Source organism: Lolium perenne, chromosome 3 (assembly GCF_019359855.2).
Source record: "Lolium perenne isolate Kyuss_39 chromosome 3, Kyuss_2.0, whole genome shotgun sequence".
Taxonomy (NCBI): Eukaryota; Viridiplantae; Streptophyta; class Magnoliopsida; order Poales; family Poaceae; genus Lolium; species Lolium perenne.
The window spans coordinates 184,054,632-184,126,720 of record NC_067246.2 but is presented as its reverse complement, the minus strand read 5'-3'; the positions used below and the strand labels follow the sequence as shown (position 1 = coordinate 184,126,720).

Genomic DNA, 72,089 nt, shown 5'->3' with positions numbered 1-72,089 from the left:
TTATAAGACTATTACAAGGATGAGCAAAAAGCATCATCATAGTCTTCAACGAATTATATTGCTTAGCATGACCAATCAACACGCAATAAATAAATAAGATATCAAAAGGAGATGTATCATCTCTTATGTGTATAAGTTTCTCTAAGTGGGCAATATCACAAAGATATTTATCCACAAAGAAACATGCACACATAAAATAGATACGCAAGAAAAATAGTATGATATCCAAGACGAAGTCATGCAATATACCAATAAGAATTTTTGCTTAATAGCATGGCCAAAGGCTCAATTTTATCTTATTGTACATTCATGAACTTCAACCACAAACAACTAAAATACATCACAAATATCAACAAGGGATAGAAGATAGTTGGGATGCATTGAGAAAGGCAACAAGTATCACAAACGAGGATACTAAAAGAAATAACTCAATTTGCACTTTCATCGATATTGCACATGTGAGAGGCTTGAGGAATTGATATGCAATAAAATTGCTAGATAGGCATAGATGGGATGGGTGAATCATGATCATGATTTTATATACTTCCCAACATATGTGCTCATCTCAAACTACTCACATTCGCAATAAAGAGGTTTCGTTAAGATTTTAGCAAGAAGCACAACATTTGCAAATCAAGAGATTCATGCCAAGATGCAACCACATGGTTGGATGCTAGAAAAATATGCATGAGAAGATACTTGTTACCAAGATAGCATTGGTGTGGATGTAGTAGATATGTGTTCGTTGACCATCCTAGCTTGCCTCAAGTTACCATTGAGTCACCACTTCTTTCCAAGAGTGAGACAAGAATTCAATGCATATCCATTGTACCTAACACAAAGGTAAGTACAAAATGGTCCCCAAACTAATTGGGTCCGAAGTAGTTAGACACACTACAACATATAGGACAAACTCCACAATTCTATGTGCATATAGATATGAAATTGAATTTCATGCACATCTTAGCCAAATTAGGATTTGATGGAGTTTACCCTATATATTGGATCAAAGAAAGTGACACATGCCATAAGATATACATATATTAAATATGCATCCACAATACTTTCAAGAACCAAAGGAAGATACAATTTGGACAAAACACCAAATAAACCAAGAGACAATGGTTGTCCAAATTATATCAAAGAATCAAATCAACACAAGATTGACTTCAAAGACTTATCTCATTATAAGAAGCTAGTTAAACCAAAACACAAAGGAATGAGATAACCAACTCCCAAGAGAGCAAGGTTCCAACAAATAAACCAAACCCTCAAAACTTTTTATGATGGCACAAAGTACCAAAAAGAAAATTTTATGTCTCCCAAAACCAAATTTTTGATAAAGATCAAGAGATGTTAAGCATTCTAATAATATAGAAGAGCTCCCCCAAATTTGGTGCATTATCTAGGATTTTTTATATGAATACAAAATGCACAAAACTAGGATCATCACGCTACCTATATCTTCTAACAATGCTAAGAAAGTTTGAATAGACAACTTAGATCCATAAGATGCAAGGAAGACACATGGGAGTCAAAGCACAACAAATTCATGGCAATAAATAAGGCAATATAAATACAAGAGCCAATGTAGATATGATCAATAAATATCTACCTCATAATTGATTACCAATTGTCCTAGGACAAGAGGTATTAGGAAATATTTCCCGGTGGTAGTTTGTAAGTATACATAAGATCATATTTACAACGAACAAAGCATATGGTAAAAGATAAGAGTTAACCATCATGCAAAGATAGTTTCTTGATAGCTTCATTTAGTCATACCAACATGCAAGGCAATTAATAGTATTCATACCAATATGCAAAGAAATTAATAGTATTCATACCACCATGCAAAGCAATTAATAGTATGACTTGAAGAACTTGGTTTTCCAAAAATGTATTGAGGGACACGTTGTGAAAAACCATGCTAAGAAAAACTTTCACAAATAAGATCCACAAAGATATTAGCAATGAAGCCATTTAAGAAAATTGGAGCTTGTTTGAGAAAACATGTCACATATGAGAGATAATTTACAATATTAATTCTATGTGACACAACCTCAAATGTTCACATTTCCTAGGCTTGTAATATGCACAAAGCTTATTACTCCCCCATAATGTGATAAGGAATTTATTTTCACAAGAGGCAAATAAGATCCAACTAGAGATATTAATGAACATTAGAATTTGAATTTCTCATGAAGATGACATACCACATAGAGACTAGATAATCTTGCAATATCAATTCTAAGTGATATTCCTCATGTACACACATTGTTAGGATTGTGAAATTCCTAAAGGCATATCACTCCCCCAAAATGTTATAGTCCATTAATCTCTCATAAGAGCCATATAAGATACAACAAGATGCAAAGAGGCTCCAACACAAGCACAAATACATGGTGTGCAACCTAACATACATAGACTTGATTTCTCAAGAAAAAACAAGTAGGATGCACAACATATACAAACACATGTTAGGAATAAAACTAACACATGCAAAGGGGCGAGTAACTTTCAATATAAATGAGTTGAGCACATGTTATCGCAAGGAGGAACATTGGGTGTATGATAGAAGTAAGATAACCAAAAGACTTGGCTTGAGATAATATAAATGATGAAGATCCCTTAATTCTTCATAATGTAGCCAAGTCTCCAATGCCCTCCAACAAGCACCTATTGATCAAGTTTTGGATTGTTGGTCCCCAACTAAGTTGGGTCCTAAGAGGTTAGTCACAATAGGCTTGGCAACCCAAATGGTTCTTTTCTTGACACCACTTTGAGCACCAACATATTTGGCAAACACATTGCCACCCTCATCCTTACGAAGAGAATAAACATCATCAATGGAGATAGAGTTGGATGAGGTACCAATAGTGCAAAAAGAGGAGATGTGGCCCTTCTCACGGCATATGTAGCAAGTTCTTTTCTTCTCCTTCTTCTCACTAGGTTTCTCCACAATGGGAGCATTGGCTTGATTCTTCTTGGGAAGTGGAATTTCTTAAACTTGAGGTTGAATATGAGTTTGAGCTTGAGGCCGCTTCCCTTTTTGCTTCTTCTTCAAAGGGCAAGATCTAACATGGTGCCCTTCAATTTTGCACTTGAAGCAAACAATCTTGGCCGGGTCTTTGACTTGTACTTGGCCCTTCTTCTTCTTGTTGTTGTTGTTGGACTTGTTCTTGTTGTTGGATTTTAATCCAAATCCACTCTTGTCATTGGGGGATTGTTGCACACTTAACATCGTGTCAAGTTTGCATTTCCCTTCATGACTCTTTACCAAGTCATTCTTCAAAGAAGTGACTTGAGCCTTGAGCTCTTTGATTTCCTCTACATGGTTAGTAGCAACACAAGTACTAGAGGAAGTAGAACCTTCATTGTTAGAGCAAGAAGGCAAGGAAGATAATTCATCACAAGATTTAGCAATATTATGAGTGGATGAATTACTAGGACTAGCACATGGCAATATAACATTTTGAGTAGTAGTGCTAGTACCCACATGAGGCTCACAAGGTGTTGCCTTAGATATGATAGCCTCATGAGCTAACTTTAGCCTATCATGAGAGGCTAGAAGATCCTCATGGGAGCTAGCAAGCTTTCCATGATTTTCTTCCAATTTCCCATAATTGCTAGTTAGCAAATCAAGTTGAGCCCTTAGCTCAACATTCTCCTTCAAGATAGATGCTTCACAAGAAGTAGAGTTAGTAGCACAAGCATCATCACAAGACATATCAAGAAGAGAGGGTAACATAGCATGCTCTTTTAAATATGAAGCTTGTAGTTGCTCATATGACTTGGTGAGGATAGAGTGTTCGCTCTCCAAGGCCTTGTGGGCCTTGTCTAGATCATCTAGATCCTTAACAAGTTTATCATGACCAACACCAACTTTGGACTTTTCATTTTTAAGCAATTTTAATTTAGCTTTAGCATGGTCTCTTTCTTTAGTGAGTTTAGCAAATATTTCATTTTGAGACACCTCAAGGGTTTCAAGTTGCTCCTCTGGAGAGGCTACGGTATCTTGTTCTTCTTCAAGATCATTCTTTAAGGATGCTACATCATTGGCATACTCTCGTTCAAGAGCACCCTTTTTATCAATGGTGTTCTCATACATCCAAATAAGTTTTTGGCTCTCAATAGCGGTAGTCAAGATTTCAAAGAAGTGAGTGCTAGCAATTTTATATTTGTAAATAACCTTGAATACGCTCTCACCCTTATCGCGTAGAGAGACAACCCAATCCTCTTCTTCATAATCATCCTCATCCTTATCACCACGAGACATATTAGGTTCCATGGTAGGAGGTACCGTGGAACCCTTGGCCATAAGGCATATATGAGGACCGTGAGATAAAGATGAGGAGTTACTTGAGGCTCCTTTCAAGATCTTGTCTTGACTAATAGAATCCTTGGTTTCCTCTACATTGTTAGACACACAACAACTAGAGGAAATAGAATCATTTTTATCATGGCCACAAGACAAATCAAGCATATCATTATGAGATTTATTCAAGCAACTTACACATGATATGCAAGGACTATCAACACAAGCATGTAAATCATTTCTAGTGCTAGATGTGTTTAAGTCCAAAGATGAAGCATTGCAATGAGATAGAGATGAAGAATCATCAATAGTAAGCTCAATATCAACATTGCAATTTTCATCACCACTCACCATATCATTACCTTGTGTCTTACCACACTTTGGTGAAGTGGATCAAGATGAGAACTCATCACGGCCGGAAGTGGAAGCAATACAATCATCCTCAATAATATTGGACACATCATATTTATCTTGAATCTTTGTCCATAACTCATGAGCGCTCCAAAAAGGCAAGTATGGAAAAAGACCTACATCTCTCAAAGCATTCATAAGAACATAAGAAGCTTGAGAATTGAGATATAAATTTTTCTCATCCTCTAACGATAGATTTTGTGAATCCATAGGAGGAGAAAAACCTATATCTACAATTTTCTCCATATGAGGGTCAATGTCCCGAAAATGACTAAGCATGCAAATTTTCCAAACATCATAATTTGTACCATCTAATATAAGAGTGTTATCGTGCACTAATCCTCTAGCCGACATCTTTACTCTCAAGGCGGTGAAGCCTAAGAATGAGAGACCTTGCTCTGATACCAATTGAAAGGACACGGATGTCGCCTAGAGGGGGGGTGAATAGGCAATTTAAAACTTTTACGAGATGGGCTTAACAAATGCGGAATAAAACTAGCGTTTACTTTGTCAAGCCCAAAGCCTATATACTATTGTTCACCTATGTGCACCAACAACTTATTCTAAGCAATGGTTCACCTATGTGCACCAACAACTTATGCTAAGCAATACAAGCAAGTATGTGATAGCAAGATATATATAACTTCAAGCACGATGGCTATCACAAGGTAAAGTGCATAAGTAAAGAGCTCGGGTATAGAGATAACCGAGGCACGCGGGAGACGATGATTTATCCCGGAGTTCACACTCTTGCAAGTGCTAATCTCCGGTGGAGAGGTGCGGTTGCTTAGTGCTCCCGAACGCCACAAGAGGCTCACCTTGAGGTGTGGTTGCTCGATGCACACCAACGCCACAAAGGCCTCACCCCAAGATGCGGTACTCACACCACACACCGAACGCCACGAAGGCGCCTCACCTAAATCTCCGGTGACCCTCGCCACAAAGGCCTAGGTCACGGTTCCACTAAGGGATTTCCTTCGAGGCGGAAACCGGGCCTTACACAAAGATTGGGGCACACATCCACAACTTAATTGGAGGCTCCCAACAAATCACCACAAAGGTCTAGAATCCGTCTAGGGTTCCAAGAACCTAAGAGTAACAACTTTCTTGCTTTCACCTCCACGAATCACCGTGGAGAACTCAAACCGATGCACCAAATGCAATGGCAAGAACACCACAAAGATGCTCAAGTCCTTCTCTCTCAAATTCCAACAAAGCTACAAAAGCTATTGGGGGAATAAGAGAGGAAGAACAAAGGAATTCACAAAGAACACCAAGATCAAGATCTAGAGAGTTCCACTCACAAAGAGATGGATTTGATTGGTAGAAATGTAGATCTAGATCTCCTCTCTCTTTTCCCTCAAATGGGGGCAAGAATCATGGAGGGATTGAGAGATAGTGCAAGCTTCTTTAGTTCAACAATGGAGGAGAGAGAGAGTGAGAGAAGCAACCGCCCAAGGAGGAAGAAGGGGGTATTTATACCCCCCAAGAAAATCGAGCCGTTGGGCAAAACCAGGGCCGGATAATCCGGCCTAAGTAAGGGCCGGATAATCCGCCCCCCCGGATAATCCGGCCTCTGGGACAAAACCTGGTCAAAATCCGGGAAAATGTCCGGCCCTTATACTTAGCCGATTTCGAGGGGGCCGGATATTTCCGAAATATCCGGCCCGGATAATCCGGCCCGGATATTTCCGAAATATCCGGCCCAAGTAAACTGCAGAAACACCAAAACTAAAACGGGCATAACTTTAGCATCCGGACTCCGATTTTGATGATCTTGGGCTTGTTTTGAAGCTAGGAACAAGCTCTACAAGATCATGCAGGAAACCATCATAGTCCAACAGGGGAGGATAGAAACAAATGATGAAAGGTTTGACCTATCTAAAAAAGACATACCGGTAAAACCTCCAATCTCGAAAATGCAACAAGTTGCCCGTGCAAAAACCATTCTTGATGAACTAGAGCTTGTCATGAGAATAAGCACAAGCTCTAAATCATCACATGGATAAGATCCAAATGACAACCAAGAAAGATGATGAACCAAACTCGAAAACGCAACAAGTGATCTATGCGAAATCCGTTTTCGATGAACTAGAGCTTGTCATGAGAATAAGCACAAGCTCTAAAACATCACATGGATAAGGTCCAAATAACAACCAAGAAAGATGATGCAAGGATGCAAAGGTTTGAGCTCTCTGCGAACGATACGATCGAGTTACTCACTCGAGAGCCCTCTTGATAGTACGGCAACTATACTATAAACCGGTCTCCAACTACACTATGAGACCGATGAGAAAGAAACCCTATCAAGAGCAAACCTTATACTTGCGCATTCCACTTGAGCTCGATGAAGACGATCTTGACCTCAACAAGATGGAACGCCTTTCTTGCTTGTGTTTGCTTGACGAAGTCTTGTGGATTGCTCCCCCATAATCCACCATGGGAGAGCTTCTTCTTCGGCGCATCTTCACATAACCATGACCACCATGTGGATTGCTCCCCCATAATCCACCATGGGAGAGCTTCTTCTTCGGCGCATCTTCACATATCCATGATCACCATATGGATGGCAAGACTCAAGCAAAGGACCTCTTCGAGATGGCTCATCTTGAACTTGCACTTCATTTCTCCATGGAAAGCTTCAAGCTTATGAACTCTTCGAGTTGGCTCATCTTGAACTTGCACTTCATTTCTTCATTCTTCATCATGTTGATGTCTTGAAGTAACTTGAGGGCTCACTTCATCTTCATCTTCAAGACATACTTGACACTTGATATCCTACATCAATTTCTTCTTATTGCAACCTAATACAAACATGTTGATGTCTTGAAGTAACTTGATGGCTCACTTCATCTTCATCTTCAAGACATACTTGACACTTGATATCCTTCATCAAATTCTTCTTATTGCAACCTTGAAGCCAACATATGGTTCAAGAATTGCCTATGGACAACTCCTACAAATATAACTCAATGCAACCATTAGTCCATAGGGATTGTCATTAATTACCAAAACCACACATGGGGGCTCCATGCACTTTCAAAGAATATTAGCTTGGCTTGGTTGGTGTACTGATCAAATTGGTCTTCTTCTCCTTGGAAGTAGACCTCCTCCTCCTCCTGGTACTCCTCGGTACTAGCGTCTAAAAATGGATACGATGTACACAATCACCAAGCAAATCTTAAGAGCTAGACTAAGCACACAATTGGTTCACACAAGCTATTCTACCATCACCACATTATTAACATGTTGGTTGACTTTGTTTTCTTTTAAAGAAAAATAATTTCCTCTCATTACAAATATTGATTAGGGTTGCTATTTAATTCTTTGGAGGAATAATTTCCTCTCATTGAATTTTGTTAAGATTTAATCTCCTCAAATAATAATATATGAACCTAGGTTGACCAAGGTCAATACTTCATAATCATCATTTGGGAAAATGATTTAAATGAGGTGCTATACCTCATGCAATTTAATACTACCATACTCATAATTTAATATCACCAAATAATTCAAGATGAGATTATGTGGACCATGATCACTACCTCATGTTGAGTTATTGGAAACAAGATTTAATTGACAGAATATCTCCCATATGATTTCATAAATATTTTTGGATAATTTAAATGGACTAGAATTAGCCATAGAGCCATTATTTAATCTAGACCATGATCATCCAAACAAATATGTCATATTTTTACATATTCTGATAGACAATATGAAATGTGATTTTTCAGAGTTGGAATCAACTCAAAAGCATTTTTGATTGATTTGTAATAAATGTTTGAAGTTTGCAAAAGGCCCTGCCTTATTATTTTTGTCACATTAATTCTATAACGAAATTTGAGGTGAGACCAGTGGGGCTGGATAGAGTTTTTCACAAGCTTTCCAACAACACAAAATTCATCAAATTTGGTTGGGTAGATTTGATTCTATTCAAATTTGAAAATAGCATCTGCAAGCAAATTGGAAATAAACTGAAATTCGAAATTTGAAAAGTTGGGCCTGGCGGGAAAAGGAATGGGCCGGCCCAGCTTCGCTCTGGCGCTCAGCGGGCCGCCTGACAGGGTGGGGTACACCTGTCATCGACTTAAACTTACCGAAACGGTACGCTGCTTGTGGGACGTTGGATCAGGCGAGGATCTGACGGTCGAGCGTCGTCGTTGTCGTCGATGAGAAGCGAGCGCTGGCACGGCGGAGGTAGGGGGTCGGAGGCGAGCCTGGACTCCGGCGATCGACGGCATTGATGCAGGGCGACGTTGCGGACGACGGTGAGGCAGCTGGTACCGACGACGACTCCAATGGTGGCCGAAATCAACGGCGCCCTTCTCAGCACCGCCGCGGGCTCCGGTGACAAATTGGACGGCTGCGGTGAGAATTGGAGAGGGGAAAGAGATCGAGGGAGCTCAGGGAGATGAGAGGAGATGAGTTGTGTGAGAAATCCGTTGCGGGAGGGCCTCCTTTTATAGCGTCCAGGGGTTCTGCGGGGAGCGGGGCAGGTCATCATCGACGACGAGTCTACAGTGGCGGAGAGGTCCTGGCGATGACGCAGGTGAGTAGGCGACGTCATTGTGAGTGCGTGGGACTTGACGGCGCAGAGAAAGGTGGCCCATAGCGCTCGTCATCGTCCTCGCGTTCTCATGCCTGTGGCGGATGGCGTCGACGATGGCGACGGCGACAGGTCAAGCGGGAGCTAGCGAGCGTTTCTCTGTGGTTGCTGAGGTCACGAAGGTCCTTCTGGCGCAGGGAAAGAGCAAAGGGGTCAACGGGTTTAGCCAGGCGACGTTGTGTTCGTGCGCGTCTGTGGCGTTCGCCGTGCGCGCTCTGGCGTGGCATGGCACACCTGGGTGTGTCTGGGCGTCGCGTGTTCTAGTGCTTGTTGGCTTCTTCTTGGCTCGGGACCTTGTCGCGCGTCATCAACAGTGAATGGTGAGTCTCCAGGACATGGTTGCGTGGCCTGGATTGGAGAGGGGAAGGAGTTGGCATGAGAGTGGCATGGTGGCCTCGGCATGGCATTGTCCTGGCCAAAAACGTCATCAACTGGTGTCTCCAACGCATGGCAATGCCTACTGGGTGCTAGGAGGCTCTGATGATGACCTAGGGGTGATGGTTTAGGTCAAAATCCGCTGGATATTAGCATGTCTTGTTTATTTCAGATTGTGCACACTACGTGTTCGGTCAAATGGCCGCAAGAAAGAAATTTTAGAATTTTGGCACCAAATTTTATGGGTGTGATTCATATATGATTTGGCACATTGTGGTGGTCTTGGTTTGCAAAGGTGAGTAGTTTTGTGAAAATCCAAAATGGGTAGAATCTAGAATCTGATTCAATGTCACCACTTTGCTTGGTTGCCAAAAGAAATGGAGAAAGAATTAGACAAGGTGGTCAACACAAAAGTTGTTCACCTTGATAAGGTCTTGGATGACGTGCAAAGATTTGGGAGAGTTTGGTTTAGAAAACTCTAAATACAGGGGATCAAAGTGGGCATCATGAGATAAATGGCAGATTTGACCATTATCTCATGTGAGCTCAATTTGAATTCAAATTTGATTTGATTTGAGTTTCTTTGATTCCAAAAGTGTTAATAAGTGTTTAGTAACCATCTCCAACCAATGGTGCAAGCTAAAATGGTCTAGGTTAAATAATTGCAAAAATGGCCATCAGCACATATGTGCATTTTATGTTTTTATTTTCTTTTCCTTTTCTTTGACCAAAGGTCTTTGTTTTGAGTTCATGGAGTGTTAGATTAAGTTTAGTAAGGGTTTCAAACCATTTGGGCCAAGTATAATGGCATAGGTCAAGATTTGGTATTATGGCTATGTGTCACATATGCCTCTATGCATATGTTTATTTTATTTTTGTTTCATATTGGATTTAGTTGGTAAGTGATAGGTTGTGTTTGTTGAGGTTTTGCAAACCATCTAAACAAGGTAGAACATGTCCTAGTTCATTATTTGCAAAAATAGCCATAGGCTTACCTAGGCTTTTCTTTTTAATTTATATTCTTTTTATTTGTTTTATATTGGATGGTAAAAAGGAGAGCAAGGTTAGGGTTTTAGATCATTTCAAAATATTTCAACAAACAAACATGGCAACATCACAACATATAAGCATGATCACTATGCATCAAACTTAATTTAATAAAAGTTTTTGTTGGTTCCAAATTTTGGAAATAGGGAAATTCATTTTCTTCTTTGTTTGAAATTTTGGGATGTTACAACTGTACTAGATGTAATAACAATGTAAGATGTGAAGATGGAGAGTGAATTTTTGTAGCCCGAGTTACATGTAGCTCCTTTTTTGCAAAATTTGAAAATAGTATTTTAGAGTCTCAAAAAATCTGATAAAAATTCTAGATGTAGATAATGATGGGATCTATCAATCTGTAAAATTTGAACTCGAGATACCTCATATTCTGGGCTGCAGAAAAAGATAAAATCTGACAGATTTTGAGATTTTGAAATCTGACACTGTTCACTAATATTGATATTAGAATTTGTCATTTTTGCACAGCTCCGAATATGAGGTATTTCCAGTCGAAATTTTCCATATTTGTAGATCACAGTATTATCTACATGTAGATTTAATTGCCGATCTTTTTGAAACTTTAAATTGTTGTTTTCAATTTTTCGAGCTACGTGTAGCTCGAGCTACACTTGTGGTTTCATGTGAAGATATACATATTGAAGAATTTTGCAGGCTCTGCCCCCTGACTTAAATAAGATTTGATTGTGTGAATAAAATGATGCGAAAGACTAGGACGATCCGATCTTCTTATTGTCGAAGGTAGATGGACGTCCATTTTAGTCTCAGGAACTAGTGTTAGCCTACAGGTGTTCCTGCTGTCACAGTTTTGACACTTCGGCATTAGATTTGACTTTCGTGCCAAGGAAGGCTGAGCTAGCATCCACGTGCGAAGAGGCATTTATTCGGCGGCGATTACACGGGAAATCATACATGGAGGAGTACGCACGCCACGACCCAGTTACGTCTTCATAGTTCATACCTTTTTTTTTTTTGAAACAAAAGCATTTTTTTTTTTGGTCTCATCTCATGAATTAAGAAAGAATTTTGCAAACCAACATTACAAGAAGAGACAATGCTCAACCAACCGGGAGTGGTGTTTTGGAACATGGGAGTATATGCTCCCTCTATTTTGAAATTTATCTTACACATATTTTAAATATCAAAAAAATTGAAACGAAAAATTCACATGTACATCTTCACGTACTACGCGCTCACAAAGTTGTTTCATAAAAAATGGACTTATCATGTGACGTGTGTAAAAAAGACAAAACTCGGTGCTAAAAATAATGCTTTTTACAAGATAAATTTTCTCTTTTTTATATAGACCACAAAAAATATTAATTTTTCGTGAAACTTGACGAATGCACATATATTATGGAGATGTACGTGTAGATTTTTTTTTCAAAATTTTTCGACAACTCAAAATATAAATTTTTAGTATAGGGAGCATACGCACCCGGGTGCCAAATTGAATTTCCGCAACCAAAGCTCAAGCAAAAGTTCTAAAACTTAACCCTACTCACGCGGTATTACTGAACCCAAGTGCTTTGCTTCCGCAATGCTGCACAAAGACGTTTCAACTTTAATCTTTGCCATAACCACCATAGGCATTGTAGAAGTGTTGCGGAACACCTTAGTAGTTTCATTCCAAATATCACATGAGATGGACATAATAAGAGAGTAAGAGACGCCAAGGGTTTCCATCTAGTGTTGTTTGTGTAGATTACCGACTCCCGCCAATCCTTAACCGAGTCATAGTTTGCCCACACATAGACGTGTCCACCGAAGAAAGCCCAAGCCAAGAGGTGCTACTCCATATCAGGATCAAGTAGCGGCATTTGAAAAGGAGGTGGACCTCGGTTTCATCCTCACGGTTGCAAAACTTACAACGCCCGCAATTAGGCCATCCGCGCCTTTGAAGATAGTCGGTCGTCCAAACTCGGTCTTGAAAGATGAACCACACAAAAGACTTGCATTTGGGGGTGCTCAATTTTTTCATATGTAACTCTTTTTACAGTTTGTATAATCAAACCCTTTTTTTACAGCCAGTGCATCTAACCTTCGTCTGACACCGGTGCCTTTTCAAAACACACATGATCCCTTTTATTGCGTTTGTCGATAAAGCATTTGGTACGTTAAGAATTATCGGCCCTGCTCACCGGACTCGCCTGTCAAAGACCTGATCTAGCCTTTCCGGCATCGAATGGTCGTCATCTGGCAGCCCACCAAGAAATGTACATAAGCACCATGGCATTGTAAACCTCCTGTTCTAAAACAGAGGCCAAACATATCAGACAAGGGCACAATCCCATGATTATTAAGTGGGAGGCTGCAAGCCCCCTAGAAAGGTACAGGTTTCCCCGAAAATACCAAACGCAAACGGAATCTAGGTACGTGCACACGGGTTTCTTAAAAATATAGAAAATGCTAGTATTTAAAAGTTTCAAAAACATTTGAAATAATTTTTTTGCATAAACATATTATCTTTATACTTAAGTTTTCACGGAAAGGCACAATTGTATTCCGCAGGTTTCTCGTGGTAATTTATAGGATGTAAATATGCAGACTACCAGAGTAGTGGTATGGTGGCAAGCATGCCCACACACAGAAGGGAACAATTAATCCAAAAGAAGTATGCACCAGAAGTCATATATATTACGAGCTGAAACAATAACGTTACCAGTTCCCAGGGCTATGACCGACGAACAATCCGGTGAGATAACCGGTTACATTATTGCGCTTTCTTCGTGTGGAGAGTGGAGTGGTCTTAGCGATCCAGACTTATATACAGAGGCAGTTTTACAAACAATGCGAAGAGATTGAAAACTATAATGGTGCTTGATGTCGAGGCGGTTTGATCATGCCAATATCATGAGACATGCAAGGGTGCCTGCAGTCAACAGGCAATACTTCAGCGTTTGACAAAACAAAATTGGATGATACAAAATCAAGCAGGCCCATCGTCTCTCTTGTAACAGCCGGCTAGCTCTCTAAAGTATTAGGGAATAGTGATAAGCAATACACCACCAGCAAACAAGTTCTCGGTTTACAATCAAGAGAAACACCACTATCAACACCTAACCTACAATATGAGTAGTGACCCGGTACATTAGTCCACGAACTTCACACCTAAAGTTAATGCAAATTTACCGATCATGTGTTAGTTTAAGTCATCTTTACGACATGCTCCAAAAACGTAATCCCTGAGGATGTTTTCTTCCTCTACGAATAAGCAGTTAATTTCTTTCCTTGGATGCCCAGTTGGGCACATATATGTTTGGCACTTGTCTCCTAATCCCTCAACCCAGATTAAATGTTAAATGATTAACTAATTAAAGCTTTAAATGATTGGATGCAAGAAAGAAAGCATTAATTTGCTGGGTACAAACTGTAATGAGTGAATCTACACACTGAAAGTAGACTAGATACACACAAAAATAGATGAATCTACAAAAAGCTAAAACATCTTATATTAGTAAGCAGAGGGAGTAGTTTATTGAAGAACAAAATATTCGAAATGATTGGATGCAAGAAAGAAAGCATTAATTTGTTGGATACACACTATAATGAGTGAATCTACACACTAAAAGTAGACTAGATACATACAAAAATAGATGAATGTACAAAAAGCTAAAACATCTTATATTAGTAAACGGGGAGAGTAGTTTATTGAAGAACAAAATATTCGAGCTACACAAATTTCAACCTTTCAAAGGAAGACAAATAGGAAAGAGATCAGCAAGTCTAACTCTAACACAACCATGACGTAAAAGCTGACAATTCATACAACGTAATAGGCATCCCATGCTCAGCTCACTGCAAATCAAACCTGATTTCATCCAACCCCAAGCCAAGAAAGGTTATATATGCAGATAATAGCTTGAAGTTGTAACATGTTCTCTTTCAGCAAAATCCGTAGAAGTGATATAAGGAGGTAGTAGTAGAGGAAGGATGGGGAGTGGAACTAGTGGAGAAGCTTGATGCCAATCGAGCAGCAACCAAACTTGTTTACTAGCAAGCAAATCTCATGAAGAAAAACACTACTTGGATGTGTTTATTTATGACATGATGACTCTCCATGGTACTTCGGGTTGAGACATTGGCATACTATTCTGCCGCTCAGTCATGTCATCAGAAACTATTCCAACCTTTATCAAACAAGAAACCTTCTTGAATACTAGACACGAAACAAAGCATAAGCATCTATTATATACTAAAAGCAAAATACGGATGTTTAATAGAGCCACCATATTAATCCACATCATTAGAATCATTTTAGCTGCTAGATCTATGATTTTAATGGTCAAGATTTAAACAAATTACGTAACACATACAAGTGCATATTTGTGGACATACACAATATGGCATGATTGACACGTACGTGGAAAGAACAAAAATCCATCGCATGCTCCACATGTGCCAAATAATATCTGTTAGGTTTTAATTAACCATATATATAAACGATACTGATTTACAATATATGCCGGAACATGACAGGCTAGCAGCAACATCGTTTGGCCAAAACAAAACATGAACAGTTGTACCAAATAAAGTGTGCTAATTTGACACGGTCGTACGAGATAATGAAAACGTGTGTGCATACAACTCTGCTTGTGCATGCTACAAAAAGGCCTCCACGAGCTAGATAAAAGAAGTCTACATGGACTCCTGATGATATACGTATACATAAACATTTAGGTCCCCTCTACTTTCTTAATTCTTAATCGAATTCTCCGCAAAAAAAAAATCTTAATCGAATACAATACAAAGTCAAACTGCTGGCGACACAAAACCATGTCCGTATGTGCACAACTGAGAAGCATGTTCTCCTTCTGTCCTATAAAAATATGTCTTAACTTTGTCTAAATTGAAATATATTTAGACAATATTTAGTATCTATATACATCTAAATTTAGACAAATGTAAGATATATTTCATGGGAGGCATCGAGCATGTTAAAATTATAGTGGGGAAGCGCATAAATTTTGCGTTCAATTCTTGATCCATTACAATATTTGAGTGACATATCAGACGGATTGATTTTAATATGTATAGAAATTTACTTTGCCAACTTAAGTGGGTGAAAAGAAAAACTCCAAAGCTGATAGGTCGAATATTTAGCTTATGTGCGTTTATCTTACATACGGGTGCTACTTACATAGGACATGGTGCCAAATAGTAGTATAAAAAACCACATGGTGGCACAAAAAGTATAATAGGCTCTAAAATTGAACTAACTCATATGTTTGTATGAGTATTAACGAATCTATCTATTATATATTAAAAGCAAAATAAGGGTGTTTTTTGAGGCACCAGGTTAATCCCCGTATGCAAGAAAATATAAACCACTTATATTAATCTTAACGTCTAAGATTAAAAATTGAAGTGTTACGTACAAAAATGTGCGTTGCAAAAATAAAATTTTGGCACGTAGGTGCCCATATGGCGACACACACATTACGTTAACCACGTCATCTAAAAGGCCACCAAGGGCCATCACAAAAAAGGTCAAGGGGGCCAATATGGATAGAGTTTGCTTCCGGCCCAGCGTAAATAAATAGAGTCCATAGCTGAAACGAAATCATATCGCACGAAAAAAAAGCATAGGAACATCTGGCCAGCTGAACAAAAATTACACGGAAAGACATTTAGGCTACTTAATAAGTATAAACTATATTACTAAACATGTCCGAAAATAGTTTCAAAATATAAGACAATTTTAGTAAGCTATTAGTAGACCAAAATAGCCTACCAAAACATCTTATATATTAAAAGTTTAAAACAGAGGAATTACATAATAAATACACGCGAACAACTACAATACTGCTTCGTCTCCGCAAAAGGAAAGTATAGAAATACAAATATTTGAAAGATGTTTTTTCTTAAAATACTAACATTGTGATTGATATTTAATTGAACACAAACCGCGAGTCATGTAGTTTTGTGCCATGTTACATCCTATTATAAATTCACGTGAAAATAGGAAGTGCTTTCTTTCCATGTCTGGTTCTACATGATACATATCAAACCACGTAAAAGAAGCAGCCTACGGTTGTACGTCAGATACACATAAGGAAATCAGATTTATTTTATTTTCTGAATAGGAGTGTTGAATTTGAATTGCTCCAAAGGAACTAGATGTGTGCGTGTCAGTATAAGCACATGGTAGACTACATATAAGATAGTAACTAAAATTATATATTGTTTAACTATATTACTTATTAAAATACAAAAATATTGAGACATATCAAGTGTGCCAAAATTTCTTCATGTGTGCATGTAACTCTAAACGAACGTGAGAAATAGATTTGCGTAAAAAAGGAAATATCACAACTTAATGGGACATGTACATGAGAAAAAAGAGTCGCGCAAAAAAAGGAACACTAGGAACATATTAAGGAGTTTGTACATGTCACGGGCGTACTAAATTCAGCTTTAAAAAACAAACTAAATTCTAGATTATTATGGTAAGGTTCGTACACGTCGGTTGGACCGGCCGCGAGGGAAAGGAAGTTCCCAAGAAAATATTACTCTTAATTATTTTCAAATTGCAATAAGTGAAAAAAAAAAACTTCCAGCTGAAACTCATTTACATGATCCCAAGTGTAGGAAGAATATTAACCATACGATTGAGCGAGACATGTAACAGTAAAATGAAGATCACTAGCTAGGAACATTGCCATGCTTTTGACCTAATTTACTATCATGACTACTATTGTGATTGCAACACTAGATGCTTGAAAGGAAAACCCGTTGGCTAGAAACTCCGGGAAGCATGAAGAATTATAGTATAAAGGCGTGAAAACCAATAATTCTACCCTTATTGTTGCATAATACTTTCATTTTTTTATTATTCTGAAATAGTTTGTAATTTTATATCATCATTTTTCCCCAGATTTATGCAAGTCACCCCTTTGTGCCAAATAAGCGAACACAAAGTGAAAAATACACAAATATTAGCGGACATATGGCATGGTCATTGATAGTTGAGCCAAGAATAAGTAGCAGCTAATTAAAAATAATTCATTTAGATAAAATTCATTGAACACTAGGTTTTGTATTTTTAATATTTATATAGAATTCTTTCTATAAAATTACCACGTATAAAAACATTTTAGAAAAATTAAATAATTAGAAGTAAATAGCCTTTGAGATGTTGCCCTCGCATTTGCGAGGGCCACCTTGCTAGTTATAATGGAAAAACAAGAATAACGAAATGGTGAATTAGACTGATACACACGCAAGTAAGAGAGAAACGGTCAACTGCAATCATAAGAAAGTAAACAAGCAATTTAGTTGAATTCCACTATGCAATTACTGAAACTAATCCGAAGCCGAAAGAGTTGGCACTACAACAATCGGAACTAGCATCAACAACATGCAGCCTTGATACGGCCATATCTCATGAACTTGAAAGTTCAAAGGGATGCAGTTTGTTCATCACACTTGCAAAAGCATTAAGCAACAGCTTTCCAGACAATAAGCAATTAAATAATTCCAGCCTATTAATGGTACTACTGTACAATGAATTGAAATTGTGAAATTGTAATCCACACATGTATACGTAGAGGCTGTGTTCCTAAGATCCACCGTATAACAAGCAAGAAACGGGTACTGGCAGAAGAAAATTGAGGTATAGTACATCTCGGTAATGCAGTACCTTGTTGAAGTAGTACTAAGAGTCGGCCTTGGCGGGGCATTCGAGGCTGGCGTTGAAGTGGCGAGCGGGGAATTTGGCGGAGACGGAGCCCACCTCGAAGACGAGCTCGTCCCCATCGGCGCGGATCCCGGTGATTGACCACCAGCGGAAGAAGGCCTTGACGCTGATGCCGCTGAGCCCGGAGATGCGACCGTCGTCGAGGTGGCCGGTGAGGCGGTCGTTGAAGTTGGCCAGGTAGCTCCCCGCGGGCAGCACGATGCGGCAGCTGGAGACGAGGTCTACGGCGAAGTCCCCCGACCCGGCGTCGAGCGTGTAGCCGCGGACGTTGGCCGGGAGCAGGCCCCGGGGGAAGCCGCGGAGGCGGAGCTCGTCGTACGCGGTGGTAGGGGTGGATCCGGCGTCGGCGTCGGCGTCGGCGTCGGCGTCGGAGCGGGCGAGCGGGAGGAGGAGAGCCGCCGCGAGGAGGGCCGCGACTGGGAGGAGGAGGGCGACGCGGGATTGAGAAGGGTTCGCCATTTTCGTGAGTCCAAGGGGAGGGAGACGTGGAACGGTTGAAGAGTCTGGAGTCCAGGGGGAAGGAGCTAGTACTATTTTCGGAAGAAGTGGCTGACTTTTAACCAACTTGCGGATTTCTTGATTCTTTTTTTTTTTTTTTGAGAATTTCCTGGTCTTAGTACATCTGGTAGTATCTGAACTCACGCACTACACACTCCTCACACACACACAACACCACACACACGCCACTCGTGCCCAAGCTAGACCTAACCAAACCTATACTAAGACATGAGCCTCCGCGAGCCTAGATCTTCTGGGAAATCCCTGCGGTGGTGGGCACACCACAATACCAGTGTCGAACCGCGGTGGAAATTGGCTCCGTAGCTTGAACTGGGCTAGACTGATTTATGGGCTCAGTCTTCTGCATATATGCAGCCCATAGGGCCCTCCAGAAATTTGCTACAGCGCCAACGCTGGACACTGTGCAGGTGAGACACTCGGTAAATACGCTCCCGGGGAGTCGAACTCACGAGCGGGCAGCCAGCCACTGCTGGGCTTTGCCAACGCGCTACGCGCGCTCCTCGGATTTCTTGATTCTTTGACACTCCTGTCATGTGCACAGTGCGGTGTATAGAGATGCAACTGATCCATTATTAGTATACGTACCCTCTAGTACATTATTGGCCATACTTATCCAAGCATTTTAGTCAACTCCGGTTCGATTACACTACATCATTCTAAAATAAATGTTTCAATTTTTATATAAAGGCATATCTATAAATAAAATGTGTCTAGACATATTCGTATCTAAATAAAACTACTATAAAACACTTGTAGTATTTTCAGAGCTAATTATGTCCAACGCGGCACGCCAAATGGACTTGGGGACCGTAGCGTGGATTAATGTGAGAAATGGATAGCGACATCCGTCTTTTTGCAAATAACTCCTGAACTATCGAGTGGGTTCACGCATCACATAAATTTACACACTAAATCTTCTCTTCCTCATCTTCAACCTCCGATGCACGTGTCAAGGGGTGAGCTCGGTTGCGTCGCTAAAACATAACAATAGTGTTGGAGGGCCAATCGGAACAGCGCCGATGCATGGCGCTTGGGAAGGACCTCCTTGTCGTCAGGTAGGCTGCGGCTTGTGCGGTGTATAGAGATGCAACTGATCCATTATTAGTATACGTACCCTCTAGTACATTATTGGCCATACTTATCCAAGCATTTTAGTCAACTCCGGTTCGATTACACTACATCATTCTAAAATAAATGTTTCAATTTTTATATAAAGGCATATCTATAAATAAAATGTGTCTAGACATATTCGTATCTAAATAAAACTACTATAAAACACTTGTAGTATTTTCAGAGCTAATTATGTCCAACGCGGCACGCCAAATGGACTTGGGGACCGTAGCGTGGATTAATGTGAGAAATGGATAGCGACATCCGTCTTTTTGCAAATAACTCCTGAACTATCGAGTGGGTTCACGCATCACATAAATTTACACACTAAATCTTCTCTTCCTCATCTTCAACCTCCGATGCACGTGTCAAGGGGTGAGCTCGGTTGCGTCGCTAAAACATAACAATAGTGTTGGAGGGCCAATCGGAACAGCGCCGATGCATGGCGCTTGGGAAGGACCTCCTTGTCGTCAGGTAGGCTGCGGCTTGCCGTGTCGAGCTCTAGGAGCTCGGTCGATAGCTAGGATCCACTGGCGGCGGGACGTGGGAATTTTTGACACCGACGGGTGCAGTGGTGATATCTTCTTTAATGTCTCCACCGACACGGTCCTTGTCACCCTATTTGCGGTTTCGATGTAATGCAAAAAAAGTATAAGTGTCGCCCATCCCTCCCATTCTAACCAATGGAGATGTTGCAGACGGCATCGTCGGTGTGCCCTCGGTGTCGTAAAAAGCAAACGTTCTGCCGCTAGTGGCTCCCGGCTATCGGTCGAGCTCCTGGAGCTTGACGCGGAGAGCTGCAGCCTACCCAGCGACAAGGAGGTCCTTCTCGAGCGACATGCGTTGGCGCATCTTTGACTGTCCATCCAACGATGTTGGCTGGTGGCAGTGATGCAACCGAGCTCTCTCATGCGCGCGTGTGTCGGAGGTTAACACTAGCAGGAAAAGGCCTTCCGCTCGCGTGTCAAATTGGCCTACGGCCCGCGACTGGTAACCCGCCAGTGGTATGAGTTATTAGTCACGTGCTTCGGCGACATGCGACTGATAGATAGCATACTAGCAGTGTGCCATGTCCGGCCTCCTTTCTAGCACAATTATTCTTGAATATTTCTCATTGCTTCTCTGTGACCGTCGGATATGCCTTGTGGACCTTGGCGTAATCATCAACCTTATCCACCATTTTTCATACCCTCTTTTTCCAACTGCTCAAGTCTCTACAGAACTTGCCGAGGGCGTGAGTGTTTACCAGATTTTTGGTGAGATGTAGGTTATTGTGAGCGTCTAGGAATATGTATCGTTTGTGCAACTTCGAGATAAGGCTGGCACATAATTCTGCATTCTCCTTGATGTTCTTCTCATTGATCGAAATGGTATCTCAAAGAATACATCCGCATTGGCCGCCATAGCTCGCTGCAACTGAGGGTGGCTGAATAGGCTCACCATTGGCAAGGCTTAATTTCAAGACAGTATCCGTTATATTGTCGAGCTTGTTTTGGCACCTCTCCTTGTGTTGTTTCTTTAGTTTACTTCCCCCGGTGCCAGTAGAGGGCCTGTTGCCATTAGTGGCACTATTGTCCACGTCGTTGCCATGAGTACCACTAGTTTCTTGGAAAAACTCCAATGTTGCTGCTTCATGTACTGCATTTTCTTTTTCTTGTGATGCGGAGTTAGAACATGTCGCCTTGTCGTTGTGGTCTCTTGACATCTTTGATTTAAAATTGAAATTCATATAGTAGTTAGTAACAGTAAAACTAAACGGAAAATTTTGGCATGACCTTTGTTAAAAATGGGACATAGAGAGTGCCAAAAAAATTGCCGAAATAGAAATTATTCAACATTTCAGCAAAACATCAGCAACTCATATCGATACACACTATCTATAAATCATCAACACACCAGCATCAATCATGCATTTCGTCGAGCAGGTTAAGGGCACATGATTCATACGAGGTGGAGGTGGACGGCGGGGGCGCAGAGTAGCGGGCGATCGATGGCAACGGGAGGAGGAAGCACAAGGAGGACCGCTTCACGAAGCGGGCCTTTTAATGGCGACGGCGAGGCGCGACGTGGGCGGCGGTTCAGTGCCTGGGTGCGGTCGGTGGCGAGGTCGAGTGCGTGGCCACCAAGAGAGATTGGGAAAACTGGGAACTGCCTCGGCGCGTCGCTTGAAATTTGGTTAAGTCCAAATAATATAAGCGGGCCGTACAAACCTACGATGCCACTATTTGGCGCCCCACCAGTCCAAACCTAATGGAAGTGTGTGGTTCTAAACACATCTAGCCGATAAGGATATACTAGCCGTGTGCCCTAAGCGGAGCCCGCTGCGGATAAGTTACGTGCCTAGACGCTACATGGGCCCACCTAATAGCCGCGTGCCGCTGTACGCTGCTAGTATGGCCACGCTGGTCGCGTGCTCTCTTTCCGCACGCGACAAAGAAAAGCAACCGCGTGCCTCTAACAGGGTCCGTCGCCAATAAGTTTGTCCCTATAACATTTTCCCTACTAATGTGAAGACGAGAAACATAAGAGGAAGTGGATAAGGTTCTCTGACTCTTTGGCCCCATAGGGTAGTTGAGGGTTTATTAAGACTCCATTTCTCCCATTAACCCACACTACACACCCTAGTCCAATCAACATGCCACGTCAGCCATAACTAGCTCTGAAAATAGAATCGAAGCGGTATGCTCATCCTGGACAAGTTCAATGACCAGCGCGCAACGTTCTACAAGTTTAGTGACTAACATGCTCATCGTCGACAAATTGCGTGACCAATGGTGCATATATATCATGTACGCCTTTCTGCAGCGTGCGAGTGAGTGCTCGGCATTTTTTTGAAATAGACCAGCCTCAGCCTCTGCATCAATCAACCCATATGGCTCTTTATTGCATTATTATAAGTATTACAACTTATTATATTTCATGGATCACTCAAAGTCTCAACATGGACGAGCCACCTAAAAATGTCTAGAAGCAAATGATGCATGACTATACTCATGTCAAACATCGATGAAACCGATTGCCACACCGGCTATAGAAATCATGTACTAATGTTGCCAAACGGGTGCAACCGATACCCATGTCCAGGCGCTCCTCTGGTAGCTGGAGAAAAGACTGCATATGGATCCAATGAGTAACCAACGGCGCAAAAATGAGGGAAAACTTATTTTATTAAAAATAATATCATATCGGACAATCCGTATAACTTAATAGCGCACACACCATTTCTAATGTGTTCTTTATCTTTTGTTGCTACTCCATTTAAGAAATTTCCGAATAAGTTTGTAATATTAGTTGGAGATGGTATATTAAACGTGTTAATAGCCCTGCATAGAATTCTTGCAAGGGGGCATGAAAACAAAATATGTTGAATTGTCTCTTCTTTATAACAGAAACAACATTTAGTAAATCCCTACCAATTTTGTTTAGTAAGGCTAACTTTTGTGAGAATTACTTTCCTATGAAAAAACCACATAAAATTTATTATTTTGAGTGGTACCTTAGTTTTCCAAAAAAAAAAAAAATAAGGTGAACTGTATGACCATTAAGCAAGTCATGATACATTGATTTAATGGTAAAAAAAGGTTCTAGTGGAAAATCTGCATTTTTGGACAACTTAGCCATCATAAGTCACATAACCAAATGAACCCGTCCATCCCATATACTACCAGACAATACTCTGCTAAAATATATACTGGGAGTTGAAACCATAACATTTGCAATTGTAACATTCTTATGATTGGCAATGTTGTATAAGGTTAGGTGTTGATCACTTAGAGGCTTATCTCATATCCATGTATCTTCCCAAAATCTAAGTAAAAAGCCTCTCTTAAAGAATTCGTATTTGACTTTCATTAAACCTTTCGAAAATAGGGAGTCGGTAGGTTTTGCTGAAACCTGAGAGAGATATATATACTTTCAGGATAAGGTGTCAACGCACGGACGGAACTGCCTAGAGGGCGCTGGGGTCAGTGACCCCCTCCCCAATGAAAATATAAATTTCTTCACTAATTAGTATTAGCAAGTGTAAAAAATTGTACAGAATCATACCACTGAGATGGAGAGGTTATAACGCCAGTGGTAATTTTTTCCAGCTCCGTCCCTGTGTCAATTTGAACCTTTGTGTGCACTCTGTGGCCAGGGTGTCAGCTGTATAAGTCAAATACTGTGGCCGTGGACATTTTCTCAGCAAATGATATTGGCTGGTATTTTATAATTTGCTCTGTCTTGTCTAGCATTTAAGATGAAAAGGGCCTCGCCCCGGTTTCATTGCATGAAACCCCACCGCATCATCTTGTCTAGCTTTTTTTTAAAAAAAAACTTATATTTTAAAGCAGAGATTGTACTATCTTTGTTCATAAATAGATGGTTTAGATTCATTAAAATTTAGATCATCTATTTTGCATCGGATGCTGGAGTATTTCGGTTATGGTTTCGCTCATCGACGTCTCCCAAATTCGTGGATCTGGTGATTGTCGTGTTCTGCTATGTTCGTGTGTACTATAAACGTGGTTGGGCGTTCGTTACTTTTTGTTGGTGTTCTTGTGTTGTTCATACCATTCACCACGCCGGGGGCTGGTAGTTCTGATCGTGCAACATGTCTACTCCCTCTGATCCTAAAAAGTATAATTGCATTTGACAATCAAACCCTTCTATAATCAGAAATTGGTGCCATAGCTGGTGGGTGTGGTGTGCTACCATTTTTTGGGGAAGGAGAACGTTGTGTGGGAGCCTGGGAGGAGATCGTTCTTGTGCGTGCGTTTCGGGAGGTTGGGGAAGGTGGAGTGCGGGTTAAGAAGGAAATAAACATGAGGTTATTTTTTGTAAAATTGCCCGCCCGACACTTTTTCAGATAGGAGGGATTAATATTGTCCTGTTCTTTGTGAAGAATGTCAGCTAGTACCCTTTCTCCTGCAAAATCTTGATGTTTCTCAAGAGAGGTCAAACCCACTCGAAGATACCGTCATTCTCGAAGCTTCTTTAGATATGTACTAGTAGTTCATGGACCTTAGGCTTAGTTTGGTAGCATAGTATTTTAAAAACAGAAGTATTCGACTACTAAAGTATTTTATCGTGTACGTAGTAGATACTTCAGTTTTGACATTTCACAGTATTCTGAAGTATAGTGAATACTTTGCACCTGTTTGGTTACTGCTAATTTCTTAAGCAATGGCCATGATTCTCCCTCCAAGCATCTTTAAGCGCCTCATTTGGTCTACTTTTCAAGCTTCAAAATTACTAAGCATGATTTTCATTTCTTCTAGAAGGTTGGCGTTGTGAGATTTATCCTCATTGTTCTTTAGCGTTGGGCAACTGCCGCATAGTCTGTCATTTTGTTTTTTCTTTATACCATGTTGGAGAGAATATTCAAATGCCGTTCAGCAAGCAAGCATTTTAATAGTCTATGTTGCTTAAGTTTCAGCGATAGGAGCACCTAGCAGCAGCGGGGTGGAGAAGTTCCTTTTTCTCCCAAATCTCAGTTTCAAAAAAAAAAGTTGGACTTAATTTTTTAATACTGAGAAAATACTACAGTTTTGTGAATACTGAAGTGTTGAAACTGCAATTTTGTGTTGTAGCCAAACACCTCAAAGTATTAAAAACCAAAGTATTTTTGAAAACTATAGTATTTTTAGAAGACTTAAAAATACTTTGCTACCAACTAAGCATTAATCATAAGTACCTGCGAAAAGTGTCTTGAGCACCAGTGCTCCTGGTGCTATAAAGTCATATTATTTGTATTCCAAAAAAAATTGAAATTAAATACCTATATACATATAAACATTTCAAAGATACGGTAGAAATTTCGGAGAAAAATATGTTATATTTTGAGCTATATAAAAAAGACAAATTTCTGACAAATATAAATCTCTATACGTAGCCATAAATTTGTTTTTTTCCTGTAGCTCAAAATACAATGTAATTTCTACCAAAACTTCTCACGAGTATTCGGAACATATATATGTATTCGTAGAATAAATGTGATGATTTTTAAAACACGGATATATAATTTTTTTAATATTTAAAAAACTGAGAGCACTGGTGCCCATGTGCACCAAATGCTTACTCTAAGTACCTGTTCATAAATATGGAATATTCGGCACATTTGGGTAAAATTTTGGGAACAGTCAAATAGGGAAACAACCCTCAAATGTGCATATAATTCTGATAAACGTCAGGGTATTCCCCTGCATAAATATTAAGATTTGCCTGAATATACTAAGACTGCAAAATGCATGTCCTATCTAGGACCAGAACTACAATCACATTCGGCAAGAAAACAACGCCAGTCAGCCACAAGACCACAAAAGCCAGTCAGGGTCATATCTCTACACGATAAGAAACAATCAGAACGATAAAATTTTACAGCGCAGATTTCACTTGGGGTTTCGGCTGTGAGAACTCCGCTTTGCCTTCTCTATCAGGGGCTTCAGCTGCTGCTTCTCCTCGAGGATCTTAAGGAAATTGAACAAGAAAGGCACATAGTTGTGCTTCCTTCTAATGTTCTCTGTCCTCCACTTCTTTGACTTCTCTTCCTCCATTATGATCTTCTCGGTCACAGCCTCAATCTGAGCAGCAACCTCTGCGAGTGACCGCTCAACAGATGGCCTTTGGCGATTGGCAGAAGGATCACCCATTTGTGACAAGAGGTTCTCCCTCTTCCTCTGAAGTTCCTTGAGCTCTACGATGTACATATCCTTCCGATTCTTTGTGATAGCCATGACACTGAACCTTATTTCATTCTGAGAGAACTTATCAATATGTTCCTGAATGACAGGCTGCACTATCTTCAGCCACCCCATTTCACCGATACCACCTGGGCATTTTCCCAGGCTAATAGGTCCTTCCTTCAGTCCATCAAGCTCATACAGGACACCATCAACAGGAACATAGCTAATGAAATGGTAGACATCATCATCCTTGCTAGATGTTTTCTGTTCCTCGGGCTCTTCTGACCTTGCAAATGAGTTACTGGTCATGCGGATACTTTCACAATTCACTATAGCCAATCCTTTGAGCTCTGGCGGCAAGTCCTTTGCGAACTCCTTCAGCTTTCTGAGGTCATCACTAAGGGTGATGCCAGAAGAGTTCAACAGAACAGAAATGATAGCTTGCGTTGCACATGCACTATTAATTATCTGCGAGTGAAAAACGACTTGGTTATAAAAAAGAAGCAGAGTAAACATGGCATAAAACACTCAACGTAACTATGCTCTGACCTGATTGGCAAAGAACAGATTTGGAACTGAATCCTTGATAACAGGACGCTCATCTTTCTCTGGAGGGCGCCATTTGTACAGAATTATAAGCCCATAAATTGGCCTGCATGATAACAATTATTTGACATAGCTAATTCACGATAACAACATTCATGGCAATGGGTAGTAGCAAGGATAACATACTGAAGATCCTTGAGGGCATCAAGATCAAGTGAGTAGAGTTCATCAACCTGTAAAGGAAGAATAACATGGAATATCATAGAATGCCAGCTTTTAAGGAGGTAAAAAATCCAAAGTTACATAGGAAGAAGCACATTTAGAAACTAGAAACTGATTATGAACTCCCAAAACTAACAAACTTTAGTGCATTGCATGAATATCCTGCCAACATTTTCTAAAGAAAAAAAAGAGTCGTTGCATCACTGTATTTCAAAACATAGTTTTAGTAATTGTGAGACTCGGTATCTAGAAGCCTAAATGTCAACCAGATCATGAACTAAAAGCAAGCTTAAACTTTACCAATTCACTGGAAAAATAGCTAGTTTTATTGTTTTGTTATGGAAGCCTTGAATGCAAAACCTGGGACATATATTCTTTTGTATCAATGCATAGAGTGATTACTGCCCCTTAGTGCCTAGCTGGCTTATGAAACAAAAAGTTAACCTGGGCCAGGCGAATACTTACTTGGAGACCCTTCAACTGCATTTGTTGCAACAGCTCGGTAAAAACACCTACACAATATGTAAAGGTTAATAGTTCCTTTCTCTTTCCTTGGAAAAAACTAAAGGCCAGTGTTTACAGGGGAGTAGTTAGAACAGGTAGCTAATATATAATAGAATGGTTCTGAAGATAAGTGCAGTCTGTTTCATCATTCAAATGACATTTGTTAAGAGAGGAATGAATACACACTTGAGTACCTTAGTACGAGAGAAACTTCCTCTTCACTAAAAATTACGTACTACCTCCATCCCAAAGCTTAAGGCTTATATTTTTTTTGACAAGTCAAACCAAGTAAAGTTTGATGATATTAATTTTGTAGTTTGCAAGCTTAAACCAAATAAAATGGCTTCTATTTAATGATATTAATTTTGTATTTTACATTTTAATGATTTTTGGTAAAGCTTAGTCAAATTTGACATAGTTTGACTTTCTAAAAATAATATAAGCCAAGCTTTGGGATGGAGGTAGTACATAAGTATTAAGTAATGTACATTTTGGATTGCAAATGGACATTTTATTACTCATATCCACATTAAACTTCAAAGGACAGCTTACGTGCAAGTCTCCCGTAAACAACTTGATTAAACAGCTGGGCACTCTCCTGAAGTGAAATAGGTGATGCTGCACACATCTCACTGTTCTACTACTAATGAACACTCTATCCAACAGCTTGACTAAGTAACAACTTACAACACGAGGGTCCAAAAGAAAGCTTAGTAATCTTATTCAAGATGCCACTGACACCTTACATGACAGTTTCAGGGATATCCTCCACATGCCACATCTAGTCCAGACGCTCTAGATTTCCAGTCAAACTAGGGACAATAAGCAGTTAAGCATCACCGATGGCCATGGTGAAACCTTATCAGTACAGAATATGCAGAGAAAGCTTAGCTCAACTAACTAGATAGTCCATTGATCTGCTGTGTTGCTGAGTCACGGATAATGAAGTAAAATTTACCAGGATCATTCTCGATTGCCGCCCAAGACATGCTGAGGAGCCCTCTGTGAATTTGTGAAGAATCTCAACGAGCAGGGGCGGATCTGCCGATCTGGTCACGGAAAAAATATGGGGGTTAGTTTGGGGTTTAAGTTATCACTTGATGAGTAAAAGCCCATATCTCAAAACCCAATTGTCCAAGAGAACTGCGTGGGGACAGTAAGGACGCGGCGGAGACGGCAGTGGCGGCGATGCGGGCATGAGGACGACGGCGAAGCTCTAGGGCATAGCCGCGGTGGACTGGAGCTTGGGCAGGTCGGGAGAGGAGAGGCGCGGGGTAAAGTGAGACTCGAGGAGCGCCTGAGCTAACCTTAGTCGTCGGCGAGGACCTGCTGGCCCTTCTGGTCGCCGCCGGCGTCGCTGGAAGAGTGGAAGACCTCCTTGGAGATGCAAACGAACAGGAGGGGGAGGTGGATGGGTCGAGGTCGTCGGCGGCGGGGTCGATTAGAACGGCGGAGAGGACGGGGACAGGCGGCGGCGGCTCTTGCGCTGGATGCGGAGACGCGTCGCTGTCGGCGGTGGAGCTACCCTAGCGAGACGAGATAGGGCAGAGCCGCAGAAGAGAGGCCATGGCAGCAGGGTCGCCATGATGGCATTAGAGGGTAATTAATGAGAAGATTGAGGGCAATCTCAACTGATCCACGGGAAGTTCAGGAAACGGCTCACTCGGAGCTTCTCGCCGGAGACAGCGTGGCCGCTCGTTTCGGCTAGAGCTTCTCTACAAACGGATGAGCATCTCCACTGGTTGGCGCTCCCCACGGCGAAATCCGGACGAAACAACCGCTGGATTGGACGAAATAAAGTCATGGGGAGTACTGTATTTCCAGTCGTCCACTCGGAGTTCGGCGGACATAGTTTAAATTTAAACAAAGCATCGTCCCGCGTTACAAGTACGGCCAGTTGATCGGCAAAAGGAGCAAAACGATCAGCCACAGATCGGCGATCGGAGGGAAATTACACGGAAACAGGCTCATCGGCAGTCCCGGCCGGCACGGCAGTGTCCGACGGACCAGTTTCCTCACACGCCGTGGTCGTCGGCGGCTGCAGCGATCGGCAACAGCAGCGATGGACGTCGAAGCAGCGGCAGTCGACGAGGTAGATGGTGAGGAAGACGAGGTAGGAGCCGGCGGAGACGACGAAGGACTGGCCGGAGTGGCTCGGAGGATGTCGCTGCGGTGGCCCTGGTACCAATTCCTAGTCTCCTCGCCCATCAGTTCCATGTTGCCGCCGCCCATCAGGAACGCCAAGTTTGTGTTCCTCTTCTTCGCCGCCGTCGTCGTCTTCAGCAGGGCGATCCGGACGCCTTGGTTGGCGAGCATCTCCCGCCACCTGCCGTCGAACTTGTCGTTCCTCCCGTCGGCGTGCGTCCTCAAGTCGGCCCGGCACTTGTCGATCGACGCCTGCATCCTGTCGGCGGGATTGCCCGTCTTTTTGAGCTCTTTGAGCTTCTTCTGGCCGAGTTCAGGGCGCCCTTCCGCCGCGCCAGCCGCCGGAGCGTCGGGGTTGTACTGCTCGGTCTTGCTCTTCGAGAGGGTCGTGCGGGTTTCCTTCCACTTCTCGCAGTTCTCGAGGCGGGCGTAGACGTTCAGGAACTTGAACTGCATGCCGGTGTCGTCCGTGTACATGTCCAAAGCACGGCGCAGCTGGGGAAAAAGAGTACGGCGATACGGGTCAGCTCACGACGATGTACACGGTGCCTCGGTGATGCAGGGTCGACGGAGCATACCTTTTGCTCCAAGTCGTGGCCGCTGATCGGCCGTTCTTCGACCTCCTCCTGTATGCCGTGCCATTTGCTGCACGCCGTCTGCATGATCCCCCAATGGGTGGCCATTGCCTTGTCTCCCCGGTACACGTTCATGTTCGTCTTGTTGAAGTAGGGATCGACGAGTTTGCGTTCGTCGTACGCCTGTTTCACTCGAAGCCAATATGTGTCGAACTACTGATTGGCCCCGGTTATGCTGTTCATGGACACGGTCATCCAAGCTTCGGCGAGGCACTCCTCTTCCTTCGGCGTCCATTTGATACGCGGTTCGGCAGGCGGCGAGTCCTTCTTCCTCTTCTTCTTCCCCTTCGACAGGTTGGCGGCGGCTTGAGTTGGCTCTTCTTCTTCTTCGTCTTCTTCTTCGACGGCTTGGCTTCCGTCGGCAACATCCTCCCCATGCTCGTTGCGCGCCGCGACAACTGTCGTTGCCCTCGCCTCCTCTTGCGTGAAGAACCCCGGGCTCGCGGCGGCGGCGGCCATGAAGAACCCCGGGCTCGTAGCGGCGGCCATGGAGCCGGAGGTGATCATCTCGTGGATCTCCTCTTCGTTCGGCGCCGCCATCGCACCGAACGGGAGCGGCCCTCGTCGCATGGCCGGTGAGGTGCCCTCGAACTGGCCGCCGCTGCCGACGTCAAGCTCGGGCGGCGACGGCGTGAACCTGGACGGTTGGACGTAGGCGCCCTCTTGGAACATGGCAAGCGGCGACAGCGAGTACATCGAAGGGGAGAAGGACGACGGGGAACTGCTTGTACCTTGCGTCGGCCATTGGCCGGGGAACATGGCGCCGCCGCCGCTGCCGGGAACATGACCCATGCTCATGGCCATGCTGATCTTCCTTGCTTGTTCGTCCTGCGCCGCCGCCGCCCTCTTGGCGGCGGCTTTTTTCACCCTCTCCGCCCTGCCGCTTGTTTCGACCTCGCGCCGTTTCTCGTCCGCCGCCCACTCTGCGTTCGTCATGCCCGGCGGCCGCTCCTTCTTCGCCCGCGGCTTCCTCGTCGTCGCCTTCGGTGGCATTGTGGTGGATGAGAAGACGAGGAGGAGAGCGGTGGTGGACGAGAAGACGACGTCGGGAACTGGAACTGGAAGACGAGGAGGAGAATGGACAAATTCGGCGGGAGAGAATGGGGATATGCAAGCAAATTGGAGGGAATGGGGATATGCAAGCAAATTGGAGGGAAAATCGACAGGATTTGGTTTTCCTGTCGCCGACTACGCGGGTCCACACGACGTTTCGCGCCAAAATCTTTCGTCCGCAGTCCCCGAGCGCGCCCCGGGGGACCGGGGATGGCGTGGGCTCGCCGGATGGATGAAGGGCCAAATCCGGATGAAAACGAGGAACCGGGGGCGCGACTGGGCCGATTTACGCCGTCCGGATGGAAAAAACGTCGCTCGGGGGCCTCGTCGGGGAGACGAGTGGAGATGCTCTTAGGCTCATGCTGTGTTTGGATGCATAGAATTCTCTATGGAATTGAATTGGACTTTCAGATTCTAAATCCAAGATGGAAATGAATTCGCTTCGAATTCGAATTCGGCTGTTTGGATGTACTCGGAATTTTATGTTGGAATTAAAGGGTGAACCTAATTCCAAATCCTGTTTGGATGCATAAACCATGGAATTTGGTGGGGTACAAAAATAAAAATAGCATGTGTATATTACAATGTGTATATATTATTTAGCACATACAATAAATCATTCGTATATTATTACACTTGGGAAAATAAATGGGCAGTTAAATGCCATCATCTTCCAGGCGAGGTACCCGACGGGGCTTTCATGCTCGTCGTCGTTCTCCGCTCCCGCGCCCGACGCTGCCCCTCCTGAGCATGTCCCCGACGAACTCTACAGCGTGTGCAGTCCATCTCCGCCACCGGAGACATCGCCGCCGGCGCCCACGAGGCGCTCGATCTAGCCGCAGGTGATCGATGGCGGTCATGAGCTCCATGGTAGGCATCGCGGCCCTCCTGCGCGAAGCAGATGCCCACGAGTTGGAGCTCCGGCGGGGAGAGGTCAGCGAGCTAGGAGAGGGGCGGCCAGGGGAAGCGGCGGCCGCGCCGGGAGAGGGGCGGCCAGGGGAGGCGACGTAGAGGGAAGAAGAGGGGGAAGCGGTGAAAGGGAGAAGAGGAGGGGACCGAACCTGCGCACCACCGCCGGGGCTCCGCCGCTCCGGTCGCTCGCGTCGGGACTCGGGAGGGAGGCGGCGACGGGCTCGCTCTGCTCGCGACAGGACTCGGGAGGGAGGCCGCTTCGATTCCACGGGTTTCCGAGGGTCCGACCTCGGAAAGTTTAGAGTGAAGTTTACACGGGCGAATCGGTGCGGGGAATTCGCCTCAGTTTCCAGCCTCCAATTCTAAGGCCTAACCAAACGGTGGAAACAGACCTCAAATTCCAGATTGACTGATTCCGAGCCCAATTCAACGCAACCAAACACAGCGGGCTTTTTGTTGTGGCTTTTTTTTTAGCTTTTTGGTTTTTTTGGCTTTTGAATTTTGGGAGCCAAAACAAAGATCCTATTCTTTTGGCTTCCAAAACCCAAAAGCCAAAAAAGTATCTATTTAGGTGTTTTTTTTGCTTTTGCCAAAGCCAAAAAGTCAAAAAAAAAAGCCAAAACAAAAGGGCCCTCAGTTCTCTTGGCGCCTTCTCCGAGAAGCTACCTGATGGCGTGTACAGCACACGTCCGTTGGGAACCCCAAGAGGAAGGTGTGATGCGTACAGCGGCAAGTTTTCCCTCAGTACGAAACCAAGGTTTATCGAACCAGTAGGAGCCAAGAAGCACGTTGAAGGTTGATGGCGGCGAGATGTAGTGCGGCGCAACACCAGGGATTCCGGCGCCAATGTGGAACCTGCACAACACAAACCAAGTACTTTGCCCCAACGAAACAGCGAGATTGTCAATCTCACCGGCTTGCTGTAACAAAGGATTAGATGTATAGTGTGGATAATGATTGTTTGCAGAAACAAGAGAACAAAGATTGTAAAGAGATTGTATTTCAGTAAAGAGAATTGGACCGGGGTCGACAGTTCACTAGAGGTGTCTCTCCCATAAGATAAACAGCATGTTGGGTGAACAAATTACAGTTGGGCAATTGACAAATAAAGAGGGCATGACCATGCACATACATATTATGATGAGTATAGTGAGATTTAATTGGGCATTACGACAAAGTACATAGACCGCTATCCAGCATGCATCTATGCCTAAAAAGTCCACCTTCAGGTTATCATCCGAACCCCCTCCAGTATTAAGTTGCTAACAACAGACAATTGCATTAAGTATTGCGTGTAATGTAATCAGTAACTACATCCTCGAACATAGCACCAATGTTTTATCCCTAGTGGCAACAACACATCCATAATCTTAGAGATTTCTGCCACTTCCCCAGATTCACGGAGACATGAACCCACTATCGAGCATAAATACTCCCTCTTGGAGTTACAAGCATCTACTTGGCCAGAGCATCTACTAGTAACGGAGAGCATGCAAGATCATAAACAACACATAGATATAAATTGATAATCAACATAACAAGTATTCTCTATTCATCGGATCCCAACAAACGCAACATATAGAATTACAGATAGATGATCTTGATCATGTTAGGTAGCTCACAAGACCCGACAATGAAGCACAATGGGGAGAAGACAACCATCTAGCTACTGCTATGGACCCATAGTCCAGGGGTAGACTACTCACACATCACTCCGGAGGCGACCATGGCGGCGTAGAGTCCTCCGGGAGATGATTCCCCTCTCCGGCAGGGTGCCGGAGGCGATCTCTAGAAGGTTTTCCGTATCGTGGCTCTCGGTACTGGGGGTTTCGCGACGGAGGCTATTTGTAGGCGGAAGGGCAGGTCAGGGGGCCACACGAGGGGCCCACACTATAGGTCGGCGCGGCCAAGACCTGGGCCGCGCCGCCCTATAGTCTGGCCACCTCGTGGCCCCACTTCGTCTCCTCTTCGGTCTTCTGGAAGCTTCGTGGCAAAATAGGACCCTGGGCGTTGATTTCGTCCAATTCCGAGAATATTTCTTTACTAGGATTTCTGAAACCAAAAACAAGAAAACAAAGAATCGACACTTCGGCATCTTGTTAATAGGTTAGTTCCAGAAAATGCACGAATATGACATAAAGTGTGCATAAAACATGTAGATAACATCAATAATGTGGCATGGAACATAAGAAATTATCGATACGTCGGAGACGTATCAGCATCCCAAGCTTAGTTCCTGCTTGTCCCGAGCAGGTAAACGATAAACAAAGATAATTTCTGGAGTGACATGCCATCATAACCTTGATCATACTATTTGTAAAGCATATGTAGTGAATGCAGCGATCAAAACAATGTATATAACATGAGTAAACAAGTGAATCATATAGCAAAGACTTTTCATGAATAGTACTTCAAGACAAGCATCAATAAGTCTTGCATAAGAGTTAACTCATAAAACAATAATTCATAGTAAAGGCATTGAAGCAACACATAGGAAGATGAAGTTTCAGCGGTTGCTTTCAACTTGTAACATGTATATCTCATGGATATTGTCAACATAGAGTAATATAACAAGTGCAATATGCAAGTATGTAGGAATCAATGCACAGTTCACACAAGTGTTTGCTTCTTGAGATGGAGAGAAATAGGTGAACTGACTCAACAGTAAAAGTAAAAGAAAGGTCCTCCATAGAGGAAAAGCATCGATTGCTATATTTGTGCTAGAGCTTTGATTTTGAAAACAAGAAACAATTTTGTCAACGGTAGTAATAAAGCATATGTATCATGTAAATTATATCTTACAAGTTGCAAGCCTCATGCATAGTATACTAATAGTGCCCGCACCTTGTCCTAATTAGCTTGGACTACCGGGATCATCGCAATGCACATGTTTTAACCAAGTGTCACAAAGGGGTACCTCTATGCCGCCTGTACAAAGGTCTAAGGAGAAAGCTCGCATCGGATTTCTCGCTATTGATTATTCTCAACTTAGACATCCATACCGGGACAACATAGACAACAGATAATGGACTCCTCTTTTATGCATAAGCATGTAACAACAATTAATTTTCCATATGAGATTGAGGATATATGTCCAAAACTGAAACTTCCACCATGGATCATGGCTTTAGTTAACGGCCCAATGTTCTTCTCTAACAATATGCATGCTCTAACCATAAGGTGGTAGATCGCCCTTACTTCAGACAAGACGAACATGCATAGCAACTCACATGATATTCAACAAAAAGTAGTTGATGGCGTCCCCAGTGAACATGGTTATCGCACAACAAGCAACTTAATAAGAGATAAAGTGCATAAGTACATATTCAATACCACAATAGTTTTTAGGCTATTTGTCCCATGAGCTATATATTGTAAAGGTGGAGAATGGAAATTTAAAGGTAGCACTCAAGAAATTTACTTTGGAATGGCGGAGAAATACCATGTAGTAGGTAGGTATGGTGGACACAAATGGCATAGTGGTTGGCTCAAGTATTTTGGATGCATGAGAAGTAATCCCTCTCGATACAAGGTTTAGGCTAGCAAGGCTATTTGAAACAAACACAAGGATGAAGCGGTGCAGCAAAACTCACATAAAAGACATATTGAAAACATTATAAGACTCTACACCGTCTTCCTTGTTGTTCAAACTCAATACTAGAAATTATCTAGACTTTAGAGAGACCAAATATGCAAACCAAATTTTAGCATGCTCTATGTATTTCTTCATTAATGGGTGCAATGCATATGATGCAAGAGCTTAAACATGAGCACAACAATTGCCAAGTATCACATTACCCAAGACATTATAGCAAATTACTACATGTATCATTTTCCAATTCCAACCGTATAACAATTTAACGAAGAAGAAACTTCGCCATGAATACTATGAGTAAAGCCTAAGGACATACTTGTCCATATGCTACAGCGGAGCGTGTCTCTCTCCCACACAAAGAATGCTAGGATCCATTTTATTCAAACAAAACAAAAACAAAAACAAACCGACGCTCCAAGAAAAGCACATAAGATGTGATGGAATAAAAATATAGTTTCAGGGGAGGAACCTGATAATGTTGTCGATGAAGAAGGGGATGCCTTGGGCATCCCCAAGCTTAGACGCTTGAGTCTTCTTAATATATGCAGGGGTGAACCACCGGGGCATCCCCAAGCTTAGAGCTTTCACTCTCCTTGATCATGTAGTATCATCTCCCTCTCTTGATCCTTGAAAACTTCCTCCACACCAAACTTAGAACAACTCATTAGAGGGTTAGTGCATAATCAAAATATACATGTTCAGAGGTGACATAATCATTCTTAACACTTCTGGAAATTGCACAAAGATACTGAAAGTCAATGGAATCGAAATATCCATCGAACATAACAAAACTGGCAATGCGAAATAAAAGGCAGAATCTGTCAAAACAGAACAGTTCGTATTGACGAATTTTATCGAGGCACCAGACTTGCTCAAATGAAAATGCTCAAATTGAATGAAAGTTGCGTACATATCTGAGGATCACTCACGTAAATTGGCATAATTTTCTGAGTTACCTACAGAGAATTTTGCCCAGATGCGTGACAGCAAAGAAATCTGTTTCTGCGCAGTAATCCAAATCTAGTATGAACTTTACTATCAACGACTTTACTTGGCACAACAAAACACTAAACTAAGATAAGGAGAGGTTGCTATAGTAGTAAACAACTTCCAAGACACAAAATAAAAACAAAGTACTGTAGTAAAAACCATGGGTTGTCTCCCATAAGCGCTTTTCTTTAACGCCTTTCAGCTAGGCGCAGAAAGTGTGTGTATCAAGTATTATCAAGAGACGAAGTATCAACATCATAATTTGTCCTAATAATAGAATCAAAAGGTAACTTCATTCTCTTTCTAGGGAAGTGTTCCATACCTTTCTTGAGAGGAAATTGATATTTTATATTACCTTCCTTCATATCAATGATAGCACCAACAGTTCGAAGAAAAGGTCTTCCCAATATAATGGGACAAGATGCATTGCATTCAATATCCAAGACAACAAAATCAACGGGGACAAGGTTATTGTTAACGGTAATGCGAACATTATCAACTTTCCCCAAAGGTTTCTTTGTAGAATGATCAGCAAGATTAACATCCAAATAACAATTTTTCAGCGGTGGCAAGTCAAGCATATTATAAATTTTCTTAGGCATAACAGAAATACTTGCACCAAGATCACATAAAGCATTACAATCAAAATCTTTAACCTTCATCTTAATGATGGGCTCCCAACCATCCTCTAGCTTTCTAGGAATAGAAGCTTCGCGCTCTAATTTCTCTTCTCTAGCTTTTATGAGAGCATTTGTAATATGTTGCGTGAAAGCCAAATTTATAGTACTAGCATTAGGACTTTTAGCAAGTTTTTGCAAGAACTTTATAACTTCAGAGATGTGGCAATCATCAAAATTCAAACCATTATAATCTAAAGCAATGGGATCATCATCCCCAATGTTGGAAAAAAATTCAGCAGTTTTATCACAGGCAGTTTCAGCAGTTTTAGCAGTTTCGGGCAGTTTTTCGCGCTTTGCATTAGAAGTGGAAACATTGCTAACACCAATTCTTTTATTAGTAATAGTAGGAGGTGCAGCAACTTGTGTAGCATTAGCATTACTAGTGGTGGTAATAGTCCAAACTTTAGCTATATTCTCTTCTTTTTCATTTTCTTCTCTTTCCCACCTAGCACGCAATTCGGCCATCAATCTTATATTCTCATTAATTCTAACTTGGATGGCATTTGCTGTAGTAACAATTTTATTATGATGATTTTCATTAGGCATAACTTTCGATTTCAAAAGATCAACATCGGCAGCAAGACTATCGACTTTAGAAGCAAGTATATCAATTTTCCCAAGCTTTTCTTCAACAGATTTGTTAAAAGAAGTTTGTGTACTAATAAATTCTTTAAGCATGGCTTCAAGTCCAGGGGGTGTGTTCCTATTATTTTTGTAAGAATTCCCATAAGAATTACCATAGCCGTTGCCATTATTATAAGGATATGGCCTATAGTTGTTACTAGAATTGTTCCGGTAAGCATTGTTGTTGAAATTATTATTTTTAATGAAGTTTACATCAACATGTTCTTCTTGTACAACCAATGAAGCTAACAGAACATTATTAGGATCAGCATTTGTCCTATCATTCACAAGCATAGACATAATAGCATCAATCTTATCACTCAAGGAAGAGGTTTCTTCGACAGAATTTACCTTCTTACCTTGTGGAACTCTTTCCGTGTGCCATTCAGAGTAGTTGATCATCATATTATCAAGAAGCTTTGTTGCTTCACCAAGAGTGATGGACATAAAGGTACCTCCAGCAGCTGAATCCAATAGGTTCCGCGAAGAAAAATTCAGTCCTGCATAAAAGGTTTGGATGATCATCCAAGTAGTCAGTCCATGGGTTTGGCAATTTTTAACCAAAGATTTTATTCTTTCCCATGCTTGTGCAACATGCTCAGTATCTAATTGTTTAAAATTCATTATGCTACTCCTCAAAGATATAATTTTAGCAGGGGGATAATATCTACCAATAAAAGCATCCTTGCATTTAGTCCATGAATCAATACTATTCTTAGGCAGAGATAGCAACCAATCTTTAGCTCTTCCTCTTAATGAGAAAGGGAACAATTTTAATTTTATAACGTCACCATCTACATCTTTATATTTTTGCATTTCACATAGTTCAACAAAATTATTAAGATGGGCAGCAACATCATCAGAACTAACACCAGAAAATTGCTCTCGCATAACAAGATTTAGTAAAGCAGGTTTAATTTCAAAGAATTCTGCTGTAGTAGCAGGTGAAGCAATAGGTGTGCATAAGAAATCATTATTATTTGTGGTTGTGAAGTCACACAACTTAGTATTTTCAGGAGTACCCATTTTAGCAACAGTAAATAAAGCAAACTAGATAAAGTAAATGCAAGTAACTAATTTTTTTGTGTTTTTGATATAGCAAACAAGATAGCAAGTAAAGTAAAACTAGCAACTAATTTTTTTTGTATTTTGATTTAGTGCAGCAAACAAAGTAGTAAATAAAACTAAGCAAGACAAAAACAAAGTAAAGAGATTGGGATGTGGAGACTCCCCTTGCAGCGTGTCTTGATCTCCTAAGAACGGCGCCTTTAAAAATTGCTTGATGGCGTGTACAGACACGTCCGTTGGGAACCCCAAGAGGAAGGTGTGATGCGTACAGCGGCAAAGTTTTCCTCGCATGAAACCAAGGTTTATCAAACCAGTAGGAGCCAAGAAGCACGTTGAAGGTTGATGGCGGCGAGATGTAATACGGTGCAACACCAGGGATTCCGGCGCCAACGTGGAACCTGCACAACACAAACCAAGTACTTTGCCCCAACGAAACAGCGAGGTTGTCAATCTCACCGGCTTGCTGTAACAAAGGATTAGATGTATAGTGTGGATGATGATTGTTTGCGTAAAAACAGAGAACAAAGATTGCAAGAGATTGTATTTCAAGAAAGAGAATTGGACCGGGGTCCACAGTTCACTAGAGGTGTCTCTCCCATAAGATAAACAGCATGTTGGGTGAACAAATTACAGCTTGGGCAATTGACAAATAAAGAGGGCATGACCATGCACATTAATATTTTGATTAGTTTAGTGAGATTTATTTGTTCATTACGACAAAGTACATAGACCGCTATCCAAACATGCATCTATGCCTAAAAAGTCCACCTTCAAAGTTATCATCCAAACCCTCCAAAGATTAAGTTGCTAACAACAGACAATTGCATTAAGTATTGCGCGTAATGTAATCGGTAACTACATCCTCGAACATAGCACCAATGTTTTATCCCTAGTGGCAACAAGACATCCATAATCTTAGAGATTTGTCACTTCCCAGATTCACGGAGACATGAACCCAAAGATCGAGCATAAATACTCCCTCTTGGAGTTACAAGCATCTACTTGGCCAGAGCATCTACTAGTAACGGAGAGCATGCAAGATCATACACAACACATCGTTATAAATTGATAAGCAACATAGCTAGTATTCTCTATACATCGGATCCCAACAAACGCAACATATAGAATTACAGATAGATGATCTTGATCATGTTAGGCAGCACACAAGACCCGACAATTAAGCACAATGGGGAGAAGACAACCATCTAGCTACTGCTATGGACCCATAGTCCAGGGGTAGACTACTCACACATCACTCCGGAGGCGACCATGGCGGCGTAGAGTCCTCCGGGAGATGATTCCCCTCTCCGGCAGTGGTGCCGGAGGCGATCTCCGAATCCCCCGAGATGGGATTGGCGGCGGCGGCGTCTCGGAAGGTTTTCCGTATCGTGGCTCTCGCACCGGGGTTTCGCGACGGAGGCTATTTGTAGGCGGAAGGGCAGGTCAGGGGGCCACACGAGGGGCCCACACTATAGGTCGGCGCGGCCAAGACCTGGGCCGCGCCGCCCTATAGTCTGGCCACCTCGTGGCCCCACTTCGTCTCCTCTTCGGTCTTCTGGAAGCTTCGTGTCAAAATAGGACCCTGGGCGTTGATTTCGTCCAATTCCGAGAATATTTCTTTACTAGGATTTCTGAAACCAAAAACAGCAGACAAAGAATCGGCACTTCGGCATCTTGTTAATAGGTTAGTTCCAGAAAATGCACGAATATGACATAAAGTGTGCATAAAACATGTAGATATCATCAATAATGTGGCATGGAACATAAGAAATTATCGATACGTCGGAGACGTATCACTGCCCTCCCCCAGCTTCCTGGTAAAGCCGCACCAAAAATTTAGGGAGGCTTCCGGACTAGTCTAGGCTAGACCATTTCGGAAGTCTTTCAAAATTTTGGGGGCGGCTTCCCTAGGAAGCTGGGGGGAGGGCAGCTTCTCGGAGAAGCCGCCAAAAGAACTGAGCCTTAGTTTAGTTGGCCCATTCGATGAAAAAGAAACGGTCCACTTGTCGTCCTTTAACTTTTAGGAAAGTTCATTTGTAGGTCCAAAAATTATGTTTAGTTTACCTTGAACTCTCATAATGGTTCATGTTAGGTCTATAAACGCCACCCAGTCCAGCGCCCCTGTCATAGGCGCCGGACTGTTCCCGAAAATTAATCTTGTGTCTAACCTAGCTTTCGTCTAGTACTCTAGTCTGTTTTGGCTACCCCGGGTGCCTTTATATATTAGACCCAGGTTACAGAGTGTGACTCCAACACGTAACCTACTCGCATAGTCCAAGTTCCTATAGCATATACACATATTCGACACAACTTTAGCAATCTACACCTTAGCGTATATGTCGTCAACTCGTAAATCGTCATCTTCGCGTGACCATCTGTATATGTTGAACTTGGTTTTTCTCGTTGCTCACTTGCATGAGTCGGCGTCCGTGTCCTCATTTGACTCAGTTGCCCACGCTGATCTTGATGCCGCTTCCTCCTCTTTAGCTCCACCTAGAATGATGGTCACACGCACCTTGTACAGGTTATTCCTAGTCCTCCTGTCGTTGCCTATTCGACGGTGCCTCGGAGGAGGGATCCTCACGAGGTGGAGAAGAAGTAGGGGCCATCGGGCGGAGAGCCCTTGGGATGGTGGTACGCGAGTTATCCAGCTTCGGAGCACCTGCACGATGATAGAGCCTACTGATGCTTGTCTGAAATTATCTGGGCGCTTTCGCGTTGTTACAATGAGTTTTGGTTGTGCCTCTAGGGCTCCCGGGATCCGGCTTATAAAGGCGCTCGAATCTAGGGTTTACACGGAGAGTCCTAGTCGGAATACAAGATGCCTAACTACGGAATATTACATTGTCATGCATGTCAAGGATCTACCTTTCCTTATGCGCCGTATTGGATCCGGATACTTCATGGGCCTTCGTGGATCCAACTATCTTCGTAGGGCGGTTAAGACCCGGCTCCTGTTACCTGGGCTGGACTTCATCCATCTTCATCTACGGCAACTGGGCCGCCCGATGGGCCACATGCCACCATCACCGTCAGGCCACCCGGGCTTGCCGGATCTAGGTCACGCTGTTGATACACCCATAAAGTATACCCACAACAGTAGCCCTCGAAGTTCTCCGAGATTCATCATTCCTCCGACTTCAATCACCCGGATCCGAAGAGAATCTTGAAGAGCTTCCAAAACTTCCTAGTTTCCGACTTCACTCAACCGGAAATCATTTGTTCTTCTGCAACGGTATCTTAGCAGATTTTTCGCCCACGTCGCGCTCAACTTCCTTTTTTCCGCGCTAAATTTTCGGAGATGCGAATCCTTAGCCGGAAATTTCGGCGGTGCGCGGTTAGGTTACCACTGAATCGATTTCACCGTTATGACCTAAGACACATGGCGGCCATCCAACGGTGTGACCGTTTCGTTTCCACCATTGGATCCGGCTCACGAATCTCCACGCGGGGTCTATAAATACCCCTCTCGTTCGATAAGTTTTCACTTTTCACCGCATTCACCACTTCGTCTCCTACCTCTCGCCAGCGCCGCCCAACGAATCTGAACTCCGGTGAGCTTCTCCGCAGAAAGCTTCATCCGCCGCCGCTCCAAGGCCGTCCTCGACCTGAGATTAGCGCGGTTGATCGGGAAATTCCGTCTGCCGCCGATTCGTGGTCAAGCGGAGCCGGCGCCAGCGCCACGGGGAACCGCCACGCCATCGCCGGTAAGTCCACCAGACCCGTAGAAGACGACTTAGCTTAGCGAATTTAGTTCCGGCTACTCAAACCATTTTACCACATGCATGCAGCTGGAAACATGTCAACTAGTTCACCTAAGTATACCGATAGCTCTCCGAATAGCCCTGAACCAAACTCCGCAGAGCCAAAGTTCATTCAGCCTATATCGTTCCTTCCGCCCAATGTTTTCGACATCAGATTAGCTCAACCATTTTCCGCCTCTTCCAGCAACTACCTCAACCGGATCCCAACACTAGCGGAGCTCTAGGAAGAAATCGAAGGACAAGCTAGAATGGCCGCTAAAGTGCAGGAAGCGGAGCAAAAGAAAGCTTCGAAGGCCCGGAACTGCGAAGGCGAAAAGGGTAAGTGATGGCCATGCGAGGTGAATGACACGGAGCTCAGGGATTTCCAGACCGAGGGCATGATTGCTCTGGACTGGAGCTTCATGAAGGATTCCGTCACCCCCAAGCCGGATCCGGACGAACGCGTCCTTATGAAAGCTTGGGTGGAGCGCGGCTTGTCGCTCCCATGTTCAGAGTTATTTCTCTCCGTCCTCACCACATACGGCCTCCAGCCACATAACATATGCCCCAACTCCTACCTCCTCCTCTCAAACTTCGTGACGCTCTGCGAAGGGCCTCTCGGAATCCGCCCAGACATCCGTCTATGGCTGTTCTTCTTCCGCGTCAAGAAGGAGACAAAAGATAAGGCGATGGTGAATTGCGGAAACATGACCTTCATGCTCCGCCCTGGAAGAATGTATCCGCCACATTCATCTCATGAGTCCGTCCGGTATTGGAATGTCGGATGGTTCTATGCAAAACATCCAAGTTCCGGACGTCCATGAAGGGCTTCCCAAGTTTATCAACCAGCCCCCGGAAGAGTTAGCCAGCTGGAGCTTCGTCCCCGCCCTCGCCCAATACCCGGTGTTGGATAAAGCAGCGCGGAGGATTTCCCGGTTAGTCCACGACGGGCTAACCGGAACAGATCTGACTCTCAGCTGGTTTTCTCGCCGGATCCAGCCACTGAAATATAACAAGCGGTTGATCTGCGAGTACACCGGGGTTGACGACCAGCTCTGAGTCACCCGCAACAACTTGCCGATGGATTCTTTGAATGGGAGGATCAAGACGCTCGTGAAGATTCCGCGGGGCCAACCGGTCCCGGAGATTGTAAAAGATATCAAGACTAACAACCAGTGTCCTCCGGTACGTATTCGTACTTTGACATTTTAACTTCTCATTTTTGAAGTGTTTTAACTTTTCTATATTTTTCTCTCCAGCTCAATTCTTTGCGGAGGAGGATTTTCGAAGTATACTCCGAGTACCTACCAGTGCCGACGCGGCGGAGGAGGATCCGGAGGACGACGACGAGGAGGAGGAGCAAGCACCCAAGAAGGCTGCTCCCCGAACCGTCAAGCGTCCCCGCGCCAAGGTTTCCGGCTCTGAAGCCGGAGCCAGCGGCGAGGCCTCCGCCAAGGGGGCCAAAACCAAGCCACCCCCGCTCAACTCAAAGAACGCAGAGCGCGAACGCCTCAAACTGTTGTCCACAACAGGGAAAGGGTCCGCCAAGTGTTTATTTCCTTCCCGGCGCCACGTAAGTATGCGAGAGCACATCTCACTTTTAACTTGTGTAACTTTTTTACTTATATGTTTCCTTTGCTTGTTATAGGAACCCAACAACTACCACCGCGCGAGCCAACATCCAGAAGCCCATCACGAAATATATGAAAGCGTCTCCGGCTGTTGGTCCCATTACTCCAACTCCGCCAAGCACCTCTCACGCTGCTCCTTAACCATCTCCACCCAAAGCTCAACCTTCCCCTACTCCCTCTACCGATGCTCAAGTGGAAGTTATTCCAGTGAGTAGCGAGAAAGTGGGAGGAAGCAGCTCTGGAACGAAGCGACCTGCTCCAGAGGAAGTCCATGTCCAAGGTCATGAGGAGGCGGAGGTTAACTCTTCGGAACAGGCTGAAGCTACGGCTAGTGATGCCGTGGGATTTCCGAAGAACTTTGGCGATCCGACCGACCTTGTCTCCACCCCTAAGGCATATTCTCACAAGTTTTTCAATAAACTTACTGAAGCGGAGAAATGGGATCTAGAGCAAGATCTGCTAAACTCCATGCTCAACAATGCTTGGGCAAAGCTGACGCTGGATCGTCGGAGATTCAGAACTTCAGGAAGGAGATCGGGCAGTTCTGCGACCAGCTCCTCGTCAAGCGCAAGGTACCTCCCAGTAGCCCCCAAGTATCTCGGCGGAAACTAGCAAGAGTTAGCACCTGGATACTTAGAGTAGACTATATTGAAGAAGCTTTTTAATGTGTTGTAGTAGCCCCCAAGCGTTATGGCGGAAATATCTCCGTCAATAATGCTTCGAAAAGATCAATATTTATAGAACACATTCGGAACTTATTCCTGCTCTGTGTCTGTTATAGGAACAACAAGCGCTGCACTATGAGCTTCACAAGAACATCGCCTTGCAGTGTCGTGTTACCCAGAACCAGGCGGATAAAATCCGTGTTGCTAAGGAAAAGAATGCGGATCTAGAAAGGCAGCTGGCGGAAGCCCAAGGTATGTTTCCGGCCAAGCTTGTCATTAGTCCAAATTCCGACTATTGAATTGATTTTTAACTTAACTTTATCAGGTGCATCTTCTTTCCTTGCCGTTGCATCCTCCGAGCTGCAGAGCATGCGCTTATCTTATAAAGATTTAGAGACAAAGCTCATGGAGGCGGATCAGAAGCGAGAAAATGCAGAGAAGCAGCTGGCGGAGAAGAACTCTGAGCTCCTCAAAAAAGAAGTTGATTTTGCAATCAACCGGAAGGTTGACAGCGACACACTGCAGAAACTGCAAAACGAATTCCATGGGCTCCGGAACTACATGAATACTGCGGATAAAGCCTGGGACCTTCTCAACGCAGATGTCATGGGTAAGTATCTGAAACTTCCAAGTCAAACTTATCTTTGAACTCAATCTTACGCTTCTCTCCGACCATTTTGTGCAGAGCCACTTGGATACAATGAAGAGCGCCGCAACCAGTTTCCACGTGATGATCTGATCCAACTCGCCGGAGACGACTGTAAGGACTTGATCTCAACCTGCCGGAAAATCTGCCACAACTTGGCGATCAAGGACAGCCGTACTTGCGATGTCCGCGATCTTATTCAGAGAATGGACATTCTGCCGGAACTAGTTGTTGATCTTCAAGCCTCATCAGCTTGGGGCGCAGCTGCAATGTCCTTGGCAATGTGCATGGCCCATGTTCCGGAGCACAACCTTGACAGAGTTACTTCCGGTGTTCCTTCGACCTCGGATGTTAATGCGCTCTTGAATGCAGTCAGTGGTTATGACACCCGGATCGCACGGCGTATCCGTCAAGAAGAATTTTATGACAAAATTGTACTTCCTGCCGACGAACCCCTTGAAGCAGAACTTGAGAAGGAACGCGAGGCGGAAGCGCGATCAACCGGATCCGTCGACGGGAGTCAATATACCTGGACCAGCTCCAAGGAAGCCAAAAAGAACAAGTCCAAGGGCAGCGCTGCATCTCCGACTGAGGAAGATGAGGAAAGTGATGACGATGATGTGTCTTCTCCGCCTCAGGATGAAGAAAAAGCGAGCCACAAGCTGATGTCGAAGGCTGTTCTTCTCCGACCAAGGAGAAGTAAGAAACTCATTCCTACGGGAAGAAAACAATGCATCATTTTGGCCCCATCGAGGTTTGTAATATAACTTAAATATTCTTAAGTAGCTAGGACGAAACGATTTGTGTGGGTGGAAAAAACTTATCCTGCTATCCGTTCAAAATATGCATGTTTCGTTTATTGTAAAAGCAAGTGCTAGTTTCTATATTTTCCGGCTTGCTTATTTGACCTTCCACGAGCCAGAGGACCTTTAGCCGGAAACGCTCGCTTGCGGCGACGAAGCCTAATGCCGATCCGTCAATAACCGCGGAAACAAGCCCCCAGCCAAGGTTCCAGAAGTCGCTACCAGGAATCCATAAGTTTGCAACGAAAAACTTTTCCACTAGAAAACTTAAGCTCACGTTCTAAAGGAAGATTTTGGAAAATCACAACTTTTAAACATGCCTAGGCGGAAAAATCCAGCTCTGCGGTTTTATTTGGAAAAACATACATGATCCAAAAATGAATAACTAAAGGAGGTAAAAGACTCAAAGAGTGAACCATGTGCTTTATTTCATTGATCATGTATAACTATTACAAAGTATTTAATGTGAAAATTGCTAAGTGTGGAAAGGACGTAGCTGTGCTATTGATGTAGCCCCGCCTATGAATGACACTACACCAAGACCAACTTGTCCCCCAAGTGGATCGATGACTCGAGCCCGAGTGAAAGCGCTACATGAAAAGGTGAACTCAATCCTATCGAAACTCGACCTTGGAACTACTTTGGATGGAATGCTACCTCATGCCGATATACTTTGTTTCATCAGATAGACAGATACGAGCCTCGAGAGAAGTACGTCGCAGGAGACCCGACGCTGGAAAAGGAAGAAGGAGAGGAGGAGTTTCAGCCGGAGGCCATCACCCAGGACCGGCACTGCCGGCCTCACCACCCCAGAGATGCCGGCCTTGACACCCCGGCACTGCCGGCCCCAAGCCACCGGCACTGCCGCCCAAGCATCCTGAAGACGCGACAACAAGCCTAGCCGGCACTGCCGCTGGGTCCACACCGGCACTGCCGGCCCCACCCCAGTTGACTTCATCTGAACCGTCGATTTTGATCCTATGGATGTGTTTATTCCACAAATGACCAAGTTACCCCTGTTTTGGATCTAGCCTATATATAGGGCACCCCCAGCCACGAATTAGGGTTCGACTGGCTATAAGATTAAACATGAGCTTTGCTCCTCCCTATGGGAAACCCTTCTAGATCTACATCTATGAAGTTATCAAGACTCTTCTAAGGAATTGGTCTCTTCCATTCTAGGGATTCTAGTGTTTGTTGATCTTTTGCTTTTGCAATTCTATCTATTTGCACTCTTTGCCTCTTTGAAACTCTACCAATTGCTTGCCAATATTTTGTGAGGGATTTCTACTCCTTGTGGGTCTTTGCCTTGCAATTCCATTGGGTTGGTGTATCGGGCCAACGAAGAACAATTGGTTGTGTGTGTGTTGCGTTTGTATCTCCGTTCCCCTCCGCTCCCCACTCGTGTTCTTCGTGTTCATCGCACTGCCCCCAAATCTGTGAAGATCGGGACTCCCCTAGGGTTCAACCCTCATCATATGGTATCAAGAGCTCCTCGGTTGCCACGGATTTGACCCCCTCACCCCCAAAAATATTCTTGGGAAAATTTTCAAAAATCCCAAAAAAATAGCCCCAAATTGGCCTTGGTCAGATCTGACAAATCGTTGAGTTTTTGGTGGTTTTGTTTCAATAGAAACTTGCCTTTGGTGTTGATCTAAAATTTCCCCAACTTCTCCCATCCGATTGTGCCAATTTTCCCACGAAATCGAAAAATTTCGGGTCAGTTTTCCGCCAAATCGACGAACAGCCGCGACCAGGCTGGCACTGCCGCCAAGAAGGACCAGCACTACCGCTGACGCCGACACTTCCCCCGTGCAAGACCGGCACTGCCGCCCAGGCCGGCACTGCTGCCCCCAGGCGTAGGCACTACCGGTGGCCCGAATTTTTCACAACTAACTTCGTTTTCGTTTTGGCACCTGCCCATTTGTGTTTGGACTTTGGTTTGAGTGCCATTTCAGCTACCGCAAGCTTCCGCAACATCGACAACGACAACGGCACCCCGAGGATCCAAGCGGTTCATTTGACACCTTCCACCACCATAGCAAGTTCAAGATCGTCGGCCACCATCATCAAGTGGTATAACTTGTGCTTTCCTTGTAGCCCTAGCCTCCTTTGCGTACCTTTCCCATCGAGAGTGGCTTTCTAGTGTTGCGAAGAATTGCGCAAGCGTCCCGACCGTGAGGGTGTGCGTGTGTTGAGCGAAGCTACGGAGTGAGCTCATTGTGAAAAGATAAGCAAAAGAAGTGTGACATACTTACATAGATAGTAGTATCCTTACAAAAAAAGAGAAAAAGAAAGATACAAAAAGAAAATACAGTGTGTGTGACACCTATATACAAAGGAGTCCAAAGCTTATAAGCAAAAGAGAGAAAAGAGAAGAGAGACGTCTTGTGCAAATCTTGTTGCTTCTCAATTTTGCAACCAACCACGGTCTCTCTTGCGTTAGCGTGACACCGAGCTAGTAGTCTTCGTTAGGACCAATTTTGTTCGTGCTCATTTTCCTTGGTCGCGCTAACCCCATTTTGTCCCGTGCGTGTGTTCCACCTTGTGTATGCCTTTTGTGATCACCGCCTTTGACTTGTGACTTTTGGATCTTACCCACTTTTGACAATAAACATTTGCTTGGTTTTCCATTTGTCTTTCCACATCCATACCTAACACCATATAGAGTTCGTAGCCTTTTGTGTGTGTCTTTGCGTGCATAACCGGTTGTTCCTCACCTTGACACACCTTCCCAATTTTGTTGTGAGTCTTTGACTTACTTGTGAGTTTTCCTCTAACCCCCACAATATAGTTCTTGTTTTAGTTGTAACCATGTCTAGTGGAGAGAGGAACCAACTACCTATGACACGGCACCAACATTGGATAGCTACTCAAGCCGTCAACAAGAGTATCCATGATGTCACGGCAAGGATCGATGAGGCCATCATACGCTATGAAGAACGAGCTCAAATGCAAAGAAGGGACCTCAATGTCCAAGTGCAAGACCTCCATGACAAGCTTGATGCTCAAGGCCATGATATGAGGGCAACACTCGCTACTCAATGTCAACAAAACATGGCGAGCATGAGAAGGCAAGAAGAAAGGTTGGCATGCCTTGAACAAGCTATTGCCAACATTGCCAACAATCGAAGCCAACACTCAAGGTCTTCGCGCTCTCATAGTTCAAGGCATCGAGCTACGTCTCCGTCTTACCATGCTTCGAATGAAGACCCACACCACCATAATGTGGATGATCAAGTACTTCAACAACAAGCTTGAGATGCGGATCAATCACGTGCTCCCCTTGAACAAGAGAGACTACAACAAGCAAATCGTCAAGCTCAATTCCAAGAGGAACAACAACGTCTTCGTCATGATCAAGCTCTCCTTCATGCACGTGAGCAAGAACGTCTCCGCCATGAGCAAGCGGCACGTCAACAACAAGGACAACCTCGTCCATCTCAAGTGGCACATGCTCAAAGGAATCCACAACATGACGTCGAACAAGAAGTGAACCAAGAACGCCAAATCATCAATATTGATGCTCCTCAAGTTGATGGCGCAAGAAGAAACAATATGGACAATAGAAGACATAATCCTTTCAATCATCGAGCTCGTCAAGCACCTCATGCCCATCAAGGTGACGCAAGGCACCACAATGAAGAAGATGCATCAAGTGAAGCTAGTGTCATGCCCCGCCCTCGGCAACCACATGGAAGGCGTCCTCCTCCTCCAAACCGGCGCAATGAAAATGAGGATCAACCTCAACAACCTCGCAACCATAATGAGGATGAAGATGATGCAAGACCAATACCTCGACGCAGTGACCGTAATGAGGAAGAAATCTTTGGGAAGCTAAAGTTCACCATGCCCAAGTTCCAAGGAGAAGAAGACCCCGATGCATACTTGTCTTGGGTACTCAAGGTTGACAAGATCTTCCGCATACACAACTTCTCCGAAGCAAAGAAGGTGGCCATGGAATCACTTGAGTTTGAGGGATATGCAAATGTTTGGTGGGAAGAAGTAAACAAGAAGCATGCTAAAGAAGACTTAGATCCCATTGACACATGGGAAGATATGCAACAAGTCATGCACAAACGCTTTGTGCCCACCCACCACAAACGTGACCTCTTCAACAAGCTCACTCAACCCAAGCAAAGCTTCAAGTCCGTTGAGGAGTATTACAAGGAGGTGCACATGACCATGATGAGTGCGAATGTGGATGAGCGTGAAGATCAAACTATGGCAAGATTCTTGAATGGATTGAACATTCCCGTCAAGAGGATAGTGGAATTCTTGCCTTACACCAACATGGTTGAGTTACTTCATCAAGCTACAAGGGCCGAGCGCCAAGTGCGAGAAGACTTAGCAAGTGCAAAGTCCAAGAACTTCTTCGCTGCAAGAAATGCAACAAATGCCTCTTCAAGCATCAAAAATACAAGTGATATTGCTTCCAAGGTTCCTCCCAAGCAAGCAAGAAATGCCATCAAGACAACAAGCTTCAAACCGGAGCAATCAACTTTGTCCTCCAAAGCTTCCACCGGATCTAGTAACATCATTTGTTTCAAGTGTGGCGCCCAAGGACATAAATCCTTTGAATGCAAGAACACAAGAGTTATGATCACTCGGGATGATGGAAATGTGGAGTACTTGAGTGAAGGTGAATATGAAGCCTTAGTACAAGCCGCAGCCAATCTTGAAGATGATGACTTGGAAGACCAAGAGTGAATCCTATGTGTGCATGATGCAAGCCCATCACTTGTGGTGACTGATGCGTGTGGTTGGCACGTCCGTTGGGAACCCCAAGAGGAAGGTGTGATGCGCACAGCGGCAAGTTTCCCTCAGTAAGAAACCAAGGTTTAATCGGACCAGTAGGAGTCAAGAAGCACGTTGAAGGTTGATGGCGGCGAAGCACGTTGAAGGTTGATGGCGGCGAGATGTAGTGCGGCGCAACACCAGTGATTCCGGCGCCAACGTGGAACCTGCACAACACAACCAAAGTACTTTGCCCCAACGAAACAGTGAGGTTGTCAATCTCACCGGCTTGCTGTAACAAAGAGTTAACCGTATTGTGTGGAAGATGATTGTTTGCAGAAAACAGTAGAACAAGTATTGCAGTAGATTGTATTTCAGTAAAGAGAATTGGACCGGGGTCCACAGTTCACTAGAGGTGTTTCTCCCATAAGACGAACAGCATGTTGGGTGAACAAATTACAGTTGGGCAATTGACAAATAAAGAGAGCATGACCATGCACATACATATCATGATGAGTATAGTGAGATTTAATTGGGCATTATGACAAAGTACATAGACCGTCATCCAACTGCATCTATGCCTAAAAAGTCCACCTTCAGGTTATCATCCGAACCCCCTCCAGTATTAAGTTGCAAACAACAGACAATTGCATTAAGTATGGTGCGTAATGTAACTAGTGACTACATCCTTGAACATAGCACTAATGTTTTATCCCTAGTGGCAACAGCACAACACAACCTTAGAACTTTCTGTCACTGTCCCCGTGTGTCAATGCATGAACCCACTATCGAGCATAAGTACTCCCTCTTGGAGTTAATAGCAAAAACTTGGCCAGAGTATCTACTAGTAACGGAGAGCATGCAAGATCATAAACAACACATAGATATAACTTTGATAATCAACATAACAAGTATTCTCTATTCATCGGATCCCAACAAACGCAACATATAGAATTACAGATAGATGATCTTGATCATGTTAGGCAGCTCACAAGATCCGACAATGATAGCACAATGGGGAGAAGACAACCATCTAGCTACTGCTATGGACCCATAGTCCAGGGGTAGACTACTCACACATCACACCGGAGGCGACCATGGCGGCGTAGAGTCCTCCGGGAGATGATTCCCTCTCAGAGCGGGGGTGCCGGGAGCGATCTCTGGATCCCCCCGAGATGGGATCGGCGTTGGCGGCGTCTCGGAAGGTTTTCCGTATCGTGGCTCTCGATGACCGGGGGTTTCGTCACGGAGACTTTTTATAGGCGGAAGGGCAGGTCAAGAGGCGGCACGGGGCCCCACACCACAGGGCCGCGCGGCCAAGGGGGGCCGCGCCGCCTAGGGTGTGGCCCCTCCGTGGCCCCTCTTCGTCTCTCCTTCGGACTTACGGAAGCTTCGTGAGAAAATAGGCCCCCGGGCTTTGATTTCGTCCAATTCCGAGAATATTTCCTTACTAGGATTTCTGAAACCAAAAACAGAAAACAAGAATCGGCACTTCGGCATCTTGTTAATAGGTTAGTTCCGTAAAATGCACGAATATGACATAAAGTGTGCATAAAACATGTAGATAACATCAATAATGTGGCATGGAACATAAGAAATTATCGATACGTCGGAGACGTATCAGCATCCCCAAGCTTAGTTCTGCTCGTCCCGAGCGTGTAAAACGATAACACGTATAATTTCTAGAGTGACATGCCATCATAATCTTGATCATACTATTTGTAAAGCATATGTAGTGAATGCAGCGATCAAAACAATGTATATGACATGAGTAAACAAGTGAATCATATAGCAAAGACTTTTCATGAATAGCACTTCAAGACAAGCATCAATAAGTCTTGCATAAGAGTTAACTCATAAAGCAATAATTCAAAGTAAAGGCATTGAAGCAACACAAAAGAAGATTAAGTTTCAGCGGTTGCTTTCAACTTGTAACATGTATATCTCATGGATATTGTCAACATAGAGTAGTATAATAAGTGCAATAAGCAAGTATGTAGGAATCAATGCACAGTTCACACAAGTGTTTGCTTCTTGAGGTGGAGAGAAATAGGTGAACTGACTCAACATTGAAAGTAAAAGAATGGTCCTCCATAGAGGAAAAGCATCGATTGCTATATTTGTGCTAGAGCTTTGATTTTGAAAACATGAAACAATTTTGTCAACGGTAGTAATAAAGCATATGCATCATGTAAATTATATCTTATAAGTTGCAAGCCTCATGCATAGTGTACTAATAGTGCCCACACCTTGTCCTAATTAGCTTGGACTACCGAATCATCACAATGCATTGTTTTTACCAAGTGTCACAAAGGGGTACCTCTATGCCGCCTGTACAAAGGTCTAAGGAGAAAGCTCGCATTGGATTTCTCGCTATTGATTATTCTTCAACTTAGACATCCATACCGGGATAACATAGACAACAGATAATGGACTCCTCTTTTATGCATAAGCATATACCAACAATTAATAATTTTCTCATTTGAGATTTGAGGATTGCTGTCCAAAACTGAAACTTCCACCATGGAGCATGGCTTTAGTTAGCGGCCCAATGTTCTTCTCTAACATATGCATGCTTAACCATATGGTGGTAGATCTCTCTTACTTCAGACAAGACGGACATGCATAGCAACTCACATGAAATTCAACAATGAATAGTTGATGGCGTCCCCAGTGAACATGGTTATCGCACAACAAGCAACTTAATAAGAGATAAAGTGCATAATTACATATTCAATACCACAATAGTTTTTAAGCTATTTGTCCCATGAGCTATATATTGCAAAAGTGAATGATGGAATTTTAAAGGTAGCACTCAAGCAATTTACTTTGGAATGGCGGAAAATACCATGTAGTAGGTAGGTATGGTGGACACAAATGGCATAGTGGTTGGCTCAAGTATTTGGATGCATGAGAAGTATTCCCTCTCGATACAAGGTTTAGGCTAGCAAGGCTTATTTGAAACAAACACAAGGATGAACCGGTGCAGCAAAACTCACATAAAAGATATATTGAAAACATTATAAGACTCTACACCGTCTTCCTTGTTGTTCAAACTCAATACTAGAAATTATCTAGACCTTAGAGAAACCAAATATGCAAACCAAATTTTAGCATGCTCTATGTATTTCTTCATTAATGGGTGCAAAGCATATGATGCAAGAGCTTAATCATGAGCACAACAATTGCCAAGTATCACATTACCCAAGACATTTATAGCAATTACTACATGTATCATTTTCCAATTCCAACCATATAACAATTTAACGAAGGAGAAACTTCGCCATGAATACTATGAGTAGAAACCAAGGACATACTTGTCCATATGCTACAGCGGAGCGTGTCTCTCTCCCATAAAGTGAATGCTAGGATCCATTTTATTCAAACAAAACAAAAAACAAAAACAAACCGACGCTCCAAGAAAAAGCACATAAGATGTGATGGAATAAAAATATAGTTTCAGGAGGAACCTGATAATGTTGTCGATGAAGAAGGGGATGCCTTGGGCATCCCCAAGCTTAGACGCTTGAGTCTTCTTGATATATGCAGGGGTGAACCACCGGGTGCATCCCCAAGCTTAGAGCTTTCACTCTCCTTGATCATGTTGCATCATACTCCTCTCTTGATCCTTGAAAACTTCCTCCACACCAAACTCGAAACAACTCATTAGAGGGTTAGTGCACAATATAAATTGACATATTCAGAGGTGACACAATCATTCTTAACACTTCTGGACATTGCATAATGCTACTGGACATTAATGGATCAAAGAAATTCATCCAACATAGCGAAAGAGGCAATGCGAAATAAAAGGCAGAATCTGTCAAAACAGAACAGTTCGTATTGACGAATTTTAAAATGGCACCAGACTTGCTCAAATGAAAATTCTCAAATTTAATGAAAGTTGCGTACATATCTGAGGATCATGCACGTAAATTGGCTTAATTTTCTGAGCTACCTACAGGGAGGTGGACTCAGATTCGTGACAGCAAAGAAATCTGGAACTGTGCAGTAATCCAAATCTAGTACTTACTTTTCTATCAACGGCTTAACTTGGCACAACAAAACACAAAACTAAGATAAGGAGAGGTTGCTACAGTAGTAAACAACTTCCAAGACACAAAATAAAAACAAAGTACTGTAGGTAAAAACATGGGTTGTCTCCCATAAGCGCTTTTCTTTAACGCCTTTCAGCTAGGCGCGAGAAAGTGTGTATCAAGTATTATCAAGAGACGAAGTGTCAACATCATAATTTGTTCTCATAATGGAATCAAAAGGTACCTTCATTCTCTTTCTAGGGAAGTGTTCCATACCTTTCTTGAGAGGAAATTGATATTTTATATTACCTTCCTTCATATCAATAACAGCACCAACAGCTCAAGAAAAGGTCTTCCCAATATAATGGGACAAGATGCATTGCATTCAATATCCAAGACAACAAAATCAACGGGAACAAGGTTATTGTTAACGGTAATGCGAACATTATCAACTTTACCCAAAGGTTTCTTTGTAGAATGATCAGCAAGATTAACATCCAAATAACAATTTTTCAATGGTGGCAAGTCAAGCATATTATAAATTTTCTTAGGCATAACAGAAATACTTGCACCAAGATCACATAAAGCATTACAATCAAAATCTTTAACCTTCATCTTAATGATGGGCTCCCAACCATCCTCTAGCTTTTTAGGAATAGAGGCTTCGCGCTCTAGTTTCTCTTCTCTAGCTTTTATAAGAGCATTTGTAATATGATGTGTAAAAGCCAAATTTATAGCACTAGCATTAGGACTTTTAGCAAATTTTTGCAAGAACTTTATAACTTCAGAGATGTGGCAATCATCAAAATTCAAATCATTATAATCTAAAGCAATGGGATCATCATCCCCAATGTTGGAAAAAATTTCAGCAGCTTTATCAAAAGGCGATTTAAATGATTTTAGCAGTTTCGAGCAGTTTTTCGCTTTGCATTAGAAGTGGAAACATTGCTAACACCAATTCTTTTATTAGTATGAGTAGGAGGTGCAGCAACATGTGTAGCATTAGCATTACTAGTGGTGGTAATAGTCCAAACTTTAGCTATATTCTTTTCTTTAGCTAGTTTTTCATTTTCTTCTCTATCCCACCTAGCACGCAGTTCAGCCATTAATCTTATATTCTCATTAATTCTAACTTGAATGGCATTTGCTGTAGTAGTAATTTTATTATGATGATTCTCATTAGGCAAAACTTTTGATTTCAAAAGATCAACATCAGCAGCAAGACTATCGACTTTAGAAGCAAGTATATCAATTTTCCCAAGCTTTTCTTCAACAGATTTGTTAAAAGCAGTTTGTGTACTAATAAATTCTTTAAGCATGGCTTCAAGTCCAGGGGGTGAACTCCTATTATTGTTGTAAGAATTCCCATAAGAATTACCATAGCCGTTGCCATTATTATAAGGATATGGTCTATAGTTGTTACTAGAATTGTTCCGGTAAGCGTTGTTGTTGAAATTATTATTTTTAATGAAGTTTACATCAACATGTTCTTCTTGTGCAACCAATGAAGCTAACGGAACATTATTAGGATCAATATTAGTCCTATCATTCACAAGCATAGACATAATAGCATCAATCTTATCACTCAAGGAAGAGGTTTCTTCGACGTAATTTACCTTCTTACCTTGTGGAGCTCTTTCCGTGTGCCATTCGAGTAGTTGATCATCATATTATCAAGAAGCTTTGTTGCTTCACCAAGAGTGATGGACATAAAGGTACCTCCAGCAGCTGAATCCAATAAATTCCGTGAAGAAAAATTTAGTCCTGCATAGAAGGTTTGGATGATCATCCAAGTAGTCAGTCCATGGGTTGGGCAATTTTTAACCAAAGATTTCATTCTTTCCCAAGCTTGAGCAACATGTTCAGTATCTAATTGTTTAAAATTCATTATGCTACTCCTCAAAGATATAATTTTAGCAGGGGGATAATATCTACCAATAAAAGCATCCTTGCATTTAGTCCATGAATCAATACTATTCTTAGGCAGAGATAGCAACCAATCTTTAGCTGTTCCTCTTAATGAGAAAGGGAACAATTTTAGTTTAATAATATCACCATCTACATCTTTATATTTTTGCATTTCACATAATTCAATAAAATTATTAAGATGGGCAGCAGCATCATCAGAACTAACACTGAGAAAATTGCTCTCGCATAACAAGATTAAGTAAAGCAGGTTTAATTTCAAAGAATTCTGCTGTAGTAGCAGGTGGAGCAATAGGTGTGCATAAGAAATCATTATTATTTGTGGTTGTGAAGTCACACAACTTAGTGTTTTCAGCGTTGGCCATTTTAGCAACAGTAAATAAAACAAACTAGATAAAGTAAATGCAAGTAAACTAATTTTTTTGTGTTTTTGATATAGCAAACAAGATAGCAAATAAAGTAAAACTAGCAACTAATTTTTTTGTATTTTGATTTAGTGCAGCAAACAAAGTAGTAAATAAAACTAAGCAAGACAAAAACAAAGTAAAGAGATTGAGAAGTGGAGACTTCCCTTGCAGCGTGTCTTGATCTCCCCGGCAGCGGCGCCCGTAAATTTGCTTGATGCGTGTGGTTGGCACGTCCGTTGGGAACCCCAAGAGGAAGGTGTGATGCGCACAGCGGCAAGTTTCCCTCGCAAGAAACCAAGGTTTAATCGGACCAGTAGGAGTCAAGAAGCACGTTGAAGGTTGATGGCGGCGAGATGTAGTGCAGCGCAACACCGATGATTCCGGCGCCAACGTGGAACCCGCACAACACAACCAAAGTACTTTGCCCCAACGAAACAGTTGAGGTTGTCAATCTCACCGGCTTGCTGTAACAAAGAGTTAACCGTATTGTGTGGAAGATGATTGTTTGCAGAAAACAGTAGAACAAGTATTGCAAGATGATTGTATTTCAAGAAAGAGAATTGGACCGGGGTCCACAGGTTCACTAGAGGTGTTTCTCCCATAAGACGAACAAAGCATGTTGGGTGAACAAATTACAGTTGGGCAATTGACAAATAAAGAGAGCATGACCATGCACATACATATCATGATGAGTATAGTGAGATTTAATTGGGCATTACGACAAAGTACATAGACCGTCATCCAACCGCATCTATGCCTAAAAAGTCCACCTTCGGGTTATCATCCGAACCCCTCCAAACATTAAGTTGCAAACAACAGACAATTGCATTAAGTATGGTGCGTAATGTAACTAGTGACTACATCCTTGAACATAGCACTAATGTTTTATCCCTAGTGGCAACAAGACAACACAACCTTAGAACTTTCTGTCATTGTCCCGGTGTCAATGCAGGCATGAACCCACTATCGAGCATAAGTACTCCCTCTTGGAGTTAATAGCAAAAACTTGGCCCGAGTAGCTACTAGTAACGGAGAGCATGCAAGATCATAAACAACACATAGATATAACTTTGATAATCAACATAAAAAGTATTCTCTATTCATCGGATCCCAACAAACGCAACATATAGAATTACAGATAGATGATCTTGATCATGTTAGGCAGCTCACAAGATCCGACAATGATAGCACAATGGGGAGAAGACAACCATCTAGCTACTGCTATGGACCCATAGTCCAGGGGTAGACTACTCACACATCACACCGGAGGCGACCATGGCGGCGTAGAGTCCTCCGGGAGATGATTCCCTTCTCCGGCAGGGGTGCGAGGCGATCTCTGGATCCCCCGAGATGGGATCGGCGTTGGCGGCGTCTCCGGAAGGTTTTCCGTATCGTGGCTCTCGGCATCGGGGGTTTCGTCACGGAGACTTTTTATAGGCGGAAGGGCAGGTCAAGAGGCGGCACGGGGCCCCACACCACAGGGCCGCGCGGCCAAGGGGCCGCGCCGCCCTAGGGTGTGGCCCCTCCGTGGCCCCTCTTCGTCTCTCCTTCGGACGTCTGGAAGCTTCGTGAGCAAATCGGCCCCTGGGCTTTGTTTTCGTCCCATTCCGAGACGATTTCCTTACTAGGATTTCTGAAGCCCAAAACAGCGAAACAAAGAATCGGCACTTCGGCATCTTGTTAATAGGTTAGTTCCAGAAAATGCACGAATATGACATAAAGTGTGCATAAAACATGTAGATAACATCAATAATGTGGCATGGAACATAAGAAATTATCGATACGTCGGAGACGTATCAGTGACCAAAGTTTTAACAACCCATGCACTCCCCAATGAAGACCAAAGGTGCAATATCTTCCAAACAAGAGCCAGAATCAATGGCAAGTCAATAAAAGGTTATCATCGATGGAGGAAGTTGCCACAACCTTGCAAGCACCGAACTATGTTCCAAGCTCAACCTACCGCTCCGGAAACACCCCCATCCTTACCATGTGCAATGGCTAAGTGACAACGGAAATGTGAAGATACAACACACCGTCACAATCTCCTTCAAGATCGGCGCCTATGAAGACACCGTTGAGTGTGATGTAGTGCCTATGACGGTGTGCCACATGCTACTTGGTCGCCCTTGGCAATATGACAAAAGAGCAAACCATGATGGCTACACAAATGCCTATAGCTTCAAGGTCGACGACAAGTCCTTCATCCTACGCCCAATGACTCCTAGCCAAGTAATTGCGGACAATGCAAAGGCTTTAGTGAGGGCTAAGGAAGCTACTATCACTAGTGAGATGAGAGGTGAGAGAGTGATCCACCAAAAAGAGAGTGAGCGCCACAAGCCATATGTGAGTGAGATGAAGAGTGTCCTCATAGCCACCAAGAGTGAGATTAGAGAAGTGCACCACAACCCATCCACCAAATTGCACTATGTGCTCATTTGCAAGGGGCCACCATCAGAGACTAACAACTTAACAACACTTCCTTTGTCTTTGTTGTCTTTTTTGAAGGAATTTCAAGATGTCTTCCCGACGAGCTCCCTCATGGGCTACCACCGCTTAGAGGAATCGAACACCGCATCGGCCTCATACCCGGTGCCCCTCTACCAAGCCGCGCCGCCTACCGCACCAACCCTGAAGACACAAAGGAGATTCAACGCCAAATTCAAGATCTGCTCGAAAAAGGGTATGTACGTGAAAGCTTAAGCCCTTGTGCGGTTCCGGTCATTCTCGTTCCTAAACCGGATGACTCGTAAAGAATGTGTATGGATTGTCGCCCCATCAATGCCATTACCGTTCGATACTGCCATCCCATTCCGCGTTTAGACGACATGCTACATGAGTTGAGTGGTGCCACAGTTTTCTCGAAAATAGATTTGCGTAGAGGCTACCACCAAATCCGCATGGCAATTGGTGATGAATGGAAGACGACACTCAAGACCAAACTTGGTCTCTATGAATGGCTTGTCATGCCATTTGGTCTTTCAAATGCTCCATCAACTTTTATGCGCCTTATGAACCATATCTTGAGACCTCTCATTGGCAAGAGTGCGGTTGTTTACTTTGATGATATTCTCATTTATAGCAAAAATCTCGAGGACCATGTGCAGCATGTGAGAGAAGTCTTATGCATCTTGCGCCACAAAAAGCTCTTTACAAATCTTTCCAAGTGCACCTTTGCACAAAACAAGTTGGTTTTCTTGGGTTTGTTGTTTCCACCGATGGCATTGAAATGGACTCCTCGAAGGTTGAGGCCATACACAATTGGCCCACTCCTACCAATGTTGGTAAAGTTTGAAGTTTCCATGGACTTGCCGGCTTCTATAGATGATTTGTGAAAAAATTTAGCACCATTGCTTGCCCTTTGAATGAGCTTACTAAAAAGAATGTTCCATTTATGTGGGGCAAGGCCCAAGATTTTTTTTTTTGAAAGGAATACGGTAGAGGAAGCCCCTACAATGACTTTTGTTTTTAAATAATAAGAACCCAAATTCGCATCCCTGGGGAATTGAACCTGGGTGGTTGGGTTGTACATCCACTTCCCTAACCAAGTGAGCTAGGCTCACTTCTTAACAAAAAGCTTCTGATGAGTTGAAAAGGAAACTTACCGAGGCTCCACTTCTCGTTCTTCCGAACTTTGCCAAAACTTTTGAGATTGAATGTGATGCGAGTGGCCTCGATATTGGTGGAGTCCTTATGCAAGATGGAAAACCCGTGGCATATTATAGTGAGAAATTGGATGGCGCACGCCTCAACTATCCTATATACGACAAGGAACTTTATGCGCTTGTTCGAGTTCTTGAAGTGTGGCAACATTACCTTTGGCCAAAAAAGTTTGTCATTCACTCCGACCATGAGTCTTTGAAGTATTTGAAAAGTCAACACAATTTGAACAAAAGACATGCAAAATGGGTTGAGTTCATTGAGTCCTTTCCTTATGTAATCAAATACAAGAAGGGCAAGGACAATGTAGTTGTGGATGCTCTTTCCCGCAAGCTCACCCTTTTACTCACTCGTTTGGATTTTCATGTTTTGGGTCTTGAGGAAATCAAAGAACTTTACCCTTCCGACTCTTTCTTTGGACCCATCTTTGAAAAGTGTTCCGTTGATTGAGGATTTGATGATTTCTACTTGCATGATGGCTACTTGTTTAAAGCTAAAAAAAATTGCATACCCGAGTCTTCCCTTCAAAAGTTGCTTTTGCAAGAATCACATGGAGGTGGTCTCATGGGACACTTTGGACGTGACAAGACGCTCTCCATGCGATCCACTCATTACTATTGGCCGAAGATGAAGCGAGATGTGGAGCGCCTATGCAACCGTTGCACCACATGCCTAGAAGCTAAGTCCACAACCAACCCTTACGGCCTTTACACACCTTTGCCTATTCCATATGCTCCTTGGTCCGATATAAGTATAGACTTTGTACTAGGATTACCAAGAACAAAACATGGGCATGACTCAATATTTGTGGTAGTGGATAGGTTCTCTAAAATGGCTCATTTCATACCATACCATAAGACCGATGATGCTTCACACATTGCCTCATTGTTTTTCAGGGAAGTCGTTCACCTACACGAAATACCGGCAAGCATTGTGTCGGATTGAGACGTCAATTTTATGAGTTATCTATGGAAGTCACTCATGGCAAAGTTTGGAGTGAAGCTATTGTTCTCATCATCCTCGCACCCGCAAACGGGCGGACAAACAGAAGTGGTGAATCGAAGCCTCTCAACGCTCCTACGCACGCTAGTGAAGAAGAATTTGAAGTCATGGGAAGAGTGCCTCCCCCACGCGGAGTTCGCCTACAATCGAGCCAAGCACTCCACAACATCACAGAGTCCATTCATGATCGTCTACGGTTTCGACCCTCCTACGGCACTCGACATCCTCCCACTACCTCTTCATGAGAGGATGATACGTCTCCAACGTATCGATAATTTCTTATGTTCCATGCCACATTATTGATGTTATCTACATGTTTTATGCACACTTTATGTCATATTCGTGCATTTTCTGGAACTAACCTATTAACAAGATGCCGAAGTGCCGATTCTTTGTTTCTGCTGTTTTTGGTTTCGTAAATCCTAGTAACGAAATATTCTCGGAATTGGACGAAATCAACGCCCATGGTCCTATTTTGCCACGAAGCTTCCAAGACCGAAGAGGAGGCAGAAGTGGGGCCACGAGGTGGCCACACCCTAGGCGGCGCGGCCCCTTGGCCGCGCGACCTGTGGTGTGGGCCCTCGTGCCGCCTCCTGACCTGCCCTTCCGCCTACTTAAAGCCTCCGTCGCGAAACCCCCAAGCACCGAGAGCCACGATACGGAAAACCTTCCGAGACGCCGCCGCCGCCAATCCCATCTCGGGATTCAGAGATCGCCTCCGGCACCACTGCCGGAGAGGGGAATCATCTCCCGGAGGACTCTACGCCGCCATGGTCGCCTCCGGAGTGATGTGTGAGTAGTCTACCCCTGGACTATGGGTCCATAGCAGTAGCTAGATGGTTGTCTTCTCCCCATTGTGCTTCATTGTCGGATCTTGTGAGCTGCCTAACATGATCAAAATCATCTATCTGTAATTCTATATGTTGCGTTTGTTGGGATCCGATGAATAGAGAATACTTGTTATGTTGATTATCAAAGTTATGTCTATGTGTTGTTTATGATCTTGCATGCTCTCTGTTATTAGTAGATGCTCTGGCCAAGTTGATGCTAGTAACTCCAAGAGGGAGTATTTATGCTCGATAGTGGGTTCATGTCTCCGTGAATGCAGGAGGGGTGACAAGAACCTCTAAGGTTATGGATGTCTTTGTTGCCACTAGGGATAAAACATTGGTGCTATGTTCAAGGATGTAGTCACTGATTACATTACGCGCAATACTTAATGCAATTGTCTGTTGTTAGCAACTTAATACTGGAGGGGGTTCGGATGATAACCTGAAGGTGGACTTTTTAGGCATAGATGCATGCTGGATGGCGGTCTATGTACTTTGTCGTAATGCCCAATTAAATCTCACTATACTCATCATAATATGTATGTGCATGGTCATGCCCTCTTTATTTGTCAATTGCCCAACTGTAATTTGTTCACCCAACATGCTGTTTATCTTATGGGAGAGACACCTCTAGTGAACTGTGGACCCCGGTCCAATTCTCTATACTGAAATACAATCTACTGCAATACTGTTCTACTGTTTTCTGCAAACAATCATCATCCACACTATACATCTAATCCTTTGTTACAGCAAGCCGGTGAGATTGACAACCTCACTGTTTCGTTGGGGCAAAGTACTTTGGTTGTGTTGTGCAGGTTCCACGTTGGCGCCGGAATCCCTGGTGTTGCGCCGCACTACATCCCGCCGCCATCAACCTTCAACGTGCTTCTTGGCTCCTACTGGTTCGATAAACCTTGGTTTCATACTGAGGGAAAACTTGCCGCTGTACGCATCACACCTTCCTCTTGGGGTTCCAAACGGACGCGTGCTGTACGCGTATCAAGCAACTTTTTCTGGCGCCGTTGTCGGGGAGATCAAGACACGCTGCAAGGGGAGTCTCCACATCGCAATCTCTTTACTTTGTTTTTGTCTTGCATTATTTTATTTACTACTTTGTTTGCTGTACTATATCAAAATACAAAAAAATTAGTTGCTAGTTTTACTTTATTTGCTATCTTGTTTGCTATATCAAAAACCCAAAAAAATTAGTTACTTGCATTTACTTTATCTAGTTTGTTTTATTTACTATTGCTAAGATGAGTAATCCTGAAGTTGAAGTTCGTTCGTTTAAGCAACAAGGGGGAGAATGTTTAAGAGATGCTTGGTATAGAATTAGTAATGCCCATAATAGGTGCACTAAGAAACACTCCACCACTATTTTACTCAGGAATTTTTATGTTGGTATCTCTAGCTGGAATGGGTATGTTCTTGATTGTCTCGCGGGAGGTAACTTCCTAAGTACTCCTGCATTAGAAGCTAGCTGCATTATTGAGAGTCTATTTGGAATACCCCCTGTTGATGAAGTTAAAACTAAAATCTCTCTTGAAGATGTTATGAAAAAATTGGAAACCATAGAGAAAAATTTTCCAAGTATTGAAACTAAATTGGAAATGTTACTTGATAAAACTGATGAACTCGATAAATCCTTAGGAGGAATTGATGAAAGAATTAGTGTCCTAGGAACTTGTGTTGTCCATGATGATCAAATCAATAGGATTGACGAACTTGAAAAAGCTATGGAAACCTTGGGTTCAACATTTTCTTCTCTTAAATATAAGGAGAAAGCTTATGTGGGTAAGGAGCAAAAGTTTATGTATGTCTCTAAAGTGCCTAAACCAAAGAAATATTATTATAGGCCTAAAATTGACAAAGCCCTTAGTACCACCACAGATGGGGGAGCTTGTGATAACGATACTTCGTCTCTTGATAATACTTGATACACACTTTCTGCGCCTAGCTGAAAGGCGTTAAAGAAAAGCGCTTATGGGAGACAACCCATGTTTTTACTACAGTACTTTGTTTTTATTTTGTGTCTTGGAAGTTGTTTACTACTGTAGCAACCTCTCCTTATCTTAGTTTAGTGTTTTATTGTGCCAAGTAAAGTCGTTGATAGTAAGGTTCATACTAGATTTGGATTACTGCGCAGAAACAGATTTCTTTGCTGTCACGAATCTGGGCAAAATTCTCTGTAGGTAACTCAGAAAATTATGCCAATTTACGTGAGTGATCCTCAGATATTTACGCAACTTTCATTAAATTTGAGCATTTTCATTTGAGCAAGTCTGGTGCCTCAATAAAATTCGTCAATACGAACTGTTCTGTTTTGACAGATTCTGCCTTTTATTTCGCATTGCCAGTTTTGTTATGTTCGATGGATATTTTGATTCCATTGACTTTCACTAGCTTTGTGCAATGTCCAGAAGTGTTAAGAATGATTATGTCACCTCTGAACATGTATATTTTAATTGTGCACTAACCCTCTAATGAGTTGTTCTAAGTTTGGTGTGGAGGAAGTTTTCAAGGATCAAGAGAGGGAGATGATACAACATGATCAAGGAGAGTGAAAGCTCTAAGCTTGGTGATGCCCCGGTGGTTCACCCCTGCATATATCAAGAAGACTCAAGCGTCTAAGCTTGGGGATGCCTAAGGCATCCCCTTCTTCATCGACAACATTATCAGGTTCCTCCCCTGAAACTATATTTTTATTCCATCACAGCTTATGTACTTTGTTTGGAGCATCGGTTTGTTTTTGTTTTTGTTTTGTTTGAATAAAATGGATCCTAACATTCATTGTGTGGGAGAGAGACACGCTCCGCTGTAGCATATGGACAAGTATGTCCTTAGGCTCTACTCATAGTATTCATGGCGAAGTTTCTTCTTCGTTAAATTGTTATATGGTTGGAATTGGAAAATGATACATGTAGTAATTGCTAAAATGTCTTGGATAATGTGATACTTGGCAATTGTTGTGCTCATGTTTAAGCTCTTGCATCATATACTTTGCACCTATTAATGAAGAAATACATAGAGCATGCTAAAATTTGGTTTGCATATTTGGTTTCTCTAAAGTCTAGATAATTTCTAGTATTGAGTTTGAACAACAAGGAAGACGGTGTAGAGACTTATAATGTTTTCAATATGTCTTTTATGTGAGTTTTGCTGCACCGGTTCATCCTTGTGTTTGTTTCAAATAGCCTTGCTAGCCTAAACCTTGTATCGAGAGGGAATACTTCTCATGCATCCAAAATACTTGAGCCAACTACTATGCCATTTGTGTCCACCATACCTACCTACTACATGGTATTTCTCCGCCATTCCAAAGTAAATTGCTTGAGTGCGACCTTTAAATTTCTATCCTCTACCTTTACAATATATAGCTCATGGGACAAATAGCTTAAAAACTATTGTGGTATTGAATATGTACTTATGCACTTTGTCTCTTATTAAGTTGCTCGTTGTGCGATAACCATGTTCCTGGGGACGCCATCAACTACTCTTTGTTGAATATCATGTGAGTTGCTATGCATGTTCATCTTGTCTGAAGTAAGGGAGATCTACCACCTTATGGTTAGAGCATGCATATTGTTAGAGAAGAACATTGGGCCGCTAACTAAAGCCATGATCCATGGTGGAAGTTTCAGTTTTGGACATATATCCTCAATCTCAAATGAGAAAATTAATTGTTGCTACATGCTTATGCATAAAAGAGGAGTCCATTATCTGTTGTCTATGTTGTCCCGGTATGGATGTCTAAGTTGATAATAATCAATAGCGAGAAATCCAATGCGAGCTTTCTCCTTAGACCTTTGTACAGGCGGCATAGAGGTACCCCTTTGTGACACTTGGTTAAAACATGTGCATTGCGATGATCCCGGTAGTCCAAGCTAATTAGGACAAGGTGCGGGCACTATTAGTATACTATGCATGAGGCTTGCAACTTGTAAGAAATAATTTACATGATACATATGCTTTATTACTACCATTGACAAAAAAAATTCTTGTTTTCAAAATCAAAGCTCTAGCACAAATATAGCAATCGATGTTTTCCTCTTTGAAGGACCTTTCTTTTACTTTTATTGTTGAGTCAGTTCACCCATCTCTCTCCACCTCAAGAAGCAAACACTTGTGTGAACCTTGCATTGATTCTTACATACTTGCTTATTGTACTTGTTATATTACTTTGCATTGACAACTATCCATGAGATATACATGTTAAAAGTTGAAAGCAACCGCTGAAACTTCATCTTCCATTGTGTTGCTTCAATACCTCTACTATGAATTATTGCTTTATGAGTTAACTCTTATGCAAGACTTATTGATGCTTGTCTTGAAGTACTATTCATGAAAAGTCTTTGCTATATGATTCATTTGTTTACTCATGTCATATACATTGTTTTGATCGCTGCATTCACTACATATGCTTACAAATAGTATGATCAAGGTTATGATGGCATGTCACTCCAGAAATTATCTTTGTTTATCGTTTACCTGCTCGGGACGAGCAGGAACTAAGCTTGGGGATGCTGATACGTCTCCGACGTATCGATAATTTCTTATGTTCCATGCCACATTATTGATGATATCTACATGTTTTATGCACACTTTATGTCATATTCGTGCATTTTCTGGAACTAACCTATTAACAAGATGCCGAAGTGCCGATTCTTTGTTTTCTACTGTTTTTGGTTTCAGAAATCCTAGTAAGGAAATATTCTCGGAATTGGACGAAATCAACGCCCAGGGTCCTATTTTGCCACGAAGCTTCCAGAAGACTGAAGAGGAGACGAAGTGGGGCCACGAGGTGGCCAAACCATAGGGCGGCGCGGCCCAAGCCCTGGCCGCGCCGACCTATGGTGTGGGCCCCTCGTGACGCCCCTCGACCTGCCCTTCCGCCTACAAATAGCCTTCGTCGCGAAACCCCCGATGCGAGAGCCACGATACGGAAAACCTTCCAGAGACGCCGCCGCCGCCAATCCCATCTCGGGGGATTCAGGAGATCGCCGCCGGCACCCTGCCGGAGAGGGGAATCATCTCCCGGAGGACTCTACGCCGCCATGGTCACCTCCGGAGTGATGTGTGAGTAGTCTACCCCTGGACTATGGGTCCATAGCAGTAGCTAGATGGTTGTCTTCTCCCCATTGTGCTTAATTGTCGGGTCTTGTGAGCTGCCGAACATGATCAAGATCATCTATCTATAATTCTATATGTTGTGTTTGTTGGGATCCGATGAATAGAGAATACTATGTTATGTTGATTATCAATTTATATCTATGTGTTGTTTATGATCTTGCATGCTCTCCGTTATTAGTAGATGCTCTGGCCAAGTTGATGCTAGTAACTCCAAGAGGGAGTATTTATGCTCGATAGTGGGTTCATGTCTCCGTGAATCTGGGGGAGTGAGAGAAACCTCTAAGATTATGGATGTGCTGTTGCCACTAGGGATAAAACACTGGTGCTATGTTCGAGAATGTAGTCACTGATTACATTACGCGCAATACTTAATGCAATTGTCTGTTGTTAGCAACTTAATACTGGAGGGGGTTCGGATGATAACCTGAAGGTGGACTTTTTAGGCATATATGCATGCTGGATAGCGGTCTATGTACTTTGTCGTAATGCCCAATTAAATCTCACAATACTCATCATAATATGTATGTGCATGGTCATGCCCTCTTTATTTGTCAATTGCCCAACTGTAATTTGTTCACCCAACATGCTGTTTATCTTATGGGAGAGACACCTCTAGTGAACTGTGGACCCCGGTCCAATTCTCTTTACTGAAATACAATCTACTGCAATACTGTTCTACTGTTTTCTGCAAACAATCATCATCCACACTATACATCTAATCCTTTGTTACAGCAAGCCGGTGAGATTGACAACCTCACTGTTTCGGTGGGGCAAAGTACTTGGTTTGTGTTGTGCAGGTTCCATGTTGGCGGCGGAATCCCTGGTGTTGCACCGCACTACATCTCGCTGCCATCAACCTTCAACGTGCTTCTTGGCTCCTACTGGTTCGATAAACCTTGGTTTCATACTGAGGGAAAACTTGTCGCTGTACGCATCACACCTTCCTCTTGGGGTTCCCAACGGACGCGTGCTGTACGCGTATCACCCACTTGCAATTGCGGTTAGTGTGAGAGAACTTTCCAGTAGCCGGATCCATGTGGGCCAGGCATGGCATGTCTCTATACTCTTCATAAGTTTGGGGAGCGCGGAACCCAGCAGCTATGACTTCGTCAGGGCGTTGTTGGCCCCTGCCGGCTCTGCCTCCACGGCCGCGGCCTCTTCCGCCTCCTTGACCTCCGCGTTTGAACGCCATGGCGACCATGTCGGATCCTCCGCTCTTCTGGTCGTCGGGGGGATTCTTCCGCTTGTTGATGTTGCTGCTGCCGCCGTTAGCACGGTTTTTCTTTTGTTGGTGCAGGGGTATGGCTGTAGCAGCGAGTTCTCCACCTGCGTCGTCGTTAGTGGCGGTGTGAGTACTTGCAATGCCGATCATTTCATCCAATGTTAGGTTGTTTTCGTTGATCAAGCAGGTAAGCTTGTGCCTGAGCAGTCCTCCCCTCTGCAGTCCACCGATGAAGGCGTGCATAGCTGAGCGATTATCCACGTTCTCACACTCGTTCCTGGTTGCTAACCATTGTGTGAGGAAACTTCGCGATGTTTCGCCTTTCTTCTGGATACATGCTTGCACGTCGCTTATTGTAGTAGGTCTTTTGTAGGTGCCCCCGAAGTGTTTCTCAAAGGAGATCTTCATATTGAACCAACAAAAGATGGAGTTCTTCGGGAGGTCACCGAGCTAGGTACGAGTTGGACCAATAAGCTACAACTGAAGCATGCGGCAGGCTATTCTCTAGTTCCCTCCGGCGAAGCTTACTGCATTGAAGTAATCCTCGATCCAGGTATCGGGCCTTTCACTACCATCATAGTGCTTCAGATTTCGGGTAGCTTAAGGTTCAAGCCCTTTGGATAAGGCTCCTCTCGGATCATCCTACCAAAGCATTTTGGGCCAATGTATTCAGATTTGTACTCGTTGAGACGTTCCCTTGCATCGCGTGAGCCGTTGTGGGGAGACTTTGAGCGGGAGCGGGATCTCCAGCGTCCGCCTCCGCCTCCACCTCCTCCACTGGGTGGTGGGGAGGGAGATCTGCGAGGGGGGCTGTGGGACCTCTTGCTTCCGCCTTCGGATTCTCCGCGTCCTTCGCTTTGCTGACTCCGGCTTCGGCGGCTACCTTCCCCCTGATGGCGGTCGCCTCCGTCATTCCGGCTTCTGCGGGGCTCGGGCTCACGTTCTTCGTTTCGGCTCCGACGAGGTTCCGGCGTATGCTCCGTGTTCCGATTCCTCTAAGGGACCACGTTGTCATGGATGTTGATTCCGCCAGGCCAATGGGGTCTAGTGGTTCCGACTGGACTACGACGGCGAGGAGGCGGAGGAGGTAGCTGGGGCCGCGGCGGAGGTGACGGGTTCCGGTACTAGTCCCTTCCAGTGTACATCGGATCCTTTCCCTCGCCGGAGTTCAGATTCGTTGCCCTTCAGCACCTGCGTTTTTGTCTTTCTTAACTCGCATGGTCAACTTGTTCTTGTCAACACGGTAGACATAACTGTTTCCATGGAGTTCCCCAAGCGAGATAAGGTTCCTCTGAACCCTTGGCACATATCTAACAGTTCATCACCATCTTGAGTCTTGATCTTGATATCTCCCATTCCCATAATGCATTGAGGCGCACCATCGACTTGATAGAAAACTCTGAAATCACCATGCTTGTAGGTACAGAACCACTCAAGAGCTCCCTGAATCCAGCACCCACACTTCATCGAACAATTCGCTTACTAGGTCTAGAACTTCACTATCAGACGCATGTAGATGTAACAACAACATTTGCAGCACCATCAGTCTTGTTGTACGTTGGACAATGCTTCCTATCGTGACCCCACTCCATACAATGAAAACACTGCGTCTTGCCTTCTTCTTCTTGCCAGATTTATCACCATGATTGTTTCTGACCAACATCCCATGGCCATCACTAGCACCAACATAAGCACCATCCTCAGAAGTTTTATTTTAACGTTGATCATAAGATAACATCACGGTTTGTACTTTGCTTGAAGTGGTGATTGACTTGTCGTACGTCAGAGTAACGACCAAGCTCTTGTAAGACTTAGGCAACGAAGTAAGCATAAGCAAGGCCATGTCCTCATCCTCCACCTTGGCCCCAATACGTTCCAAGTCTGAGACAACACGGTTGAAGGCATTGA

At 43.3% G+C, this 72,089-nt stretch overlaps 3 protein-coding genes across 4 annotated transcripts; all 3 read right to left on the bottom strand.

Moving 5' to 3' along the window:
• Positions 1 to 13,375: 13,375 nt before the first annotated feature.
• Positions 13,376 to 19,017, bottom strand: LOC127342814 (uncharacterized protein At5g01610). The gene is made up of 2 exons (XM_051368826.1): positions 18,418 to 19,017; positions 13,376 to 13,647 (listed from the first exon to the last, which is right to left on the bottom strand). Exon 1 carries the CDS (start codon positions 18,931 to 18,933, stop codon positions 18,433 to 18,435), a length of 501 nt encoding a protein of 166 aa, XP_051224786.1. The 5' UTR covers positions 18,934 to 19,017; the 3' UTR covers positions 13,376 to 13,647; positions 18,418 to 18,432.
• A 7,213-nt stretch (positions 19,018 to 26,230) lies between these two features.
• On the bottom strand, positions 26,231 to 29,700 carry LOC127342813 (ubiquitin carboxyl-terminal hydrolase 2). Of its 2 annotated transcripts, none has more exons than XM_051368824.1 (6): positions 29,348 to 29,700; positions 28,999 to 29,089; positions 28,002 to 28,048; positions 27,501 to 27,547; positions 27,318 to 27,420; positions 26,231 to 27,236 (listed from the first exon to the last, which is right to left on the bottom strand). In XM_051368824.1, exons 2-6 carry the CDS (start codon positions 29,027 to 29,029, stop codon positions 26,475 to 26,477), a joined length of 990 nt encoding a protein of 329 aa, XP_051224784.1. In that variant the 5' UTR covers positions 29,030 to 29,089; positions 29,348 to 29,700; the 3' UTR covers positions 26,231 to 26,474. The 2 variants fall into 2 exon arrangements, with proteins under 2 accessions (XP_051224784.1, XP_051224783.1); XM_051368823.1 differs by having other exon boundaries at positions 28,999 to 29,081.
• Positions 29,126 to 31,565, bottom strand: LOC127339705 (uncharacterized). The gene is made up of 4 exons (XM_051365524.2): positions 31,515 to 31,565; positions 30,764 to 30,943; positions 30,226 to 30,680; positions 29,126 to 29,561 (listed from the first exon to the last, which is right to left on the bottom strand). Exons 1-4 carry the CDS (start codon positions 31,563 to 31,565, stop codon positions 29,126 to 29,128), a joined length of 1,122 nt encoding a protein of 373 aa, XP_051221484.2.
• Positions 31,566 to 72,089: the final 40,524 nt, after the last annotated feature.

Coding starts and splice junctions, on each gene's coding strand:
- LOC127342814 (XM_051368826.1), bottom strand. CDS start 18,933: ATGGCGAACCCTTCTCAATCCCGCGTCGCCCTCCTCCTCCCAGTCGCG.
- LOC127342813 (XM_051368824.1), bottom strand. CDS start 29,029: ATGTCTTGGGCGGCAATCGAGAATGATCCTG. Junction 28,049..28,998: donor GGCAATCGAGAATGATCCTG/GTAAATTTTACT, acceptor CATATTGTGTAG/GTGTTTTTACCGAGCTGTTG. Junction 27,421..27,500: donor GATGCCCTCAAGGATCTTCA/GTATGTTATCCT, acceptor GTTATCATGCAG/GCCAATTTATGGGCTTATAA.
- LOC127339705 (XM_051365524.2), bottom strand. CDS start 31,565: ATGGCCGACGCAAGGTACAAGCAGTTCCCCGTCGTCCTTCTCCCCTTC. Junction 30,944..31,514: donor TCGTCCTTCTCCCCTTCGAT/GTACTCGCTGTC, acceptor CGAGTGAAACAG/GCGTACGACGAACGCAAACT. Junction 30,681..30,763: donor GCCACGACTTGGAGCAAAAG/GTATGCTCCGTC, acceptor CTTTTTCCCCAG/CTGCGCCGTGCTTTGGACAT.